The sequence below is a fragment of the Macrosteles quadrilineatus genome, unplaced genomic scaffold (assembly GCF_028750875.1).
Source record: "Macrosteles quadrilineatus isolate MER2022 unplaced genomic scaffold, UCM_ALF_1.0 Scaffold_1__1_contigs__length_201487025, whole genome shotgun sequence".
Classification (NCBI taxonomy): Eukaryota; Metazoa; Arthropoda; class Insecta; order Hemiptera; family Cicadellidae; genus Macrosteles; species Macrosteles quadrilineatus.
Genome location: NW_026542594.1, coordinates 189230521 through 189291468, shown reverse-complemented (window position 1 = coordinate 189291468; position 60948 = coordinate 189230521). Strand labels below are relative to the sequence as shown.

The 60948-nt window shown below is 34.5% G+C and overlaps 3 protein-coding genes across 6 annotated transcripts in view; 1 reads left to right on the top strand and 2 right to left on the bottom strand.

Annotated features, from left to right (window-relative positions):
* Nucleotides 1-338: 338 nt before the first annotated feature.
* On the bottom strand, nucleotides 339-21031 carry LOC128992459 (A-kinase anchor protein 10, mitochondrial-like). 3 transcript variants are annotated; one of them, XM_054416041.1, is made up of 11 exons: nucleotides 20547-21031; nucleotides 17511-17758; nucleotides 16531-16661; nucleotides 15573-15696; nucleotides 8708-8835; nucleotides 7325-7502; nucleotides 6853-6995; nucleotides 6618-6694; nucleotides 6223-6275; nucleotides 5830-5850; nucleotides 339-3266 (listed from the first exon to the last, which is right to left on the bottom strand). In XM_054416041.1, the coding sequence occupies exons 1-11, from the start codon at nucleotides 20707-20709 to the stop codon at nucleotides 3171-3173; spliced, it is 1362 nt and encodes a 453-aa protein (XP_054272016.1). In that variant the 5' UTR covers nucleotides 20710-21031; the 3' UTR covers nucleotides 339-3170. The 3 variants fall into 3 exon arrangements, with proteins under 3 accessions (XP_054272016.1, XP_054272025.1, XP_054272033.1); XM_054416050.1 differs by lacking the exon at nucleotides 5830-5850; XM_054416058.1 differs by lacking the exons at nucleotides 339-3266; nucleotides 5830-5850 and adding an exon at nucleotides 3353-3605.
* A 10426-nt stretch (nucleotides 21032-31457) lies between these two features.
* On the bottom strand, nucleotides 31458-46557 carry LOC129003460 (uncharacterized). Its single transcript, XM_054431756.1, has 11 exons — nucleotides 46354-46557; nucleotides 45155-45305; nucleotides 41326-41384; nucleotides 40819-40957; nucleotides 39542-39709; nucleotides 38877-39021; nucleotides 36316-36461; nucleotides 35601-35659; nucleotides 34237-34375; nucleotides 32673-32840; nucleotides 31458-31914 (listed from the first exon to the last, which is right to left on the bottom strand). Exons 2-11 carry the CDS (start codon nucleotides 45293-45295, stop codon nucleotides 31774-31776), a joined length of 1305 nt encoding a protein of 434 aa, XP_054287731.1. The 5' UTR covers nucleotides 45296-45305; nucleotides 46354-46557; the 3' UTR covers nucleotides 31458-31773.
* A 10048-nt stretch (nucleotides 46558-56605) lies between these two features.
* Nucleotides 56606-60948, top strand: part of LOC128983367 (glutathione S-transferase 1-like) — a 5587-nt gene continuing 1244 nt past the window's right edge. Inside the window, exons 1-4 of one of the 2 annotated variants that reach the window (XM_054402626.1) lie at nucleotides 56606-56700; nucleotides 57761-57919; nucleotides 58572-58630; nucleotides 60066-60204. In XM_054402626.1, the coding sequence (XP_054258601.1) occupies nucleotides 57779-57919; nucleotides 58572-58630; nucleotides 60066-60204 (339 nt within the window). In that variant the 5' untranslated portion in view covers nucleotides 56606-56700; nucleotides 57761-57778. The remainder of the gene's footprint in view (nucleotides 56701-57760; nucleotides 57920-58571; nucleotides 58631-60065; nucleotides 60205-60948) is intronic. The other variant, XM_054402627.1, reaches the window with a different exon arrangement.

Below are 60948 nucleotides of genomic sequence, written 5' to 3'. Positions count from 1 at the left end.
GCTCCATTTTGACACCTGCTGGCAAATACATAAGGAGATTTTCATATATTAATGAACATTGAAAAACGTTAATTTGGTTACAGAAAATTAAAGGGGAGTAGGAGTAGGACATCTTTAGATTCATTGACAGCGGTGACAACTTAAATAACATACAGTTGTCATCTAAGATCTTGAATAGCAAGAAAATGATACTCATGCTCTCTTTTTAACAAAAGCATACATATTTTTCCTGATGAGCTTGAGTAAGGAAAACTGTTTCATTGTTTCCAAACCAAATTAATAAATTTTAATTATATCATTGAGGTTGACAGGTTGAATAGATAAAAATAAAAAACCAATTAATAACATAATTTATATATTTATTTTTTACATCTATACAACATAGTCCTATCCACAAAGTTATGATTAAATACAAAAGAGCGTGACTAAGAAAATTAGCTGATTCTCAAGCATTCTATCACAGCCTTTGAGAGAATTATAAAAGTAAATCACACGTTTATTATGATTATGTAATAATTGTAATCACAAAGAAAACCAATTGTCGTTTAGGTTATTCGTTGTAAGATGTTGGTTATATTCGTGATATACACGGTAAAATGTACCTAATGTTTTGAAAACCTGTCGGATACTTTTTGAGACTTTAAGTTAATTTATGAATTAATGATGCCATTACTTAGGAAATACAAATAGTTTGAATCCCTCTAAAAAATGACACCTCAGGTATTAATTTTATAGACATTAGACATGTATAAACATTTAGTTCATAAATTAGAATAAGTCATAAATTAGAAGTAAGGATCATATAAACTTTGCAAGATTTTATTGACAATATTCTAATTGATTAAAAGCAGAATGCAATGCATTGTGGTTGGGCCTTAAAAATTTATCTATTTACACTTGAAAATTTTCATCTTGGTTTTTAGGTTAGGGTGATATGAGAAAAGTATGAAATCTTGTCTTTATTGAGTTAAGAAACTTCATCAAACATTCAAATTTATCGACTAATTTAAGAGTATCGAAAACATTGTTTTGGATAAAATCTTTTAGAGAATAGCTAATCTAGTTTTTTTTACCCTAAACCATTGAAACTGTGATTCTACAGCCGTGCAACTAAATCACATCCCATTTTTTTTACCCAAAAACCATTTTAAAATTTATTTTTGGTAACTACTCTTAAATGTATGTTTCTGAATTTTAATAAAATACCAACAAGGTTTGATTTTTATCTCAGTATTTATAATATTTACAGTATCTTTATTTACACTTTTACAATTATTTACCCATATTGTTCCCTCTATGGTTAAATTAATGTAAATGTCAAAAATTATTGCACACTTACTCAAGAGAGTGACATAGGTAGTAAATGAAGAATATCAACGATATAAATTATTGGAACGTCTAATGTAAATTTTACATAAAAATTCAACTGAACAGAATTTTGATGATGTTTTTATAATTTTGTCATGACTGCCGGTAAATAGTTGTTAAACATAACCATGCTTTTACATTTTATCAGAGGTACAAAGAAAACATAATATATTAAAATAATTGTTTAAACTTAACGCCAGCATGCCATCAGTATGACAATGAATTGTAAATCACCATTCGGCTATATTTAAATCTTTAAGTTAAAAATAAAAACAAAAAGCAACACGATTTTAATCTTAAATAATAAAAAAAGTTGAATAGTTAACTCCAAACCATGATTTCACTTTTAATATTTATATAGAGCTTTTAGATTTTACATATACGATTATTTTGAAATTTTACAATTTTTTCCTGAGAAACTTAAGTTAGTCACTATTACATGTTGATACTTTGATAGCTAGAAACTCCATAGAATCACTAAACATATAGTTATGACATCAGTACATCTTTATCTGTAAACAATAAAGTATCCAACAAAACTATTACATACAAAACCATAATTATTTACAATAGTTAGGCTGAGAAACATCAGTTTAAAACTGACAGTATTCATTCATTAAACACTATCAAAAATATGCAATGCAGAAAATTAATAATCAAGACAAACACAGAAGGCTATCTCAGTAGATAAAAGATAAAACTACATAAAGTATGTGCTATAGGAACAAATAATTAGGCCTACAATAGATCTACAAAGAATAAGGATAGGCCGTGAGGCTGATTAAGTATTTTTTTAGAGGAAGGATTTTAGCTAGCTTACCATGGAAAATAAGAGGCCACAGTTTATAGACACAATAATTAAGGTTACAAAACATAACACTGATATTTCTGTAATGTAGGACTTTTCCAGAGGGTTTTAAAACAGATTTTCTTTCGTCAAAGCTACTTTTTGCAGGAAATACTAAACAATCATGAAATATCAGTATTTTACTAACCACTAATAAGTGATAAATGTGACCTTTTTATATATCCCCACTTTTTTTGGTTTTTTTTCTCAAAAGAGCTAGCTGAACTGTACTCTTAAATTCTTCAATAAATAAACTCTGTAAACTAAACTGTATCAACAACTGAGGTTTGGTATTAAATAAGAGTGAGATCTAAAACACAAGTAAATAGGAATCAGTGTTTCCTCAGTAGTGGATTTTATGGTTAAAATCAAATGACAAATGCTGAGTAAAAAAGGGGGAGAGATTAGAGATGAGAATATAATTTATTGTGACGAGGAGCAAATAGCAGATACAAGAAATTGTATCTTGAGTGAAATAATGTTTCTCTATGACTTAAGACAAAAAATGTATCAAGAATAACTTTAGAAGCAACAGACAGAATGGAATACAATAATAATCCAAGATAAAGTCGCCGCCTTGTTTCATTTTTTATGTAATATAAATGGTCGGCAATATTAGTTTGCATAGCATAGGAGCGTTAAAAACTAGTAATTAATATATTCTAAAACAGTGTGAAAAGTAACAAATTGCAGAAATCAATAAACCTCTTCAAAACTTAATAAAATCAAATAAAAATTATTAAATTATCTAGTGAAGCATGGATTCTAGGAGAAGAAATGTGGTCCAGAAAAGTATTACACATTAAAATTCAATAGAAAATCTACAGTAGAATGTCGGCGATATTAATTAGACTGTACAAGGATTATATCCAAATAATACATTGAACACTTTTACACCGAGGTTATTTCACAAGATTTCAACAGATTGACTTTAAAACTAGAGAGAACGAGATTGTCACAAGTCGTCGTCATCTCCGTGACCGCCCATTGTCAAATTAGTGACGTCTTTGACAATCATCTCCGCAACTCTCCATGCCATCTCCTCTTGCGCCTGAAACACAGAGATTGTCACAAGTCGTAGTCTTCTCCGTGACCGCCCATTGTCAAATTAGTGACGTCTTTGACAATCATCTCCGCAACCCTCCATGCCATCTCCTCTTGCGCCTGAAACACAGAGATTGTCACAAGTCGTAGTCTTCTCCGTGACCGCCCATTGTCAAATTAGTGACGTCTTTGACAATCATCTCCGCAACCCTCCATGCCATCTCCTCTTGCGCCTGAAACACAGAGATCGTCACAAGTCGTCGTCTTCTCCGTGACCGCCCAGTGTCAAATTAGTGACGTCTTTGACAATCATCTCCGCAACCCTCCATGCCATCTCCTCTTGCGCCTGAAACACAGAGATCGTCACAAGTCGTCGCCTTCTCCGTGACCGCCCAGTGTCAAATTAGTGACGTCTTTGACAATCATCTCCGCAACCCTCCATGCTATCTCCTCTTGCGCCTGAAACACAGAGATCGTCACAAGTCTTCGTCATCTCCGTGACTGCCCATTGTCAAGTTAGTGACGTCTTTGACAATCATTTCCTCAACTCTCCACGCCCATAGCAATTCCTTCCTGACCCATCAACACAAAATTGTTCATAGTAAACAAATATTAATTTTGGGCTTGTTCAATATACTCCCTTTAATGTTTTTAGACTGAAAAAAACTTACAAGGTACATAACAAATATAATAAATAACTAACATGTATAAAAGTGATAATTCTCTCGAACAATTCAACCACAATCATTCTGTGGTACAAATTCAACAACTACTAACAGCTATAATATCATCGCAAAAATTAAAACTAATTTAAAAAAAATTGGCTGTGGTAAAAGCATGTCATTCCATACAGGGCCCTATTGCATAAAATTACAATTTTACAAGTTTACAGGCAAATTTCTGAAGAATTCTTCAGAAATTGTAATTACAGGTGTTGCATTAACTACAAGTTACAGACTTGTAACAACTACTCAAAAACCCAAATTTACAGGCATTTTTTAACAATTTTACAGGTGTGTAAACTTGTATTTACAATAAAGTTATTACAATTTTACATATACCTGTAAAAATGTAAGAATTTTTTACCTAGCTTCTTTGGCCTGTAAACCTTTGTTGCTATTGTACAAGTTATTCTTTTTTAAGACAAAGATGTGGAATAGTGATGATTATTCTGATCGACAACTCCAAAGAAGGACCTTCAAACTGGAACTTAAAACTAAACAGTAAGTGAAGATGACATAGTCAAATAAGGACTATAGCATTTATGATCACTAAATTAATTAGTTAACCATTGATTAAAATTAATTTAATAGACTATCCACTAACTATAATACCCCCGCCGCAGCAACCCTGCTGACTAAGCGAATTTCCATTTGTCTGAATTGATTTTCAATAAACCTAGATCTATTTAAATAACATTAGGCTTAACGAGTACGTAGGTTTGCTGCTACAAGGCAACTAATAGTGTATTTTCAGTAAAATAATAATAGCTTAGTATAAAATAAATAAATTTGCCAAGTTTGATCAAAATATATCAATAACCAAGCAAACTACCACATTTTACAATAATCTCCATAAGAATAACATGGGAGATAGAAACATTTAAAGTTTTTTTTTTATTTTCTCCGTTACCAATAACCGTACAAAAATACTTTGATTTACTAAATTATTTGGTTTTAAAGCTCTTTAAAAAGGTCTGAAGAGAAATTGGGAAATTTTGTGTTTTGAGGGTCAAAAATTAGAAAACCATTTTTTTACCCCATAAAACCCCGTTCCCTTGGTCCGATCATGCTGGTTCGCGAACTTGTACGAATAAACGTAGGTTACACATTTGTACCAAATTTCATCAAAATCAAATCATTTTTGCTCAAGTTATCGCACTAACGGACACACACACACACAAATATATATGAATTTGGTCAGATGGTGTTTTTGGCATCAAATCGAAAAAGTAAATCGTTCCTGGGTCTAGGTCTTACCATAAGACCTACGGTAATAGCTTATTCCCTATATGGGAAATTTGAAGACGTATGTGTAATTTTATTGTAAAATTGTAATCAGCTGTTAACATTTTTTGTACTTGTTCTTACAAGTATACAAATTATTCTAGCAACACCTGTAATTGATAAATTGTAATTACAGGGACCTGTAAACTGTAAATATGTAAACTTGTACTTGTAGTTTTATGCAATAGGCCCCTGGTTTTGCAAACACTAGCATTCCAAAATAATCATGTTTACGAATATATGTTCTACCAAACAATTCAGCATATACAATGAAAACAAAAACTATGCTCTATGATAAATAAACAATAAATAAAAACAAAAACTATGCTCTATTCTAGACATAATTAACATCCACAATAAAAAAACTCGAACTGTATGTATGTGATGGTACTTAGGAAGACTTTAGTTAGTGCAGGTAACTTACTTGCTAACAGCTAAAAACACTTATCTGAAAATAAATCTAAATTACCAAGCCAAAATCATAGGGTATCTGCAGGAAATGTGTGCAAAATCATTTAATAATAAAACATGCAACGATATCACTATTTTTTGTCGGATACTTACACTAGAAAGGGTCCTTATGTACTGCACAAACAATCACAAACGATATTATTTACATAAATTAAATTGTATGTAATAAATTAAACAACTAACTCAAGTAACCATACATTGTGAACAATTAGATTGAGTAGGGAAGTAGTTGATATAAAACAGATAACTTAAAAAAAACAGACCTATGCTTTGTGTGAAAAAATTTTCCACACAAAAAAACCCAATGAAGTAGACAAATTGTTTTTATTTCATTACTACATTTTCTACTACTTGTTAACAAAACAGTAGTCTTGTTATTCCATTATCTTATAAGAAGAAAAATCCAAATACCTATAAAATATTACATTATATAACATAACATTACTAACCAAAGTCCTACAAATTCATTTATAAGTTATAACTTACCTTCTGTTCATCTTTGTTGACAAGTTTTTTAACTACTCGAGTAATTCTCGATTCTGTAAAAGTAAAAAACATGCGTTAATAAAATGTTCACTGAAACATTTATTAGTGATGAATCAGTGCTAGATTTTCAAAGTCAGTTCCAGGATTGTTTAAACACCAGTTCTGGGTACCAGTGATCTTTCCAAGAACCAGTACCAACAAACTCCTAATAAGTTATAAGCATGCATACCTATTATTATATTAAAAATAATCAATTAAAGCCACCATGGAAAAATGTTCTCTAACTGTGAGTTTCATAGAAATAATAATACATTTTTTTTGTCTCTGTACTCGTCATCATAATGAATATAATATAATCATACGACAAAATCATTTTAAGTTACAAGGAAACATACCTGACTTTTTGTCGGGTTCTGGTTCGATGTCCGTCTCGAACCTCCCTAACTGGTCAATTCTTCCGATGCTTAAACCTCTGAAATAAGAAGAGAAACTGTAATAATTAACAAAATATGGGAAAAATCAGGAAACATTCAAAACTTCACGATACCAAAAAAACTCAATATCTTATAACCCAATTCTAATTACAAATAAACCACCTTTTCCTTCGTTGAACCCCCTTCTTCTCCTCACCTGTCATGGTGTCTCCGTCGCCAGATCAGGTCAGGGTCGAACCTACTCCTGGACGACTCCACGCTGATGTCCGTTACAGACGACGCAGGACTGGAGTTGGCTCTCGTCGCCCTCATTAGTTCAGAGATCAGCTGTACGTAGCTCTGTGGACGACAAATCACATAGCTAGAGTATTTATAAAAAACCGTTGTGGGTAAACAATCATAGATTGAACTCTCGCTAAATATGTATGACAGATTTGGAAACTCAGATAACGCATTACCGGTAATGATAAAATGACAAGAAACAGTAAAGATTAAAAGTTTATTTTCATTCACTCTTTGCACACGGAGGGAAGACATCCGCTCCTGATTATCAGGAATGAAATAAAAATCCAGTCCTGAACTTAAAGTAGGCCTACAATTGTGTCCATCCCTAAAATAATTAATTTACACAGTTTAATCGTCAAACTTATTGTTATCAGCACAATTACCTGAGATGACAGGAAGAGTGGAAGGCAGACGTAGCGCAAGTACGCCCACACCTTGCGCAGCGCAGGCTCCAGACAGTCACTGAGCGGCGCGGCGCCCTCCACACAGATACGAGACTCTACTTCACACCTGGTGGCGTGGTCGATCCCTAGCGGACATGTCGCCTGCAGTGACAGGTACCTGCGTCAAGCAAAATATGTCGAATCACTGTAGTAGTGTGGTTTCCCTAAACATACTTTAACCCTGACTGGAGTTTGAACTAAATAAAAAGGATGGCGTGCAGTTTCAAATTAAAGATATTGCCTGGATTGGGGAGGATTTGGATTAGGAAGGGTGTCTTATTGCTGTGGGACCGCTGGGAATAAACTCCAATACAAGTAGTGATATCACAAGAGTAACCAAACATTGGCCTGGTTGACCATCATAAACTAACTTGACCTTATACTTTCTTTACTTTCTTTCTTATAAAATGGCGACCATACGAAGTCGGTATTTTAAGTATGAATGGAGATAAGTGTAGGACGAGTGGCGCGATCTTGTAGTCTTGTTAGTGACTTTTGGATTTGGATTAGGAAGGGTGTCTTATTGCTGTGGGACCGCTGGGAATAAACTCCAATACAAGTAGTGATATCACAAGAGTAACCAAACATTGGCCTGGTTGACCATCATAAACTAACTTGACCTTATACTTTCTTTACTTTCTTTCTTATAAAATGGCGACCATACGAAGTCGGTATTTTAAGTATGAATGGAGATAAGTGTAGGACGAGTGGCGCGATCTTGTAGTCTTGTTAGTGACTTTTGGATTTGGATTAGGAAGGGTGTCTTATTGCTGTGGGACCGCTGGGAATAAACTCCAATACAAGTAGTGATATCACAAGAGTAACCAAACATTGGCCTGGTTGACCATCATAAACTAACTTGACCTTATACTTTCTTTACTTTCTTTCTTATAAAATGGCGACCATACGAAGTCGGTATTTTAAGTATGAATGGAGATAAGTGTAGGATGAGTGGCGCGATCTTGTAGTCTTGTTAGTGACTTAAGGCCGACATTCCTTAGACACAGCAGTTAATTAATAGCCCATACAGCTAATGGAAACTAAGGGACCTACAGTACTAAGGGGGTTTATAGTGGAATCCGAACCACATTTTTGCCTTGGTATATACGAATTGGTCTAATTATCAGGATAGTACTGCGGAGTGTGGATAGCCGTAGTACTCACTCCTGCGGACGTTAATCCACACCAGGGAGTATTGCATCCAAAGTGCATGCCTATAAATATCCACAATTCGTGACCTCCTAGTAGCTGGATTACAGGACGACGCCACCCGTCCTAGTTTACCTAATCTGATGTTTATGATTGTAGGATAAGGATACTCACTTGTCGTATATGGAGATTGCTTGGTTGACGGACGTGGTAGGGTCACTGTCTGGCCTAAGCTGTCTCTGGAAGGTAGTAGCAGTCTGCCAGAATTCTATCACGCTTCCACAGCCCTCCTGCTCCAAGAACTGAACAGAATATCTTTTGCTTAGAAAGTTTCTAAATAAAATAAGAGTAACGTACTATTTTATAGCTGTGGCAATTGGTTTTCAACATTGCCAATATATAAATTTGATTAGTATATTTGGGAAGTGGTTCAAGAACTAACCACTGTGCAATTAATCATCCACTTACCAACTGCAGTCTGAACTCAAACTCCGCTGGATTAACCCTTACCGCGCTGTAGACGAATATACTCGCCGAAATTGTCTTTGCTCAAAACGCTATGGACGACTATACTCGCCTTATAATACAGAGTGCATTGGCTGGTCTTGGTAGTACCCAGTTTTGCCGATAGAGTGCAGCAGTTGTTGGGACACATCTCACGTGATGTAAAATCACAATAACAATGGTCCCCGCCCTCCGATTGTTCTCGGGAATGAAAAAATGGCGGCGCGCTACACCAGCCGGCCTCTGCTGTGAGAGACGCTAGCGCTGTGGACAAACTAACTCGCAAGTGTTTAGTTCACTCGCAGACTTGGCGCGAAACACCGTTCTCCGCGTGCGTTCGTTATTACATTGGTTTTATTGGCGGTATATTATTATAATTATATATTTTATACAATATATACATTTTATACAGTAATTATACCATATTTTTTGTGAGTTGTGCGTTTTATATAATTAGTAAAAGTGGATTGTAGTGTGTAAGTTGTATCTTTGTGTGATTGGAGTAATTATTTGTGTGAAATGGAACATCCCGATGACCCAGATTTTGAGGACTTTGTAGTCAACGTTCTGAATACTTCGTTCAGTAGTAATTACAATGATCACCTTTTTGACAGTGACATGGACCAGGACGACATTTTGATCAATAATATTGCCGATGCGAGTGAAAGTGAAAATGAGACTGATATGTGCCTTGATTCCATGGACGTTTTACCACTCCCAGCCCATGAAGATCCCCAGCCAAGTACATCAGCTTCACTGACACAACCATCTCCATTTCAAACACGACCAGATCCTCTCGACGTGTTACGCTATGACCCTGTCGCCATACCACCACAACCAGACTCAGTCGCCGCGCCTCTGTCGCCACCTGTCACGTCCACAGCGCCGCTCCCAACACCTGTCACCCACCCCGCGCAACCCCCCTCGCCTGTCACTCCCCCGCGTCCTACAACTACCGCTCAGCCACTACGTAATCAAGGTAGACCTACCCGACGACGTGGTCGTGGACGGGGTGGACGGGGATCAAATCGCATTCAGTCAGCGCAAGCCCAAAACCCAGCAGGCCCCCAGCCTATTCATTGGGCTAATGTTTCAGTCAATGACCCAGGACCTAGTGAGACGCTTCCAATTTACAATGTAAATAAAGGTCCTGTTCTACCTTCAACATTCGATTCCTACTCTGAGCCCATTGACTATTTCTCTCTTTTTTTCAATGATATGATTATTGATCTTATTTGCTCTGAAACAAATTTGTTCGCCAATAACAAACTAGCCAGTGGTCCTTCTCCTAAGGCTCGTATCACTAAATGGCAGGATATCACACCAATCGATTTCAAGGCATTTTTAGGTGTGATCATCAACATGGGACTGATGCCTCTTCCAAATATTACCAACTACTTTTCAACAACTAGGGAATCAAACATTCCATTTTCCAGTGACATTTTCTCAAAAAACGAGTTTGAAAGAATTTTTTGGAATTTACATTTTACTCACCGGAACAATGACGAACCTGTTCCCAGAGGTTTCCTCATCGCTCCCATTTTGGAACATATGAAGAAAATGTGTAGACTCTTTTTTACTCCTGGTGACAAAATTGCAATTGATGAAAGTACCATCTCCTTCAAAGGAAAGGTTTACTTTCGTGTGTACAACCCGAATAAACCAGTGAAATTTGGTATGAAGTTGTTTGTTGTATCTGACAGTACGAACGGTTATATTTACGACTTCATTCCGTATTTTGGTAGTGAGGATCTGATTCCTGGAACCAACTTACTAAAGACAACGCAAATTGTCAAAGTGTTGAGCGAGTCGGTGGTGTTCAAAGATCCGCATTGCCCAGCTAAGGGAGTACATGTTTACACTGACAGGTATTACACAAGCCCCGAGCTTGCTGATGAACTCCTGAAAATTGGGTGCTACCTAACCGGTACAGTGATGCCGAACAGGCCCCCTGGTTTGCCCCCTGGTATGAAAGCTAAGGGGAAAAAATGAAAAAAGGGGACATTCGTGCGTACCGTAAGAAATCCACAGTTGTTGTTTCCTGGAAGGATAAAAGACCGGTGCACATGCTCAGTACCAAACATAAGGGAAGCAGCAGCCACATGTCCTATGTGAACAGTAGATGGCCAAACAGACTCCCGGTTTTGAAACCTGATGTTGTCATCGACTACATCAAGCACATGGGCGGGGTTGATAGAAGTGACCACTTCGTATCGTCCTACCAGTTCATGCGGAGGACAAAAAAGTGGTATCGAAAGATGTTTTTTTTGTTTTTGGAAGTGGCAATAATCAACTCGTATTTACTGTACAAAGATGTACAATCGGCCGCTGGAAACAGAAAAGCCATGAGCCACTTCATGTTTAGGAAAAGTTTGGTCCGCAGCTTGGTGCAAGAGAGAAGCACAACAAGACCAAAAGCCAGCAGAAAGAGGGGACGACCAGTACAAGTAAGTAAACTTTTTTATTATTTTCTAACAAATATTATTCAACTCATTTCCTATTTATTTGATAAGGCTTGCAATTACAATACATCAATACACCGTAAAAACTGTAATCCCATTATATGCATATTTTTTCTTTGTCGTAAAAACTGATTTTTGGCACAAATGTAATTTCCTGAATTATTTTGTTATCTTTACACAACTTCGAGTCGGTTTGTTTTGTGATAAAAATAATAAAATGATAATTGGTTTTATTCATAATGTAAATGTGTGAGTAGTTGGTACATTTGCATAGGAACACTTTGTGTTGAGTTGAAGAAATATATATTCGTACATACATACATACGCGCGCGCACACACACACATGTACACACGCATACCTATACACACATACATATATATATATATATTTATTTATTTATTTATATGTAGGACAGATAGCCTTACACATCTGCTTACTCAACTAACAGCTACAACTACATATATGGTAGGGCTCAGTGATCACTAATATATATATAAAATATATATATATATATATATATATATCGACATGTAAATTTTTTAGGGACCTCCTGATGAAAGATTGGATGGAAGACAGCATTTCATCGCGAGGAGAGAAAAAGGGACTGGCAGATGCGTTGTTTGCACACAGAACGGCCTGCGGAAGGAGACGATTTACGTCTACGAGACATGCACCGCTCGGCCAAACTTGCACCCTGATGCATGTTTCAAAACATACCATACCATCCCTTAAGAACATAGCTAATTTTGAAAGCTTCTTTTTTTTCTAATGAACATGTAGCCTATAGTAAATTTAACAAAAAAAACAAAACTGTCAATCTTTTATTTGCTTTCCATTTTTTTGCTTTCCTTTTTGTATCTGTATACTAATTAGGTAATTACGTATAATTAAACTAATTTTAAAAGAAAATGACTTTTTTTTCTCCCATAAATCCTTTTTTTATTATAAGAAACCCAAAAAAAATTAGCTTTGATTTTTGGGAAAAAATATTTTTTTGGTATATGTAGCCTTATGGTCTAGGCCATCCAACATTTCTGTAGCGCGGTAAGGGTTAACATCATCTGTTACCATAACTGATATTTCCGTAAATGTGTCGCATACGTGTGTATGTCGCCAGTAAATATCCCAAATATATATTTTTATGTTTTACAATATGACACTCTTTACAGAAAGCAAATGTTCTTCTACCTGATGATGGTTCCATGAGAAACTAGTTGTGTTTGCAATTTTAATGGATTGCTTAAAAGCAGGGATTTAAATTTAAACCTTTCTTAATAATTTTACAGAATGCTGGAATTATCACAAGTTAAATTGAATACCTACAGGATCCTTCTTCTAGCTTTAAGTAATTTACCAATAATTTATTAGCCTTTTTATTGAAACAGGAAATAACTAACAGTATTCTAAGATAATAATTTTGAATTGTAAAAGAACAAAAACCTATAGGCCTATTATTTATTTAGTGACAACAAGTTGACAAATCGTCAATAGAAACGTCTCACCTTTAAATTAAGTTGATAAATTGATCCCTTATACATCCCTGGTTTTAATAACATTCAAAATTCCTCAGACGTAAAAAGTTTTGCTTAAAGTCACTTAACAAACCGAACTCGTCCAAATCATATTATAATTATATTTTATATTTTGCATACAAATTATTGTGCATATCATAATAATAAAAAAAAAATTCTTACATCAAAAATACACATACCTACCTAAGGCAAGAGTATAAAAAGGACATTTAAAAATTAAATACCTGTTACAATCTGGAGCGTATATAAGGTAGTGTGTCAGTTCGTTACTGGCTCAAATTAACAGTCGGGTGAAATTATTCTCACAGATTCAGTCATACGTGATGTAATGATTACTACACCTCAGCATGATATAATAGAGGTTATCTACTCCAACGATATTGATTTAAATGTGTTACAATTCTGTGCTTATAAAATTACAAAAATTACCCATTATTACATTTTTTTGTATAGTTACATTTCTTGTAACTATACAGTGTTTTAATATCTTTAAACTGATGAAATTCAAAGCTTGATATTAAACTATTTATCTTTCTGGTAACACTTAAAATACACAGTAATTAAGTTTATAGAAGTAGGAAATTTAGACGATTCCGATTAATTATTTACATTTAGATGATAACTAAAGGTGAATGCAATCTTGAAACAAAACTTCAACCCTAACTTCAAATGAATTTGTAGGATATTGTGTACCTCTAAACTATGAAACTACAGTTTGACTCCTTCTAAATCTATTAACTGAAATATTTAATTAGAACAATTAGGCTAATGATCTCTCGTTACTTATTCAGCACACTTGTAACCTAATATCTACATGATGTACCGTAGGTAGCAAATGAAATCATAAAATGAAATTATGTCACTGTAGAACATAGATGAGTTTAAGTCAATGTAAATTTATACTTATAATTATTTGTTATAAAAACTTTAAATAGTCTGGTAGACAGAAAATGTATTCAAAATGGATACGTAAAAGTATTATTTGGACAATTTACACATTAAAATTATAATGGTTAAAAATAAAAGTTAAAATAGTTTGCTACTGCCACTAAACCACAAACCCTTTAGCACTTTTTTAACAAAATACTAAATTTCATTACTCAAAATTTAGTAGCCTAGTTAAGACTGATTATTTTCATCCTACATCTATTTTTATTTGGCCTCATCGAACCGGATTATTTTACCAGTGTTTTCGCATCCCTGAATGAGCCTACAGTTTCACTATTTTAAAAACTTATTTCTTAACACAAACTGTGTTTTAAATTTTTGTCACTAAACAAACACAAAAAGCTAGTCAAATGATGAAAAGATTCTTCAGAAATAGTGGAGACTAAAAGTTAGGCCTACTGAAAATGAAAGTGTGCACAGTCCACACAGGAAGTATGCCAGCCTATTGCCTTCACAGGTGTCACTGATAATGTTATCTGGCAGGATTAATGGTTATTATCAGTCGCAATACGGGGGGAACAGGTTTTAGGAACGACTCTTTGTACTGAACGAGTCGCGTAAAGAACAAAAACATTAATTCTTGACTGAGTTAGTTCTTTGAAAGTAAATTTCATTATAGGCTAGTATAAAAATACAGCGTCTATTGCTATTCGCAGAAATGCTAATGACAAAGAATCATTTTTAAGATATTTAATTATTTTTTTTATTTATAAAATTTCCATCACATTTACAAATTTATCATTTATAGAAAAGCTTTTCAATTTCCACTAAAGTAAAATCCATCATCTATGCATGTAACCAGTTTAAAAAATCTTCAAGATAGGCCTAGTATAAGTTATTTAAAAACTGTTACAAAAAATACCAATACACAAAATGTACTGTAAATAGGAGCATGTGCATTAATTTTATGAAAGGTAGGGCCTACTGACTAAAACATAGTACATAAATCAAAATAATCATACATATAAGAGTGACGGTTCAATAATTAAGAGTGTATGACTATGAAATCCAGGAGGCTGAAGAAGACTACTTGAGAACGGTTACTTGAGAACGGTTACTTGAGGCAACGGTTACTTGAGGCTACGGTTACTTGAGAAGCAGTGAATGGGGTAGAACGATAAATTAAAAAAAGAACCTTAGACTCAACAGAACACTTCAAACAACAGAAGTACTAAGTATAGAAGGAGATGCCTAAAACCTACTGAGAATTTAAAAAGAACCGAGTTGATTGAATCAGTTGGAGATTGTGCTAAGTGTATAAAATTCTATTTTCTACCTGTAACTGAAAAAGTTGACGTGACATAAAAGATGCCATAGCAGCTTACAATATATCATCCTATCAGTCTGGCTAGGTTAAAACGTCAGCATATGCGACGGAAAGTCATTTTCATTAGCGGAACCTGTCGGTGACTCACTTCAACTAAGCATATTTTGATTTAAAACCCCGTACTAACTTCAACATGGGGATGGAAAGTCCAGTTTCCTTTATCAATACTCTAGTCCAAGATTTTATCCATGTGATTATACCGTGACTCTTCAAGTTAATCCTAAAGTAATGTGTAAAACATGTGTTGGACATGACAGTTGCCTACCTCAATGAAGGCCGCCACAGCCGAGTTGTGATACATGATGTCGCTCAAGGTCACGGTTCCACTGGTCAACACTTCTACTTGGTACTTGGAGAAGAACTCACTTCTCAGGAAATCACACCACAACCTACAGAACAACGGTTTGTATCTCAGTTTATCTCACTCATATAGTGTTGTTACATGATAAAACACTAAAACATGTCCACTGCTTAAAAACTGTCGACCAAAAGTTTAATCCTGGTCACTCCATTCAGGATGGAGGACGAATCGTGTGTCCATCGCATCTTATCCGCCTAGATTTCTAATTTTTTATTCAACCCGCTGACACCTTGCAAATTTCATGAAATTTCATTGACATTTCGTGAAGATTAAAAACAAGATTTAAACTTTTGTGTACTGCTACACAATGATGGAGTAATCTCTGAAACAGCCATAGTGTATAGTATCACCACTGACAATAGACAATAGACAATTAATCTTTATTTACACATTCATTAAGAATAGTAGTAGCGTCAATTTACAATTTTTTCTAAATGTGTGGTTGAGGTGTTGTTTAGTCAAATACCTGTTGATGGTATTCTCCTAAGGAATAGAAAGGTTGATTAATGAGCCTGATTCTGATTAAAAAGCAAGGACCAAATATGTTACTTTGAGAAATATTTTTAACAAATCACAAATATTGATATTTTGACTATAAGTTTATTTCACAAAAAAAAACGTAGGCTTACGTTAATAACGTTTAACGTAAAACAGTAGTTTTCCGGCCAAAAATTAAAAATATATTAGGCCGAAAAAGACATTGGATAATCGGAGGACTTGGATAACTGGGGCTCAGGATAATCAAGTGTAGGCCTACTGTGTGTTCTAGAGGAGACTTCTGATGGTGCTTGTAAACAAGTGATTAACGATTAACTTAGTTAGGTTAGGTTAGAATGTCCAAACATAGGCTATTTTGACTTACTCTCGCTTCATAGTGTGATATGCAAAGTCATACAGCTGTTGAAGAGTTTGATCATCACCATCCTGACTAACTCTCGCAGAGATGTCCTCTGGGATCCTAAACCTCTGGGTCAGCTCTTCTGTCAGGTACCTCTGTAAAGGTTATGACAAGAAATAGAAAAATATAGGCTATGAAACTCAAGTTGATTAAAAGCATTGCTGTATGCCTATACTATTTTAATTCTTGCAATCAGAATCTATTCTCCCAATTTTAGCCGAACTTACTAACACCTATTTTAAATAGGACTGGACTTTTATTTAATTATTCATGGATTATTATTTATTCATAGATCGTACAGCAGAGACCATTAAAAAAAAAATTGAGCATGCAATGTACATATTTAAGAAAATTAGGAAGCTACAAGTTAGGCTTAGACAACATGCATCATGATTTTTTTTGTTTAGCGAATTTCCCTATTTTTGTCCTAAGACGGCAAATTGCTAGGAATGAGCCTCCGGGATTATTTTGCACATTACTTCAGGATAGACAGGGGTTGTAACAATATCTCTTAGATACGGTAAAATCTGTTGGTGATTTAGCGGTATTTGAACCTGAGAGCGAGCTAGTCTAGTGGTTAGAGTGCGGGACTTCGGTCCCTGAGGTTCCGAGCATCATGATTTGCTGCAATCATGGCTGGATTTTGTGCTATCTGCTTCTTAATTCTTTTTAAATTTACTGAGGTTTTTTTATTCTTTATTCTTCCTGTAAGCATTAGAATAGTTGGAATTAGGATAATTTGAGTTCCCCGGTACAAAATGTTGGTACAATTCATGGCATGTTGGACTGCTGACAAAATGGATGGCAGAGTTTTCAGATTAAGCTTTTGATAATACTGGAAGAAAAGACTGTAAAATACAGCGTATGCGCAACCTATTTTGATTTTGAATTCAGTACTTCAAGCAAAAGGAATGAATAACCAGCTGAAAACTTGTCCAACTAACCTGGCAAAACTTTCTACGTGTAATGGGGGAATCACTATCACTACCACAACGTAGTCTCCCACTAACACTAACACTTGCACCACTACTATCACTAGTCCTCAGATCTTGCAAGTCCAACAACAGGGAGAGAAGAGGTGCGTGTCCTCGTAGATCAGCAAAGTGAGCGAAGTAGGACAACGCCACACGATCCTGCAGCACCTCTAGCAGGTTGGGGGACAGCCGGGACCGTTGCGGAGGAGGGGTGTCAGCTAGAACAATGGAATATAAGGTACATTAGCCTAGCTTTCAGAAGATTAAATTAAATTATCTACTGTATTATGTTGAGGGCTATCAATATTTTAAGGTCCATAGTTTTAAAAGAAACTTAGCCAATAGGGCCTAATATAGTTGGCCTTGACATAGGATTGTTAATGTTTAGTCTACAAGAAGTAATGTAACATGTACAAGGAATTCCTGGTAAGACAGAATTTCCATTAAAGGCCTAACTTTTAAAAGTTTTTTTTTAACCAAGGGAATTATTTTTAACAACCCTTTGTGGAAATCTTACATTTTAAAACATGATGATGACCCTAAGGGGTTTTTCCCCTGAGGTAGGGTATTGAAACATTAGACAAACAATGTAGGCCTACTTTTACATGTGCGTGTATAAACAACGCCATAACTTAGGTGTGGGAACAAAAACGTATTAACCTTCCCAGTGTCAAACATATCAATGCATCAATGGTAATGATAGGCCTACGCTCTGGGGTGTCAAGCGCCATGCAAAGACAATATTTTGGTTCCCCGCTGGACAAATGTGAAATTTAAAGCCTAAAAACATGTTTTTATACGTATTTGAGGTCTAAAGTATGCTCAATCTATTAGTATTTATGTCAGCTAATAAAATATAGCTGCACTTTAACTTAGTTTACGTCCTACATTTACTCATATACCGGTACCGGTACTGCAGTTTGGTTAGGTTTGGTTTGGAACAGTTTCATTTTTATAATCAGCTGGTAGTTAATGTATAGGTAACAGTACGGTAGGTTAAATGGTAATTATTCCGTACAGGTGCCTCCAAACGAATTTTTAATTTTGATATCTTACTTTATAGTTTTTTACCTCTTGAATCCAAATATACCATTAATTTTCACCGCTGATGAATATTTCTCAAGATAACGCCGTAAAAACATACTTAACATTACAATAAACAAGGTACGATGGATGACATTTACAAGTGGAATGTACTATGGGTTAAGTAAACCAACCAGCTGATTGTTTTCAATCATAGTCAAGCAAATGGAAGTGACAACTTTAATTAGCTAACTCTGATTCTGCAATATGAAAATCACCTGATTAAGTTACACTTTTCACTTTCTAAGACCAATAAGTTAATAATGTATTATTGTTACCAGTATTTTATCCTTATTAATGATTTATTGATTTATATTTCGCCGTTTAGAAATTACATACTAAAATGGTGCTATTCTAACATAACCTAACCCAACCAAACCTCTAGAATGTGTAAGCAAACTCCTTAAGCATTTTTGAAATAGTAATTTGAAGTGTTTTTCTCAGGATTTTAATTTTACAAAAACAGTTTGCAGGCGACATAAACTAACAACTCGATACATTATAACCTAAACTTTACCTTCCTAATCTAACCTAACTTCAAAACACTTAATGCAGCACCAATTCACATATAGCACGACCTACCACCCTGACATGCCTAAATAAAAACTACGAGTAATTAGTCCATTATTCCATCTATATCTCCATAATGTGACGAAATTCCTATTGTAGTAAACATTAAGTTATCGACTATAGAATCACTTGATATGTTTCTACAAAGTTATAGCACGGCCGCCTGCGGCCGTGGTTAAAGGCGGCCGTGTCTACAACGATGTTATTATCTTCAGTCAACGATGTTATTCTTCTCATCAACCATGTTACTCTCTTCACTTAACTTAATCTGAACTTGTGATGGCGACGGCGTAGCAGACAGAAAGAATAGCACTTAGCTAGCACTACGCAACACGTATGAGTAGGTACGAATGAGTATTTTGATTTGTATTTTATTTGTAGTGAAGTAAAATGTCGTCAATAGGCAAATTGCCGGTGAAAGAATCGGCTGTAAGTAGGCTTAAGGCTTAGTTAACCTACAGTTCATTCCACTTGTAAATGTCATCCATCCTGTCTTGTTTATAGTAATGTTAGGTATGTTTTTACGGCGATATCTTGAGAAATATTCATCAGCGGTGAAAATTAATGGTATATTTGGATTCAGGAGGTAAAAAACTATAAAGTAAGATATCAAAATTAAAAAATCGTTTGGAGGCACCTGTACGGAATAAATACTGGTTAAATGTAGGACGTTAACTCAAGTGCAACCTAAAATATTTGGGGAGGGGGATATATCCCTCCCATCCCCCCTTGGGACCGCTACTGTCAATTTGTAAATAATTGATCAAACCAACCTATGAAACAACTAAGTTAATCTTGAAAGGGCCAAAGTGATAATTTAATAAGAATTACCGTAGGCCATACTAACTTACCTCACGATCTTTATAATTTGGTCTCGTAGAGTGATACTCATTGTAGGCACAGAGAAGTAGTAGGCCTAAGATACAGAGGAAACATTCTTGAAACAACCGGGTGCGCTTTTAGCTCGGGAATGGTGGGATAGCAATATACCTACTAGTACCGAGCAAGGAAGAGTCAAAACTGCTATTGTTTACAACAATAGCAGTTGTAGTGCCCAGGCTCTTCCTACTGTGTGAGCGCTGTATTACGTGATGGTGAGGGGGAAAAGGTGAGCAGAAGGGGCCCGCCAATAGAATTTGCAATAGACACAACACAAGCAACTGGAGCTAGACACTAAGTTACTTAAGTGTACCACTGAATGCTTCCTCTGTAAGTTATCTTACTTCTCTGTGGTGTAGGCTACATCCTAAGTTATTTAGGGCATTCACTTAGGCCTAACCTAGTCTAACTTATCGACCGAAATGCTGCTAGTGATTGATTTAACAAAACTTCAAAATTAATATAGGTACTTACTGTAACCATCGTGTTGGAAGTTTGCAAGAGGGCCTTCTGCAGTTGAATCTGACAAGGAAGGCAGGAATACTCCAACAGGCAAGGCTACACCGTTTACATTTTGATTTGAGGTTCGATCGACCTTTTCTTTGTTAATTGTTTTCTTCCAAAATTGTAGCATCATAAAAACATAAACAATAATAAACGTTCTTCTTCCTATGACGTGATCACTATTTAAAGAAACAAACAGGCCCAATGACCCGCCTGAGTTCACTTATCAAAATTCGCCACTTAAAATGCATGGTAAACTGTGTTATTCCGACGGCCGTCATACATCTTGAGGTAACCATCACTACTACATGAGAATGTACAAAATGTTTATGATCACATCGGCGTGATAGCTTGTTGTGTTGTGTTGATAATTAGTTATTTAGCAGTTTAGCACGAGAAAACTTAACTTGACAAATTGACACATTTGTTGTCAACGTTGCCGCAACTGACAGCTGACTCGGACTTCCCTTCCCAACATCTCAGCTGATTTAATGTACCTATTTAACTTTTATTTCGAGCAATGTTGCCAACACCAACAAGTTAACTACTTAGTCAATGGTTATATTGTGTTTGCAAATATGGTTCACGCACTACAATTTATTTACCGTATGCATGTATTTTTTGTGCGTTTTCTACGCCAATCGCATTTTTACGTTTTTAAAAGGACGGTCCAAACCCTAGTCTTGTTACTATCGAACGTTTTGTGTACCTAACTTACCATTAACCAGAACTGTGTATGGTGTATGTTCTAAAGGTAAAGCGTATAATACAAATACATGACATCGTTTATATCTTTTCATTATAAAATTTTTATTTATTTACTGAAGCACAATCTCTTTCTGGGGGACACGGAAATGGTACCAATAACCATACACGTAGATTGTTTTTATTCGATGTAGGTACAGTAATAAAAATATATCGAAAAAATCAAACGGTGGCTACTGGCTATAGCATCCCCAGATAGCACGTAAGCTTGATTCAAGCCTTGAATTACGCTTGCTTTTACTTGAAATGACAGCTTTGAATGGTCAATTTAGATTCAAACTCGAGTCAAATGTCAACTTCGTGTAACACACTTGAATTACGCTTACAGTGGATTGAATTAACAGCTTTGAAATGTCACATTAGATTCAAACTGGATTCGAGTATACACAACACGCTACTATTACGCTTGCACTTGCTTGTATTAACAGCTTTGAAATATCACATTAGATTCGAATCCGAGTCGAGTGTAATATTACCCACAATGCACTTCCATTACGCTTACGTTGGCTTGAAATTACAGCTTTTAAGTATCACGTTGGATTCGAATTGGAGTCGAGTGTAAGTTACCCATAATTCCGAGCGGGAACGACGCTACGCTAACGGTGGGACCGACACTTGAAGACGAAGAAGACGCCAACGGCCATATCGCTTTGTTTTGTTTATTGTGTATTTGTGAGTGATTCATTCTCAATCTCTCTCATTGAGTTGAGGATATCGATATTGTGGTGCTGAGTTGTTTAAGTTGTTATATTATTGTTAAAGCTGATTTTTTATGTTTCATCTAGGCCTATTTCTTCTTATCCATCAAGGTAAGTTCTTATTAGCACAAAATAAGTAAACTCAAGTCAAGGATTGTAACTAACAAAATCAAATCGTCTTAAGTTAATTACAAGAATAGCCAAGGAAGAAATTAAGTAAACTCAAAATCAGTGAAAATTTTGAAAGAACTAAGTATAGCCTAAAGCTAGCCACTTTTGAGTTGGTAAGCCTACGTGCAATGAGTAGCCTAGCCTAAAAAATAAAAAGGTTAGAGGCGAAGTGTATTTAAATAGGCTATGACCGATAATTTGTTGTCAACTTATCGGCCTAACTTTGTTTGAGTTGTTTGTATGCATAAAAACATTGTTTTTTACCAGCTTGGATATCAAGTTCTCCATGTAAGGTACTTAGGTATTGTGGTACCAGTATGGTCTAACTTAGGCCTAGGCATTGTCTTCACTGTTTGTAGTATAGACTATGGTAGGCTATAGCCTAGATTAGCCATAATGGGCCTAAGTTACGTTGTAGACTATTCTATATAGCTGGGTTTTTCTAGGGGGGGAGAGAGTGGCGTGGAGAGTGAACTCCTCTTAGTTTAATCTTAATGTTTTCTTAGGAAGCAGAGCGGAATGCCATGTTAATTGATTTTCCGCTCTCCGCGCTCCTTTTCCGCGTATAGGAAAACCCAGCTTTAGACTTAACTTAATGCCAAATGATTCAAATGATTTATTCGGCCATTCAGTTCACACAAGACAATAGGCTAAGTCAACAATACAATAAATAATAAATAACATGCCAAGCTTCTTCTAGCATTCTTGACTAACAAAATTAAATTAAAAGCTGAAAAAAAAAAACACATGCAGTATCTCAATCAATATGAAACATGCAAAGCAATGCATGCAACTAAAAATATAAAAAAAATGAAAACTACATGCTGCAAGCCATGCAAGGCAGAGAAAAATAATTTGCCATATTTTATACCATGATGTTTTAATGTGTAGGTAACTTATAACTTAGGGCTAGGGACTTAAAGCTAAGTTACTTCAGTAGCCTACTCGATAAGTATCTAAGCCTACTTTGTTAGTGACACTGTCAGATAAAATGCAGTAACCTACGTTTAATCGCAGTAAGAGTCTGGTCAACTTTCAGGCGATTAGTTTCTGATATAGGTAGCCTACAACATTTCTTCTCCATTAAACTAAAATTGGCATTAAGTTAGGTTAATTTACTTTGATTTAGTCCACTTAACTTAAGGCCTATTTTGCTTGGAGCGACTGTAGCGATAGTCGCACAGCGATTATCGCTCAGTTACTATTGCTGTTACGGCGACCGTTTTGCTTAGAGCGATTGATTTACGGTCGTCGTACGATTTTTCATCAGCACTCACAATGGTGAGGTCATGAGTGCGTGTTGTAACTTTTTAACCATCTCCTCAGGGAGGAGTTAGAAGACGAGGCTCTACTTGACCCTAGGGGAAGTATCAATAGACGATCGATAGAAAATACATAGTGATAGGATAGGATAGCAGTGAGTGATAGGGTTTGGAACGGATACGTATCACTAGATGTCATTAGGTAGGATATAGAAAACTGTAGGCTAGTTTAAGCTACTTATTTAAATCAAAACTAAGAAAAATGCAAAGGAACCTAAACCTAAATAAATAAGTAGGCTAGGTTATTTATTTAGGTTACTTATTTAGGTTTAAGTTTTTTTGCATATTTCTTCATTTTAATCCTTTAGCCTATAGCAAAATAGGCTAGTATAATATACAATACATATAAAAATAAATTAGATTAAAATGTTTTTCATGGACCCCACAAAAAAATGCTTGCGGACCACACCTTGAGAAACTCTGACCTAAGTTAAACTTAATAATTTAGGTACATCGAATGAAACATTTTAATCTGAGTCAAACATTTAAAGTTATATCTTTAATGAAGTATTTTATGGGAAAATATCATAATCCTAACTTAACTTAATATTTTAAGGTTACCTAAGTTAAATTATCGAATAAAAGTTGCATCTGATGATATAAAATAGGCCTTTTGTAGGTTTATTGCAGAACTGTACCTGGGTGTTTTAATATAAATAATATAAATATTTTATAACTAAAATAACTTAGGTCTAGGCTTAAGTTTAGACACAGGTTATATATTAAAGATCTTCTAAATAAAGTTATACACATCGGCCTACAGCTGGATTATTTTTAACCAGAAGCGGTTAAGATAGGCACTGTAGGGGTGGCACAATTTTTATTTCACCTGCGGAATTTTAATACGGACAAAATGAGAGTAAAAAAATAAAAAAAAATTATAATTTGTCTAATATAAGAATTAAACTGTCATAACCTAACCTAACTAACCAAACTTGCTGATAATCGCTACTGATGATCGCTATTACTAATCGCTACTGAATAATTTACTACCTTTAGTCCATCAGTGACATTGAATATTAGGATCGGTCTATTTTGATCGCCCTACCGGCGCATGTACCAATCAGTAGCGAACTTGTTAAACAAATGATTTATTAAAATATTAAGGATAGCCTACCTAATATGAAACGAAAGTAAAATCTTGAACTTCAGAAATTAAACCTAACCCCATGTTTGAAATGGGAAGACAAACTTTAGGTCTTAGGGGTTAAATGTAGGCTATCATTCTGTATTAAGTTCATTTTAAGTATTTTTTTTAGCTGCTGCACAGAAAATGTCGGTCATAAGTGAGGTCACGGAAGCCAAAGTTACAAGCGTTGTTGCTAAGTGGCTTCAACAAGCCAAAACCAGATGTGAAAGAAGGTAAGGATAAAAAATTGTCACTAACTATAGTTCGGCCGCTTAGAAAACGACCTGCGCGCTAATGCTAAACCAATGCTGGAGTAGGTCGTTTTCTAAGCGGCCGAACTATAACTATTGAACTCATCATTAATAGAATTCCATTGGTAGCCTAATAATACTGTACAGTGGAGTTATACAGGGAAGGAGACAGTTGAAACTGACGTGCCCTCATATTTGTTACATGATAAAAGTCTAATAGAAAATATATTTAAGCCAATAATTTTAATTCTGTAAAAATAGCCAAACTATAGACACTTTGGGATAATTACTGTGATGCCAAGACTTTATGCCTTTTAAATATTTTGATCTTTAGACATGTGATGAATGGTCTCAAATCTATCCTACAAGACAAGTTGTTTCAGCACCGCTCACTTCCTGCCGATCCAGTGTGGTTAAACCGTACTGATAAAAATTGTCTGGTTTAAGAAATATATCTGCTGAGTGCAGTCTGGTTACTAGGTGATCGGGTAAAAAGGAGTCTACTGCATAATGGTTTTTCATAAAAATGTTTTTTATTGTTTATCATTATGCTTACTCAAGTACTGTATAAGCTAAAAATACCCCCGCCGCAGCAAACCTGCCGACTAAGTGAATTTCCATTTGCCTGAATTGATTTTCAATTAAATGTATTTAATTAACATTAGCTTTAATGAGTACCTAGACTTGCTGCTACAAGGAGGGTAAAAAAGTGTGTTTTTTAGTAAAATATTAATTACTTAGTATCAAATAAATAAATTTACCAAGTTTGGACAAAAACAAGCAAACTACGACATTTTACACTGTTCTCCATAAGAATTTAAAAAAATATATATTTATTTTCTCCATAACCAATAATTGTACAAAAACACTTTGATACACTAAATCATTTGTTTTTTTTAAGCTCTTTAAAAAGGTTTGGAGAGAAATTGGGAAATTTTGTGATTAAAGGGTCAAAAATTAGAAAACCCCATTTTTACCCCATAAAACCCCGTTCCCATGGTCCGATCATGCTGGTTCGCGAACTTATTCAAGTTTATCCGGCCTTACACCTTTAAACCAAATTTCATCAAAATCGGACAAAAATTAACTTAGCCTACACAAGTTATCGTGTTCACGGACATATAATCTATATATACATATATAAAAATGTGAACGAGTGGTGTTTTTGGGCTCTGGGGACATCAAAATGAAAAAGTTAATCGGTTCCGGGCCTAGGTCTTACCATGCCACCTACGGTAATAGATACTTTCCTATAGGGAAATTCGCCAAAAGAAAAATGCTAGTACCTATTTTTATTCTTGTAGAGGGGTTGTCCTGTTTCATAGAAATGCTGGGCTTACCTGGGTTAATTTATACAGTAAATGAAAGCTTATATATATATTTGTAAAGTATGAGCAAGATTTTTAACAAATATCTTGGCTATATTTAGGATAACCAACCAAGAACTATCACTAGGGTGGTCTGCCGTTACACTTTAGACGCATAAATGAGCGAAGCATTATTTGAAGATTAATGGCTAAAGCAGCTAACAACCTACAATATGTTCCCTTTCAACAGATTCACCGTTTGTTTGCCCGATATTATTTAGGTTCTAAAGAATGACAAATTTATCTGATAGTTCATTTATTTAGTTAAGAATAAGAATTGATAAAAGCCTGACCATTTGCTTGTACTTTGTAAATGCGCATAGCGGGATGTACTCGTGCAATCAACATTTGTTCTACAATCGTCATTAATCAGTTAATCAGTTAATTCAATCAGTTCGGTCAGTTAATTCGTTCGGGACACTTGACACATCCATATTATTTAACGCTGTGAATTTAGTTGCATTTGAACGACAACGCGAACAAATCGGTGATTGGTTTGAACACCAAAAAATTGCTTGAAGCTGTTAGTTGTTGGCGATGGCAGTTAGTGCAAATGTAAAATTTTAGTGCATCTAATTGATGTTGGAATTGATTAGCTATAACTGCCTATCATTATCAGCTTCTTCCGCCACTGCTTCATCTGGTTCTTCTTGTTCACGACGCCACTCTCTTACAATATTTGCGTTATTGGTGCGACGACCAATATTACGACGTGGCCTTTGAGGCATGCTCAAAACAAATATAGCAAAACTGTCACTTTCATTGATAAACTGTTACATTCCAACTTTAACCTAGGATGAAAGTAAACATTGAAATGTAAACAAAACAGTTACAAACAATTAACATATGTTTATCTTAATTAAATGAAACGAGATAAACCCATATGTCAAAGACCCAATATAATTTTTCTTTCAACTTAATATTAAAATAACAAGCGAAATTGCGTGACCCGTAAAATAAAATCCAGAAGGAAATTTGCAAATATTTTTTACCTAAACATTGTGCTCAGTATTCTTTAGCTGTTGGCCAAATTTCATATCAATTGGTCAAGCCATTACATTCTGATGCTCTTACAAAGAAGTTACAAAGTGAGGGAAAGTGAGCTTCGCTCAACTAGTTTTATACTTAAACCGTAAAATACAAAATCCTGCAGATTCATCTAATTATTTTATCGAAGTGATAATGCCGCAACGCCTAGGTTTTGTCTGAAGTAATGTGAAAACAATCCTGGGCTTGTGTTTAACATTTTTTGACAATAAAAATGTAATTGTGTTTTATACATATTAATAATTAATACTAATATTATTGGGAAGATCATATATTGTATTTGTATATCATTGTAGGAATAAATTAATTTTCACTAAACTTACACTGGTTGAGTTAAACTGCGTTAGTTTAAAATGTTGCTTACTTGCCTATTTTTTTATACCAGATACAAAATTAATCATTTTGGTTGATTATCCTTAAATTTAATATTGATTCTATTTGTTTTGACTTTTTTCAGAGGGAAAAAACCTGCCACTGTGGACAATGGGGAAGAAGTTCCACTCAATGGGGATGAAGATCTTGTTGAATAGATAACTTACTCTGTATTATTTAAGTAATCGTAAAATGGGGAATTTTTGAGGGAACTGTTTGTTGAAATTTAAAGATACGAGGCATTTTCAAATGTAAATGTGTTATGTAAATCTTCAATATAAATCTATTTAGACAAATTATCTCTTGTGTTTTATTTTTAATTTCAAATATTTCTGAATTCTACGTACTGAATAGTAATAATATGTAAAATTTTAGGGTTGAAAACTATAATATCTCATGTTTTCCTGCTCTTTTATAAAAACAAGTTTTTAGATGGTATCTCGCTTTTTTATTTAGAGAAGTGTCTTGGCATTTAACAACTAGAGGCATTGAAGTTATTAGATTATGTTGTGATTGTGAAAAATTAATTATCTGAAATATTGGAAGATTATATTGTGCTATGCATCTCAACCTAAATAATATGAAATTTCTATTACATGTAAGACTGTGTGAATCCTGGTAAAAGCATATGAATTAAATTTTCAGAAATAAAAAAAGAGCTTTAAGTGGCTAAAAAAGAATTATTTCTTGTATTCTTCAATTTATATTTAAATAAGATGTTTCAATTTTTATTCAAATTAGATATTTCAAGTTTTATTAAAATTGGATCTCTCAAGTTTTATTCAAACTGGAAGAGCGGGAACTTCGACGGATGATTTTAACTTGAATCAAGTTTACAAACCTGATCCTTCAAGTTTGCAGATTTGACAAACCAATCTTATTTCAAGCTTGAATCAAGTATTTTTTCAATTTATATTTAGATTAGATAGTTCAAGTGTTATTCAAATTAGATGTTTCAATTTTTATTCAAATTAGAAATTTTAAGTTTTATTCAAATTAGATGTTTCAAGTTTTATTCAAACTGGAAGAGCGGGAACTTCGACGCATGATATTAACTTGAATCAAGTTTACGGACCCATCCGAGCAAACTTGATTCAAGTTTGCAGATTTGACAAATCAAACTTGTTTCAAGCTTTAATCAAGTATTTTTTGCTATCTGGGTCGACTATAGCATCACCATAATATTTTTAAAGGACGCTTTTCCTTACCTATACCATTGATTATACATACATCTACACACAATGCCATGGTTGCCTCCTTGTTCACCACCCTCCGCGATCAGTAAGTTAATTATAACCAAAAACTAACCAAAACAAGTATAGACTTCCCATCCCATTGTAAAGTATTTGAAGCTCGTTTTTTGTTTCTAGTTCATGTTGGTGACACTCGGGGTGCTAGTGTCGACGAGATTTTGTTTCTATATCATTTTCAGGTTAAATCCATCATACACCAACCATCGTTTTTTATAGCCGAGTAAAGATTATTCTTTACTGTTCGGTTATATAACTGGGACTAATTAGTTATTGTTTATGATTAGATCGTTTTATTTGGTTGAATGAAGTTTTGTATAACACTTAAACACGGAAATAAGAAGAAACAAATTGTAAACAAAAACACGATCCTTCACAGTGCACTGGATGAAACTAACAATGCAAAATTGCCTTCAGCTAGTCTAAAGAAGGATGATTAATCTTTTAAGGAAGTTGTATGGTTTATAATGTTATAACAAAACTGAACGGTCTTCAATATTGGCACTACAATAGATCAAACTTATGTTTTATCTATGGCGCGCTACTTTCCTCAGGGGGGCGCTTGCTAGAACTCGGAAGAAAATCAAAACTGTATGCGTAAGCATACAGTTTTGATACGCACATCAAATTAAAGGGCTTTATTACAGTAGTTGAATACAATGCCACAAATTTTAGCTCAAAATAAAGGGTAAAAATGGCAGTCGCTCCAAGATTCAAAATGGCAGATTCCAAAAATCTTTTGAACGGCTGCCATTTTTGACTCGGTGTAGTCCGTTTGTTGTGGCATTGTATTCTACTAATAAAAAAAAGACTTTCTATTGTATCATCCCATGCTTACATTTAACCCTTTCCCGGACGGACGAAATCGTGACATAGAATGGGAAAAAATGTAGGAAACAATAAAAATTAATATTCCTTATTTTTAAAACAAGTGGAACACTTCAAACTGTCAAAATAATTGTTCACTCATTTTTAACTATGCGGATATATCCGCTACCCATCCGCGGATGAGTAGAAAAGCAGCCGATTATCCGCCACCCGTCTTTGAAGATATGACATGACAACGTTAGGCAATAAATAAAGAACAATATGTAAACAATAAATTAAGACAACGTAGTGTTGAGCGCGTAGGAGAGATTGGGGGTGCGCGGGAGAGGGGGTGGCGCGGGAGAAGGGTAGGCAAAGTAGAGAGGGGGGAGTGCGGGAGTGAGCGTAGCCATGGGAAGAAAAGGAAGGAGGCGCTTGGTACCGCTAAACATCTGGTTACTGCTCAAGCACCTGCCAATCTGTCTGAAGAGAAGGCGGGTATATCGGCTTCCCGGATTAGGTCCGGAACATCAAAAACCATAAGCGGATAGATCCGCTACCCGTCCTTCATTGCCAAAGACTTAGGCGGATATATCCGTCACCCGTCCGGGAAGGGTTAAGATTTTCTTCTTACTCCTAGCAGGCCCTCCCCCATATTGTGGATCACTGAATATGTGATAGAATGGAATTTTATGTCCAGTAACTTTATGCAAAGTTAGTTTTTTTGTAGATCAATTTTAATATTTCAAAAAATATTTAACCGACCCAGGACTTTTTGGACACCCTGTATAGTGGCATTTATTGAGGATGCCACTCTGTCACTGATATCAGCAATTGGTCAATAGAAACACATGCAGCAACTAGTGCAATTTCATTATCTTGTGATTAAATTGGGTTTTTTGATTGTCGCTTATTGTTGTTGATTTATCCATTGGTTAAATCCCGTTCAATACTTTGGTCGCAGCATGGAATGTGGCCAATTTGTTCTGCTGACAAGCGTCAGCATTCCGTGAGGTTGTAGATTTAGAATCTCACAGTATTACGCTCGATTTCCCTCCTTGCAGTTGTCCTCGGAGAGGAGAAGGGTAGACATGTCTAAATCAAATTTTATTTTGTAGCTAGCAGTCAAAAACTATTTACAAATAATTCTGCAAACAAATAAATTAACTAAGAATTTGAATCTAGGATTTTCATCCATCTTCGTGTTGTGACAACACTATGTGATCCCACAATGTACATACAACACCATAAAAGTGTGTCTGGAGCTAAAAGTGATCCAGATAACTATAGTTGCCTTCAATTTCATTTTCAAATACATTAATATTTTATCACCAATCTACGTAAGCTAATAAGTTAATTGACAAAAAAAATTACAAGTAATTAACACTTCTACTCTGAAAATGAATCTTGTTTTACTATGCAAGACTTGACTGGATACTTGTGTAAAAGATGACAGTCAAGTCTTGTGTTTAAGATTTAATCCTGTACATCAAATTAAACTGTCTGTTGTATCTGCTACTGTAACTGTTACTGAATGTTCTATTCTGAGTTGTTGAGGAGCTACTTCACCACCAAACTTTCTCTTAATTGCTTCGGCAGTATTTTCATGGAAAACAATTCCTGTCTGAAACTAAGGTGTTTAAGAAAAAGCACTAACTGGTCCTTGGTTCGACAATTCTTTGACAATAAAATGCCCACAAAATTAAAGATCATGTTATTTATTTATTTATAACACACATAGTTACCTAGAGTATCTGAATTTTTTCCATATTTATTTGATAAAAATAAGAAATTTGAAATAAAATTTACAAATTATCACACGTTTGAATTTTACAATTTTTAATCGTTACATTTATGAAGCTCATATTTTCAGTTAGTTTTGTAATGATTTATTTGATCCACAGTGGTAAAATATATTGTAAAAAAATTAAAAAATTATACAACCCAATTTGGGTATTTACGCATAGATTATCTTAAGAGATAATCTTTTAACTTTTATAAGTTGTTATCCCTTAGGATTAATGAGCTAGTTTCTGCTTGACAGCCATTGTTATTTGATCGGCTCCTGCTTTATTCACTTTTTCAAAATCCTTCATCGTTGTCTTGCAACGCTCGAACCATGCTTTGGTCAAAGGATGACTGTGAGAGGGGTTGATCACCTGAAATCAAAATTCAGATTCAGAAAATTCAGCCTGATATCAAAGTCATGCTAATAAACAACAGATTTTAACCCTTTCAGCAGCATAGTGTTTTTGTTTTCAAGGTTTTTCTCATGAAAAAGTCCCAAACAGCCTTATCTATCTAGTGGACACTCCCATGCAGTTAGCATAAGTAAAATCACAGAGAAGTAAGGGGGCTTATAGGGAGCTTATGGGAGAACTGTGCACTTTCTATCAGGTAGAGCGCGAGTAATGTATGGAAATTCCTATCCTATCGAGGTCTTCCTCCGCTGTGAGCGTTACGAGGGGGCAGTCCTGGACTTTGCCAAACACACCCATATCTCTAAAGTGTATTTACAATTGAATGTTAACTCTGTAGGATACCAATTACTTATACCTTATAGCTTTTATTCTCTGTGGTAAAATGAGCAAAATACATAGAGGTACAACTTATAGACCATCCGTTCATCGCTCATTAACTTTCATCTAAATTGCTGTTACACGTAGATAGCTATCTATGTTCTAGGTTGGCCATCCCCACCAGGTTCTGCTTAAGACAGTTGAAAAACTCCTCTTGAGTTGACCACCAGTCCCAATTGAGATGGAAACTCGCAAATCTGTATCCTAGGAAGACAACATGTTAGACTCAGCCAGATTAAACCTACTGTAACGGTCTTCTTAGCAAACCCAACGGCATTGCTCTTTCTAAGCTTGCCTTTCACATCTAAACACAAGACAGGTACAGTTTATATTCATACCTCTAACACGTCGATCAAGGTTACGTAGCAATAGTCAGCCAGTGTAAGGTTCTCCCCAGCCATGAACTTTTGACCTTCCAACAGTTTTTCAATATAGTCTTGAGCCTGTTGCACTTTTTTCAGGTCATCATCTGTCACCCCGGGTTTGTTAAAAAATACAAGATCCCTCTAAAACAAAAATAAATTATGTTCAGATAAAATATTTAGTTGTCATAACACACATCTTTCACTCATTTGAGGAAAAAATATGTTTATAATATTTACAATTTACACTAATGTACACATCTATTATATTATTAAAGTGATACAATCAAATTTTAATGTAAACGGTTAAGGCCATTTACCAAATAAAAATATAGGCATATGGCATATCAAAACGAAGCTTAGAGTGTGTAGATTTGCCGAAAAGTATTGATATGGATGAACTCTCTAAGGGCTCTGCCCCACAAGCTGATTTCCAAAGGGCTACGCCTTGCATGTTTTGGAAGTTAACATTATTCGATTAATTTAGTGAACAACAGCTGGCCAATGCAATTGACAATATAGTTTGTTTGTTTACATTTTTGTTTACTTATTTTAATATTTACTGTTATGTTCTTAAAAGAAGTGTGGCGAATGGACAGTGAAGCTATTTCTAGCTGTTTGATACAAGTGAGTGATTAAAGGTGTTCGAAACACGATGAGTATGAGATTAACAAACCATGTAGGTATGTTGTTCGTTCCAAGAGGTTGTCACCGATCTTTAACAGGTCGCAATTTCATTGAAAAGTATTAAAGTAAAGTATTAAAGACGTCGTGGAAGAGAGCTGCGTGTTCAGGTACAACCTTGGCCAACCTAAGGACGTAAGGTATGAAGGTTCCACTACTTTTAACATCCTTTCAGATGACAATTTCTCGAACTTGGGCCCTTTAAATGAAATATAAATTTAAAGTTGATTAAATTAATTTAATGGTGGCTTTTGTTCACCCGTGAATTCGCGGGAGAACCTCTTGTAAATTTTTCATTATGATACTCATTTAGAATATAGTGCAAAAATGTTTAACTTACAAGATTTTTTTCTAAACAGTGTTTATAATTTTTGTAATCCCAGTTTCAAGAAACCTGAAATACTTTATACTTTGTTTTTGCATTTATTACAAATATATTTAGCTAAAGGAGGAAAGGCAACACAAAAGATATTAAATACAACTACATCATTATTTCTATTACTTAGCTCTGTATTTTTCCCTAGGAAAAATTGACATATGAATCAAGCTTTGGCTAATATTACTATTGCTATTATTAGTCACCCCTGTTTAAATTATGATTCTTTATTAAATTTTGGAAGAATGGCTGAATTCTCTGTCTTACGGTGAGAGCCAAAAATTGGTATTTACAATATATGTACTGATACTTTAAATAGCGTACATACCAATTAGACCTGGCTCTCGATGGAAGACCAATAATTTAGTGATGAAATCGGCCTCTTAAGCCTAAGAATGAAGATTTTACTTTTTTTTGACTTAAAGATAAGGATTTAAACACAAATTAACAAAAGAAAATTATGTCCAGTCCCACACTTACTGAGATGTCCCTGGCTACGAAGAACACATCATTGCTGTAGTGTAGCCGTTGATCTACAATTGCTCTCTTCTGCAGGTCTTTGGGATACAAAGAGTCATCCTTGGCATACTTGGAGGCCAGGTAGCATATTATGGCTTTGCTGAAAAAAAAAATACTGAATTGAAGTTGTTTAAGCCAAAAATTAATTTGAATAAACCTAGAACATGCTTGCGTAGCTTAAAGGTTATCAGTCTCACGGTTAGCACAAGACACGCTACGGGACTGATGCCCCCAGTAAACTCTCGCCGACACGCTAGCCGAGGCGCTCGCCGATAATTTGGGCGAGAGCTTATGCGAGGTGACTGTGTACACTCTCACTTTGTCTAGCAGTCGAAATGGAGGCAAAATTTGATGTGGAGTAGCACTCACCACTCGTGCATTCTTGGGTCCTTTGACTTGTGTCAAAAAACCGACGCCGGAGCGCCGGCGTGCACGAGGCAAGGCGAGGCGAGGCAAGAGAAGACGAGCGCACCGAGTACACTCTCGAACTCACCAACGCTCGCCTTGCCTTGGTGAGAGTGTACTGGGGGCATGAGAGGTATTTGCTTGCACTGAACGGCCAGGATTATAAAGGTTGATATGAGGAGGACATGAGGAAAACAAAAATTCACAACTGGAAACATAAATCCACTAGACAGCACTGGAGGAGGCCAGCAATAGGAGCTAGGTAACGCTCCAGATGTTGAGGTAAGTATTATTATGGTGATGAAAAATGGGATTGTTTAAAGGAATATTGCTTTTAGAACACGACAAGACTCTTGTATAAGTGAAAGAAAGCTGAGTGGGTACAGTCCTATGGCTGACAAAAAAGTCACTATGGCTCAATCCAGAGAAAATGTCAATATAGCTTTTGATGGTCAAAAACAAGATATGGATCTCCTCCTCCTGGATCGCTGAGTTTTGTCATATAATGGTTCTGGCTAAGAAACAGCTGATCATAGTTAAAGCTATACAGACCATCTCACTTCATTTTATAGGTACTAACCCTGAGCCCATATTGAGCTTAAACTAGGTTTTAGCATAGACAAATAGAATAAATATAGACTGTCAAAGGAAGGTTCCGGCGCCCACCGCTAGGGTTTGCCGTGTAGTTACGGCGCACACCGGTGCAGGCGGAAAGCGCAGGAGCCGTATGTGACCAGCAGACGCTGCAGCGTTGTGCGCCGTAACTACACAGTAAACCTATGGCGGTGGACGCCAAAACTTCTTATTCTATTTGTCTATGGTTTTAGTGATGTCTTTAGATTTTTACTCCTCCCCAGCTAATAGGTGAGGCTAAAAAACCTCAGCAAATCTTCATGGAAGTTTTATTTGTTAGGTCTTACCTCTCCCAAAGAATGAATCCATCATCATCAATCACTGGCACTGTGTGAAGGGGATTCATCTGTAACATAACAACATATTCTTTTGAATGTAAAATAGACTATTTTAATATCTCTTGTAAGTTGTAAGAGGATGTATCTATGATCTGTATTTTGATCAATTAAGGGATTTTGTTCCAAGTATGGAGATAATTTAGGCGATGTTGTACATCTCATTAAATAATTTTGTTTACAGTTTAAAAACAATTGTTTATAGTCCTTAGTACAATTTTGTTATGGGATAAAAAGTGTACATGACATTGTTGAAATTTTATTTGAATCTAATTGTATATCCACATTTAACTAAAAGTAATTAAATTAAAAATATAATTCTCCACAGTAGGGTTTAATCAGACCGGCAGTTTGCAGTATACATGTGCCGTGGTATGGGCACGAGAGATAATTATTTGTGCCCCCTTCCTCCTTCCTTGAAGGAAAATTTTTCTCTCCCTTGCACCACAACAAACCTAAAACCTGTTGTGCCCCTGGGCCCAGGCCCACTGGACCCATTTATTTAGGCAGTCCTGGCTTTACACTAGCTTCTTGATTGTTAAAGGTACTTTAAGATTTTAAAAATTTTATTTTTACCAGCCAAGATTTGACTTTGTGGTAAACGCTTGGTGTTATAAATTGTTGTACTAGTTTAAAATTATTTAAGACTAAAAAAACACTTGTTTACCTTTATAAATTCTGGGGAAAGGTGTTCCCTTTTAGTTAGGTCAACGACCTTGAACTCTGCCTGAAGGTCAAGTTCGTGGATAATCAAGTTCACAGTCCTAACAGCAGGGCTGTACTCATATCCATAGAGTATCAGAGGCATGGTTGCTGGTGATTAAAAACAAAGGATCAGTAAATAACTCCCAAAATTTAGGCGGTTTTAGAGGAAGAAATCTATCTGATTGGTTATCTTCATCCTACGATTAAAATAATAGCTTAAACGGTGAGGCTTGCCAAAATGTCAATCAGCTGCTCCTATACATAAGAAGTAAAAAAGTGGTGGGGAACTAACTTCCCCTCAAACCGCCTAAATTTTATAAACAGAGTATAGCATTAGGAAGGTAAATAAACTAACTAAACCCAGCTGTCCTTGATTATTGGGTTTTTTTTTTAAATGGCCCAAGCTGAGAAACAGCTGATCTTAGTTAGCAACAAAGATACATAGATCATATCACTCCATTCTAGACTCACCTTACACATATTTGGCTTAAAATAGACAGCCAAGTGAAAATGACATACAAATCATTCATAATTTTTATTTTGAATACAGGTTTGGTGAAATGTATGGTGTTTTAACACCAATTATTCATTTACTTCCTTTCCAAATTCACACCAACACCAAACCTAAGAAGTATGTACTGTACCATACTAAAATATAATTACAATTTTTAAAACATTTTTAAGAGATAAAAATATATACATTAGATATGTTTGTAATTTACTATTTTTAACCAAGGTGATGGTGTCTTGGGCTATAATATTTCTAATCATCAGCTAGTTTTTGAGGCAACATTAATTATTGTATATACCAAAGTAATAACCAAAATTAAGTTCTTTGATGCCACAAAACTTTCTCATTGATTGTGCCTAAGTAGTTAGAATGAATAATACTTGAACTGTTATTATAGAAAAGGCATGATAAATATTAAATAACATACCTTACAAAAACTGAAGTGATACTTGTTGGAAGGAGACAACCAACACACAACGGAGTTGAAGACTGGAATGATGAGACCAAAGAAGGGGACTGTGGCCCTCAAGATGAACACAAATTACACAAACATGACTGGCCACAGTTGAAGTGCGACCTTGGCTGCCAGTTTGCTCTCAGGGGACAGAAAGTGGGAGGCGGGAGGAGTGAGATAAAATGTATGTACACAGTACACATTGATTACACATGGATGTTGGTTTAAAGCAAGGCTAAGCAAACTTCTCGGTCTATTTCTTGAGATTCAACAAAATTTGTGTTTCTTCAATACCTCAGGACAACCTTTGTTATTTAAATTTGAAAAATATTTATAAATAATGACTACATAAAGTATTATCTACTTATTGTTCCATGCTTCACTGTTAATATGTCCAGCGGGTTTTGTTTATGGGAAGTTGAAATAGCTGGATTGTTATTGTTCTCACCTAGGATAAAGGTTTCCGGTTTGATCCTGACAAAGGTCATAGCGTTTTGATTGTTTAACACTTGATCCTGGTTCCTGATCATTTTTGCATTTAATACCCCCCCCCCCTCCCGGGTTAAGAAACAGCTGTTTTTTGTCAGTACACAGATCATCTCACTCCATAGGCTCATCTTACCTTTATTTATGGACTTTAAGCTAAAAGGTGCACTTTTAGCTTAAAGCGTGCACTAAAGTGTGCACTGGTGTCTCAAAAATTAGGAAAATATATTTCAAAATCTATAACCTAAATGGTCAAAAGGACCATTGGACCATTGGTCTACATTGACAGTAGACAAATTTATCTTATCCATTAAAATGGTTACATTGATTGAAGATAATTAATATAACAAACCGCTAACATATTAACCCTGTACCGTTACATCAAATTAAACTGTCTGTTATATCTGCTACTGTAACTGTTACTGAATGTTCTATTCTGAAGTTCTTCACTTGAGTTGTTGAGAGCTACTTCACCACCAAACTTTCTCTTAATTGCTTCGCCAGTATTTTCATAGAAAACAATTCCTGTCTGAAGCTAAGGATTTTATAGTTAACTTAAAAATAGTAAAAATTAACTACTTAAAAAAAAAATTACAAGGTTTTAGAAAAATAATGCCACTACAGCATCTGGATGGTTAATTTTATTTATTAAACATTTCAGGATTATCCCCTATTTAAGTACAAATTTTAACTACAATAGTGAAGATGTCTGGGTACATCAAAATGAAAAAGTAAATAGACCCGGATAGATTTGTCAATGTTTTGGAAAGATAAATGTACTACTTTACAATACAGTGCCTGTAGCATCTTTTTGTATTTAAGGTTCATTTCATAAAATAGGAAGATGAATGAGGATTTGAAAGAACTTTTTCACCAAGACTTAACTCATTTGAATGTTATGTTTAATTCGAGTGGAAAATTGATAAAGACAACAGTTTTGTAGTGTTTAGATTTATCTAGGTTGGACATATTATCTTATGTCGTAGTAGTAGACATTGTGACAAACTAAAGACTACTTTTCATTACACAATACCCATTATCTTATGCCTTTCACAAGAAAGTTTTGTGCTCTACGATGACTGTCCTAGTTTCTGCTTGACAGCCATTTTTATTTGATCGGACCCCGCTTTATTGACTTTTTCAAAATCCTTCATCGTTGACTTGCAGCGCTCGAACCATGCTTTGGTCAAAGGATGATTTTGTGAGGGATTCATTACCTGAAATCAGAATTAATATTTTAAATCATATAAGTTGGTGTCAACTGAACTGAACAATAAAATTAAGCAATAGCAGCATAGATGGGGGTTTACTCCTAAATCTATAAATGTCTAGCAGCTGTTACACTAATAGGAGCGTCTGCAAAAGTATTGTAGTAACAAATTTGTTATTACTATTCTCATGGTAACAGGCTGGCCAGTGCAACAACACCATGGTCTTCTATATTAAAGGAGGCTAAAAATGAACATTAGACCTGTCAGAGGCAGTTTGTGAACCCTCTATCCTCAAACCTTCACTCATATTTGAGTTGAAAAACACACCAAGGTGGCGTCCCCCTCTCAATAATTGATTGATTAATACGGTACTACCTCATGGTCGGAAAGACAAGACTAAGGCTACAGCCATACTCGGCGATCTTGTTTGTGAGAAAGAAAAATAATTTGTAAAATAAAATAAAATAAAGACGGTCACAATAAGCAAACCCCAACACCACCTGCAATAGCAAAACAAACATCTTACCTCCGACACATCAACCATTGTTACGTAGGTAAAGTCAGCCAATGTAAGATGGTCCCCTGCCATAAACTTTTGACCTTCCAATAGTTTTTCAATGTTGTCTTGAGTCTGCTGCACTTTTTTCAGCTCATCCTCTGTGATCCCGGATTTATTTCCAAACACAAGGGATCTCTAAAATAAAATAAAAAATTCTTAGTTAAATGTAATTAGGTTTCTAATCCCGTGACAAACATCTCTTTGAATAAATATATAGTCAAATAAGAAATAAAAAAGTATAGCCTTAAAAAAATGTACAAGAAGTCGTCAATGCTTGGTTTTAATATTGGTTATCTTCCTTTTGCTGTGTTATCTAGTAAAGATTTACTCATACATGCTAAATTGTATGCCATGTACACCACTATACTGTATATTCGTCATTTTACTCTCCCTCTGTTTTTTTTTTACTTTAACAAATTGTTTGGGCTTGGAATAAAATTCAAATTTTCAGAGAGTAGAACATTGACTTTTAAATACAAAAGTATACACCCATCTACCAGTAAATTATGCAACCACATCCGCATGGTCACTTTATATTCCAAACATTCCGGGATTTAATGTTATTGGCATTGTAGACTAGCTGATGACAAAGTTTTATTGAAAAAGAACGCATTTGAAGTTGAATGAGCATGCTACAGAAAGTGTTAGAGTCAAATTTCTCCCTTCAGTAGTTTACATCAGGATACTTTCTTGTTGACCCAATTCAACTGCGTTCATTGTATTTACTTTATTTTTTTTAAGTGGTTGGCGGCCTCTGCTTTTAATCTTACATTTTCCCATCCACATAGACTACAGATCTGTGCTAGTGTGCGTAGCACCTATCCAGCAAAGCAAGGGGTGTCTTGTATGAATAAAAAAAGTAGTGGCAGGAACCAGGATCCGAACCTACGACATCACTGCCTTGGGCCTGGATCTGTGGCACTACCGGAGCCACCGACTCACCAAATTCTAAACTAAAACTGGCTACAACATCAACTATGGGAACAGACCTGCGGCTTGCATGTGTTGCGCTATGGGCCCAAGTGATAATTGTGTGCCCCTCCCCCTTCCTTGCGTAGGAATTTTTCTCTTCCTTAAAAACCCTAAAACCTCTTGCGTTCTGGGACGGGCCCACCAGGCTCATTTAATAAAGGGCATGCATGGGAACGGAATATCTAGGTCTATCCATGGGTAAAGAAGAAATTAAATTTGTTTAAACACCAAAACTGCAAAGGAATTAGTTTTAAAATCCAGTCAAAACTCACCGAGATTTCTCTGCCTACGTAGTACACATCATTGCTGTAGTGAAGCCTCTGATCTACAATTGCTCTCTTTTGCAGGTCTTTGGGATACAAAGAGTCGTCTTTGGCATATTTGGAGGCTAAGTAGGTCATTATGGCTTTGCTGAAACAAAAACTGGTTTTAGAAGGGTATATAAAGCAACAAATAAGTACATTATGAAAACATTTTCATTCTAAAAATTAATATTTTTCCATTCAACCAAAGAAAATGTTATTTTCTCATACTAAATGTGGCTATGAATTAAATTTTTTTTTTATTAACTTTATTCAATAAAGGAAGTAATTTTGCAGAATACTTTGGACATGATTGCCCCAAGATAAAAATAGTGATAAAATTATGTAGAATTACAACTCAAGACTAATAAGTATAATATCAACCACACATCCCTGAAATAAAACCACCAACCTAACAATGAACAATTTAACAAATCCATCTAAATATCTACATTGTTGGTCTTATTTAGGTCTTACCTTTCCCAAAGAATGAATCCATCATCATCAATAACTGGAACTGTGTGAAAAGGGTTAAGCTGTAACATATATAACAAAACTTTTTAAATGTAAAATCTAAAAATTAATAAAAATTACAATTAATTTATGAATCCTGATATAATTCATCAAAGGATGAGGAAGTTTTCTAATAGTACAGGAAAAATACTAAATAAAAATGAAAAAATTAGTTCAGGGATGAAACTTTGGTTTTAACTTCGTTTTACCAATAGAAGTCAAGATCCGATGAGTCCCTAACAGTCCCGATGGGGGAACGTGGTTTTTAGGGGGTGGGGAGGGGGAATTTTGATATAATTCATTATTCACGATTTGAAGTCATTTAGGAAGTCGTTTTTAAGGTTTGTATACACGGTGAATCGATAGGAACCATATTTAGGTCGATAGAACCACCTCCATAAGAGATTTAGCTTATCGGTACAGGTTCAGTTGTTATTTTTTATAGGAGGGGTAGGGGGAATTTTAAATAATTTATGATTTTTGACTTATGACTTGTTGGGTGTCGTTTTCAATGGATTTCTACATGCCAAATAGAATGGGACCACTATTTTGTAGATATAACTACATTATTAACAGATTTGGAGTGCTATCTGAAATAAAATAAATGTTTGTGCACAAAATTAATAATTTAATATTTAAACATAAAAAATAAAACAATTAACTTAACATCAAGTATTAATTGAATTAGTTTATTTTTACAATAAATTTAATTTTTCCTATTATAATAAAATACCCCCTCGCAGCAAACCTGCAGACCAAGTAAATTTTCATTTACCTGACAGGATTACTATTTATTTTCTATTTAAATAACATTAATTTTAATGAGTCATTAGGTTTGCTGCTATAGGGGAGGTAATTGGGGTTGTTTTTAATGAAATGTTGATAGCTTAGTATAAAATAAACAAAATTGCCAAGTTTGGTTTAAATAAATATATCCACAAACAAGCGAACTACAACAGTTTATTTATTTTCTATTAGAATAACATGGGAATTTTAAATTTACATTTTTTTTAATGATCTCTTTAACTTTAACTGAAAGTAAATAAAAGAAACGTAAATAAAAAGAAACTTATTTAATAAAAAAAAATTAAAGTACTTTTTTACAATGTAATGATGGAATTAAAATTTTTACAGTGTATGGTTTGTATATTTTTAAAACTATTCAGCATGTTTATGAAGATAAAAACACTGAAGTATCCAATAAATACAACACAAGGTGGAAAAATCTTACTGTAAAAAATCATCATCGGCTGAAACTTTCAAAAATGAAACCTTCGTATATCGACAATTTATTCATAAGAAGTTTGCCATAAAAACAAACCCAATTTTTTAAAGAAATTAAAATCATTCATAATTAATCTGGCTCCTTATAGTATGGATGAGTTTCTAAATCAAAAATGAATTAGCTATACATTCTAAAATAATTGTAAAATTGTATGGTTAAGTCTTTTAGATAAAATTGTATAACCAATTTTGTATGCTTTGACACTATTCATGTATGTAAAATGTATAAAGTGAATAAAGATAATTTGATTTGATTTGATTTGAACCGTTAGGCGTACAACCAGGCATATACTAAACTAATTAATCTTTTAAGCTCTAGAAAGTGGTTTGGAAAGAAATTGTAAAATTCTTTGTTGATGAGGTCAAAATGGGAAAACCCAATTTTCTCCCCATAAAAATTCCCATGAACCCCTGTTCCCATAGTCCAATCATGCTGGTTCGCAAACTCGTTCGAATAAATGTAGGTTTACACGTTTGTACCAAATGACATCAAAATCGGATAATTTGTGCTCGAGTTATCACGCTAAACAGACACATATGTATATGAATTTGAAAGGATGGTGTTTTTGACTTCTGGGGACCTCAAAACAAAAATGTAAATTGGTCCCGGGTCTAAGTCTTACCATGAGACCTACGGTAATAGCTTATTCCCTATATGGGAAATTCGCTAAAAACCTCGTTGTAACTTAGAATGTATTCCTTTGACTTGCTGAAGGATATAAAAACAGTAGGCCCTATACATATGTACAAAACATATAAAACATATATACAAACTTTGTAGGGGCTACGCAAGGGTTAATAGATATTTACTTGAACTTAAAATCATAAAACATGGTTTAAACCCTGACTTAATGTCAATGTATTACAATGTATTATTGGTTTATGGAGACTTTTGTGGGGAGAAAATTGGTTTTTCCCATTTTTGACCCCATCAACAAAGAATTTCACAATTTCTTTCCAAACCACTTTCTAGAGCTTAAAAGATTTAATAATTTAGTATATGCCTTGTTGTACGCCTAACGGTTAAGGAGATAATAAAAAAATGTAAATTTAAAATTCCCATGTTATTCTAATGGAAAATAAATAAACTGTTGTAGATAAATCAACTTGTTTGTGGATATATTTAAACCAAACTTGGCAATTTTGTTTATTTCATACTAAGTTATCAACATTTTAATAAAAACAACCCCCATTACATCCCTGTAGCAGCAAATCTATTATTAATTAAAAATAATGTTATTTAAATAGGAAATAAATCTGACAGTTTCTAGGACAAGTTAGTAGAAATCCTGCCAGATAAATGAAAATTTACTTGGTCTGCAGGTTTGCTGCGAGGGGGTATTTTATTATAATAGGAAAAATTAAATTTATTGTAAAAATAAACTAATTCAATTAATACTTGATGTTAAGTTAATTGTTTTATTTTTTATGTTTAAATATTAAATTATTAATTTTGTGCACAAACATTTATTTTATTTCAGATAGCACTCCAAATCTGTTAATAATGTAGTTATATCTACAAAATAGTGGTCCCATTCTATTTGGCATGTAGAAATCCATTGAAAACGACACCCAACAAGTCATAAGTCAAAAATCATAAATTATTTAAAATTCCCCCTACCCCTCCTAGAAAAAATAACAACTGAACCTGTACCAATAAGCTAAATCTCTTATGGAGGTGGTTCTATCGACCTAAATATGGTTCCTATCGATTCACCGTGTATACAAACCTTAAAAACGACTTCCTAAATGACTTAAAATCGTGAATAATGAATTATATCAAAATTCCCCCTCCCCACCCCCTAAAAACCACGTTCCCCCATCGGGACTGTTAGGGACTCATCGGATCTTGACTTCTATTGGTAAAACGAAGTTAAAACCAAAGTTTCATCCCTGAACTAATTTTTTTGTTTTTTTTTGTGAATTTTAATCTATTTTGCCTGTACTATAACCTGTTAAGGAAGTTTTATCTTAAGTAGATATAATTTCAAACAACTAACTAAACAATTTACCCTTTAAATTTTTACACTAAATGTGTATCACAAATAAGCAAATGAAGGAGGATGTGTAAATAATTGGAGTGGTGGGGGAAGATACAGAGGACCCCCCAAGTGTTTTTGAGGAGAGTAGGAATATGTCACAGATTTGTTGGTGGGCTAAATATCACCTCTGATATAAATGGCTTTGGGATGGATGGAGGAAACTTGTAAAGCACTGTTGACAATGATGACACTTATGCATTTATGATAGAACACATTCTCTCACTCCTTCACTTAACTGAAAATAACCAAATTAATATTCAACAAACGTACCAGACTACAGTACTTAATTATCAGCGTCTTGATTAATAGTATTTTGTAAAAAGCTTTGAAACTTTGGGTTTCATATGCTCTTTCAATTGGAGATAGTACACAATGAACTTGAACATTTCAAGCAAAATGAATGAGAAATTGGTGTGGGGTCTAGCTTACTGACCGAGACTGACACAACTAAATACTTGTGTTCTCACCTTGGAAAACTCAGGGGAGAGATGTTCTCTTTTACTCAAGTCAATGACCTTGAACTCTGCCTCCAGACCGAGTTGGTGGATGACCAGGTTCACTGAGCGGACAGCAGGACTGTACTCGAATCCATAGAGTATGAGAGGCATGGTTGTAGATCTAAAACAATAGATCAGTAGAGGGGACAAAAATAATTGAGCTTGCTGGATCCATATTATTTATTTAAATTGAGGGGGTGCTAGATTATTTAAAGTCTTAAGATAAAAATCAGTATCCATTGATTGATTTAGATTATGTTCTATTCACTGTGTACTTTATGTTAGTAATTGTCTATGAACAAAAATGTTTAATATTTATGTAATAAAATAAATTGGTAATGTAGCCTACATGGTTTTCATCGTTTTGAGTTTTACTGCTTAAATAGTTTTAAGCCAAAAGAACGCAAGAAAAACAACACAAAATCAATGTTCAAATACAATTTATCATGCAGACTTCGTACATAATAAATTATCACTAGACTAAACCTGTGAAATTGGTGTGTAATGGATATTTTTATTAATTATCTGTGTGTGAACTTGATCATTATTTATCGATCATAACTATTTTTATATACAGATTTAAGTGCAGATAACATAGGTGTTATCTAACTCTGTATATAATAACTTCATGTTTACACCACCACCACCAAATCAAACATGTATGCTTAACATTTTAAAATTATTTATATTTATTTTTAAAAAACTGGTATAAACTATATATAAGTTAAGTGTGTGTAAACTGTTTTTCATCTACTGCAATAGGGGTGGTTGGTTGGGTTCTAATCTGTCTAGTCACCAATGGAATAGTTATACAGTGGACCCTCAATAACAAGAACCTCGATACTAAGTCACACTAGATTACAAGTGTCATTTTCAAATACCCATGAATTTATTTTACCCCTAATCACAAGTTATATTATTGCAAACCTCTATAAGAAGTCAACTTTGATAACAAGTCTTATTTTATCATTTTAAATGCTGGATTGTAGCCAAATAATAGTTTTGGAGCTAAAAAGTTAGAATATAAAAAATAACTATTACTATTGATCGTACCATCACTAATGATTTAGTTAATTTAATTATTTATATTATGAAAGTGTAAGAGAGAATGAATACATGAACGGTTCTAATGGAAATAGTATTGTGAACATGAACTACTATTGACTTACCTTCAAATAGAATGTTTCAACAGGTGAAACGCAAGAGACCAAACATACAGTACGAAGTTGCAGACTGGAATGAAGTGATTAGGATTAGACCAAAGTAGAGGGGGAACTCAACTCACTGAACCCAAAATCCGGGTAACGAACTCAAACAGTTCCAGGCTGAAGAGGACTGGAATGTCATGACGACGAAAACACAACAAACCTTGACTCGTCGCGTCGATAGTTGAAGTACTTGAAGTGATGATGACCTTGGAGTTTGTTGGTAATAGGGCGATTAAGCAAGTGGCTGAGTGGGTGGGAGGGGGGAGAGAGAGAGAGAGAGAGAGAGAGAGAGAGAGTGAGAGAGAGAGAGAGAGAGAGAGAGAGAGAGAGAGAGAGAGAGGGAGAGTGAGAGTGGGAGAGAGAGAGACAATTTGACAATTTCTTTATTTACCCTGGTCTGGTTTGGACCATAGGTCCACTCTTACACCAGACCAGACTTAGACAATCTGTACATACATCAATTACATGTCAGTTGTGGCTTGGCAACTTAACTACCTTATAACTAAAAGAAAAAGAAAAGAAAATTGCTTTTACAAATTGTAAACCTAAAAATAAAAAATTTTTACAAAACACAAAACATGTTTGCTTCTAATCTATAGATACATTTAAATTTTTATTTATTTTTTAAATTATTTTTCAATGAGAGATAACAAAATTAGCTTCGTTTTATACATGTTTGGTGAAAATAAAGTAGTGTTTTAATATAGAGAGATAGAGAAAAAAGGCTTAATATCTTAATAAAAGGGTTTTCTTTAACATTCTATTGAATGATGCGCTAGTTGTAGCAGTTTTTAGGCTGTCACTCAACTTGTTGACTAATCTTATTGTTTGTACATGAAATGACCTATTATAAATTGTTGTTCTATGTATAGGTATTTGTAGCAAATTGTCACTAAATCTAGTATGTCTCAAATGAACTTGTCTCATCAAAACATATTTTTCATATAAATAGTCTGGTCTTTTATCTTCTAAAATTTTATACATCAAGGACAAAACATTGTACTCTACCCTTTCCTTAATCTTAAGCCATCCTAATTCTTTATAATATCTTGTTACATGTTCATCAAGAGATAGATTAAAAATATACCTTAAACATGAATTTTGTGCTCTTTGTAACTTCATTGTCAATGTTTCATTTACATCACAATATGCCGCTAAAGCATAATCAAACAACGGAAAAATTAGAGTGGATACAAGAAGTTTCTTTATTCGAAAATCAGGTCTAAAACATAATCTTTTTAATCTATATAATATCTGATAGACCTTTTTATGTACATAATCTACTTGTTCGGTCCATGACAATGTTTCAGTGAGTCGTAAACCTAAGTTAACTAACGACTCCTCATATTTTAAATCGACACCATTCAGATTCACAGATATAGTGTTATTAATATCTATGTTATTTAATAATCTTCGAGTACCTATTAGCATTGGTTTACATTTTTCAATATTTAAACTAAGTCCATGATCAATACACCATTTATGTAATGTTAACAAATCTGCATTTACCATCTGTATATTATTATTTAAATCGTTTACATCACAATGAACATACAATTGTAAGTCATCTGCATATAGCATCGATCTGCAAAACATGAATGAATCGCTTATCTTATTGATATATAAGGAAAACAACATGGCAGATAACGTTGAACCCTGAGGCACTCCTATCGGGTTTAATCTCCATTCTGATAAAGTTCCATTCACTGTTTTAACTCTTTGAAGTCTATTGCTAAGGTAAGATTTAAACCAACCTACCACACTTGAGCTAATGTTGTAAGACCTTAAGATAGACAATAGAAGTGTATGACTAACACAGTCAAATGCACGACTAAAATCTAATAATATCAGGACTGTAATCTTTCTATCGTCCATAGCTTTTCTAATATCATCAGATATTTTAATTAAAGCAGTTTGAGTACTGTATGACGACCTATAACCAGATTGGTACTTATAAAACACATTATTGTCATTTAAATATTTTCTTATTTGTAAATATACTAATTTATCTAATATTTTAGCGAATATACACAGTATGTTAATGGATCTATAATTTTTACACTCTTTAGGGGACTTGATTTTTGGTAAAGGTAAAATTAAAGCTCGTTTCCATTGATTTGGGTACACACCATGTATAAGAGAATAGTTAAAAATATAACACAAAACATGTTTTATATCATCGAATATTAACTTAAGGAACTTAAGATTTATACCATCACAACCTATTGCAGTACTAGAAATGTCTGAGACTACCTTTTCAATTGTTTCAACATCAACTTGGCTAAATATAAAATTATCTCGCCCACCTTGGTTCTCGTAATAAGCTAATAGATCATCATTTATACTGTTATCTATGCCGCAAAAATAGTTATTGAGGCTATTAACATCAACTACTGGGTCAACCATAGGGTACGTCCACAATGCACGCTGGTTTTCTGAGTCAGACAGTCGGCGCCGATAGAGTCAGACTCGGCGCGCCTATCTTCCCACGCTAGTAAACGGAAGTGTCCATAGTGCACCAGCGCGCTGATTTCCTGCGCGCAGGCAGTCTGACTCAGATTTTTACCGGAATGAATTTTTCATTCTGGTTTCAGACAACCTGCTAGTTGGACTTATAATTTTTACTCCTGTGATCAAGTGTTGAAGTGTTTTGTTCATCACAAGTATGGATATCGAAGAGTTGATATCAAAAGTGCATCTCAGTCCACCAATATGGGATAAGCGTATCAAAGGACATGCCAATAGGAACATCGTCGATGCCTGTTGGAAGAAAATATCCTTGGAAATGAAGATTGATGGTAGGTACATTGTGTGATATCAGTAAATTTAGATTACTTTTAATGCATGAGGTAGTTTACATGAATCATGAATAAAGTTCAGTCCCGATTATCCGACGTCTTCGGGTCCAAGAATACCTCGGATACCACAAACCTCTGGCTGAAATATGATATTAATTTGAATAAATGTTATCAAACATTGGATATTATACTAATTGACCATAAAATATGTTTTCGTTACACTGCTTTGAAATTACCTGTTTTCATCTGCAAAAATTCATCATTAGGCTACATTGTTTACTATGGCAAAAGCATGTTTACTATGAGAAAGTAATGAATACTATATATTTTTGGATTTTTGCCGACGTAAACAAACAAAGATTTGTTATTGTTTTGTCAACTGTTCAATTTTACAACCAAAGTAAATACTGTATGACCTTTAAATTGAAGGCATAAACTAAAAATGCAATGTGTTTTGTCATGTTCATAATTGTAATGAGGAAATATCTAATGTCTCTTTTAATTCAAAAAATAATTATTCTTTGTAGTGTTACGAAAAGTAACGTTCAAAACACGGGTACTCTTGTTATGAAATCCATACTATTATATAAAAATCTAATGGCGTCTCTCTGTATGTGTGTTACTAATAGGTGCAAAAACTACTGAACCAACTGGGCTTAAATTTTACAAAAATATAGCTACCATACCAAGGACCATTATAAGACTATTCACATTTTGGTATCTGAACAATAGTAAAATTTCGTCAGCTTTTTAAAAACAAACAAAAAATAACACGAAGGATAAAATAATTACAACACATACTGTTGTGGTTTCCATTGTAATTCATACATTTTAAGAGTAGTTTCAGCAAAAAAAAAAACACACACACACACACACATTAATACTATGTACATTCTCAAATTAGACCTATTCATTGTCTTTGTAAGAGAGCGGGTGTATCTCCATAAACATTGCGAAAGTGTTCCTGATTTTCTTTGCTGAATCCAGTTGCCGGCCTTCCCTCTGCCATACCACTGATTCATTTCCAACCTCAACCTCTGTCATATGTCGTTGGAATCCATCACGTTCTAGAATAGTGTTATGCAGAACGCAAATACACTTAATCATCATTTCTGTCAAATCAACCCCCGTTTCCAGTTCTTTTGAGAGGATTCTCCATTTTGCATATAGAATGCCAAACGCACATTCAACGGTTTTCCGAGCTCTTGATAGCCTGTTATTGAAATTCCTTCTCCTAGCGGTTAAGGTTTTCCGTTTGTAGGGTGTCATGATATGAGGCAGTAGGGGATATGCCTCATCAGCCAACATTACAAATGGCACTTCGACATTTGTATTAGGCAACATTTTCGGCTCCGGAAATGTTATATCTCCAGATTCAATAAACTCGTGTAGGTGAGATGCAAGGAAAGTTCCGCCATCACTCTGCTTTCCATATCCTCCAACGTCAACAGTAATAAATTTGTAGGATGCATCCACTAGACCTTGTAGAACAATGGAATAATACTTCTTATAGTTGAAAAACATTGATGCCGAACCATCTGGGCATTTTATTCGGATATGTTTGCCATCAAGACACCCTATTACGTGTGGGAAATTCCAAAGTTCAGCGAATTCCTCAGCTATTTTACTAAAACCTTCTTTCGATGGAGCCGGCATATACAGTGGTTGTAATTCTTCCCATATTGCAGTAACTGTCTCTTTCACAATATTAGCCACAGTTGATTTCCCCATTCTAAAACTGAATGCCAACCCTCGAAATGACATACCAGTTGACAAGAACCTGAAACAAATTTCCTATGTCAACGTCATAAAGGCAAAACATTATAAATATCCTATTTATTTTAGGGTCTGTGCTTCGAAAGAAATGGAAATACCTGAGAGACCAGTTCAGCGTCGAATGCAGCAAGATAAAACCACCGAGATCGGGGGATGCAGCCGACACAAACGAACCTAAATGGCCGTACTACAAAAGTATGCTTTTTTTAAAAGATGTTATAAGACCAAGAGCTTCAACTAGCAATTTAAAAAAAACAACTCGCGTCTTGGAAGACATAGAGGAGGACATAACTGAAGAAATAGTTGAAGTGGAGTTCCAGGAAACTGAGGACATAGATTTGAATGTTTCCGGAAGAGTAGAAGAGACATCTACAGACAATGTGAATCAGACCCAGCTTGCTGCAGGAGGCCTACCAAATGAGACAGCTCAACCCTCTGAAGGTCCAGTGAAAAAAAGAAAACGAGTGTTGGCCAATTCTGCATATAATGAAAAAATATTGCAACTGGAGCAGCAAAAAATTGATACAATTCTCACTGCATTTCAAAAAGAACCGGAAAATGACGACTTGATGTTTTTTAAAAGCTTATTACCTTTTACCTCCAAAATTCCCCAAGAAAAAAAACTTCGCTTCCGTACCCGGATTCAGGAAGTTGTAGACGAGTTTGCTTTTTCTGGAGATTATTCGCTGCAAACATCAGAAACGGCCACAAGAAGCAGACCACCTACATCTCTATCAACAGGGTCTTCATACGACAGCACACCATCATCGGTAGGTTCATATCACAGCATTCCGGGGCGATCAGTCAACAACTACGGTCAAAATATGCAAGGGACATTTCCACCAAATGAAGAAGCGTTCTCAGGAGGTGCGAGTGCGAGCTTGGCTCCGTTACAAAACTTGTTTAGTTCTACTTTTGAACAATACAACAATTAACGATACTTAGATTCAATGCATTTCACTCTTTTACTAGCCTAAAATTGTAAACGAGATAAACATCAGTTTTCAAAATGTTAACAACAATGATTCAAATATTATCTGTTAAAGTGTAATTTCATTACATATTTTTCAATATTTCAATTTTTCTAAATAAAAATAATTAATTATGTATGTGTATTTACTTACCTCAATGTGACATGCAGTTTCTCTTCCGGTAGAATTGGAATCTTGTGATAGTTCGCCCAGTTTTTGGTGAGCTTGTGTTCGATTTTTGAAAGGATAAAATAAAATGTGTCTGTGCTCATCCTGAAGTATTCAAAAAACCGTTTCTCGTCTGCAAGGAGTTGCGGAAAAAGATGTACGTATTCACCGTAAGTAGCTCTCAACTTATTAATCACATGCACTTCACTTTTCACTGGTTTCAATTTTGTCGAAACATTGTCACTAAGCAGCAATAACGCTGCTGCCTGTTCTCTTGTTAGCTCCATGATAAGACTGTTCACTTTAGTGCCAGATACAGACAGGTAGCGCTTACAACCTGCTTGCATCATGGACACCCCACCGGAGTCAGACAATCGGCGCCGAAAATCTGAATCTGACTGCCTGCTTAAACCAGCGTGCATTGTGGACGTACCCATACTCTTCGACTCTTTTCCTGCTCCTTGGCTTTTTAAAGTTTTCCACACCTGCTTAATAGGTTTATTTTCTTGTAGAAATTGAGCTATGTAATTATTTCTAGCATCTCTTAACATTCTCTTAACTCTATTCCGTAACACTCTATACTGCTCCCAGTTAAATTCATTTTTATTTTTTACATATCTTCTATACAACAATTCACGTTCTTTCATTACTGATTTTAAGTCAGTGTTTATCCATGGACATGGGTTTTTTCTTTTTAAAACCTTTCTTTCAGGTACATATTTATCATATACACTAATAATATTATTTTCTAAGATTTCGACTTTCTCATCAAGTGAATCAGTTAAATACAAATTATCCCACTGCAACTCATTACATTGTGCTTTTAACTCTGCAAGGTTAATATTTTTAAAGCTACGTACAACTAAATATTCTTTATCCTTAAATAGCTTTGCTTTCAAATTAAATTCAACAAAGATTAAATCGTGATACGATATCCCAGATACAGATAACTGACCATGACATTTAATTCTGTTCAAGTCATTTGTCAAAATCAAATCTAACCAGGAATCACTATCAGGTCTGTGATAAGTAGGATTCAGAGGAAGTATGTGCAAATTCAAACTATTTACTAAAGCAAGGAATTGATTTTTATCGTTTGATACACTATCTATATTGTAGATAGTGTATCTATATATAGAGAGAGAGAGTGAGAGTGAGAGAGAGAGAGAGAGAGAGAGAGAGAGAGAGAGAGATAATAATTGATAATTTGTTTATTTTTCCTGCCACAGTTTGGACCTATGGTCCACTCTTCCACTGTGACAGGCAGAATATTTACAAACATTACATATCAGTTGTGGTTCTAACTAAAACTTAAAATTGTCCTGAGAGAGAGAGAGAGAGAGAGAGAGAGAGAGAGAGAGAGAGAGAGAGAGAGAGAGAGAGAGAGAGAGAGAGAGAGAGAGAGAGAGGAATAGAGCTAAAGAAAGATAAAAAGGGCTACGGGGATGACAGGTCAAAATATCCGAACTACCTATCATATAACCCTGTATTACCTCCCCATTAGGCTCATACGAAACAGAGGGCTTTTGAATACTTCACTTACACTTTTAAACATACCACACTAATTTTATTGCACACTTAATGCAGTTAGATGTTTAACATAAACTTTCACCTGAAGACGGGTTTGGATTGCAGACTGGCGGTCCCAGAGTTTCTTTTTTTGGGGGGGGGGGGGGGGGTTGATCACTGGGGTATGGAAATACCCCCAGAAAAGGGGGGTTCGGGGGACCCCCCTGGAAAAAATATGGAATTTCAAGCCTAAACGCGTATTTTGATACGTATTTGAGCTCTATGCTCAAGCTAATGGTATTTATGTTAGCTAACAAAATATAAAATATTTCGGGGGGAGGGGGTATATCCTTCCCACCTTCCCCCTGGGACCACCACTGCCGAAACGTCATGACTGGAAAATGTTTGCAGTAATGTATTAGATAACTACAATGATGACCCGGCCGTATTTTTGAGTGCTGACAAAATCTTTGGTTAATAGCTACATACAAGTTTTATCCAAACACCGATGCCCGAGGATTATAATCAAGTATATGTACATTGTCCAGTAAACACCTCGAGTACACTAATTATCACTATTGCCTCATATCCAATCATATTAACCCTTTACGCTCGGTCGCATTTGTGTCACCAAGCTTATTTGATATTTACTGTGCACTTAATTACAGTATCAGCAAACGTAATTCAAGCGGTACACGATTACGTTAAACACTTGGTACTTAAGTAATGGGAATTGTTACTGTCGATGTGAGTGGAAATGTGATTTAGGTTTATGAACGTTTCATCGAATAGTTCAAGTTCATTGTAAAGTATTTGAATTCTTTTTGGATAATTCATTACCACACTTGAGAGACAAGTTGTTACTGTTGTCATCGTGGTAAGAACCGGAACTAAAATATTTAATTTTAAAATCCCAAGAGCAAATTTTTGACGAAACAGCAACAACGGGTATCCAACGAAATGAAATGAAATAATAATTTATTTCCTACTAATCATATCCATCAATACACTGTATTTTTTACTTATAAATAGCTCACCAAACATTAGTAACTAGATAAACAAAATGTATATACTGTAGAAATAAAGTTAACAAAAATAAAAAAAAACCTTCTATAACAAAGGAAAAAGTCTACATATGCAGGGACTGTGCGTAGACCCGAGTTACAATTAAGTTAATTACCATGGGAGGCAAAAATGTATAGGAAAATTAAAAGAAAATTAGTTTAATTTTTAAAAATTTTGTCTTGCTTGGAACTCAATTTTCAGTGCTCTCGAATGAAATTAACGATAAAAAAACTCTTAAAAAAACTCTTTGTATTGAGGTAATTAAAAAAAAAACTGTTGAAGATTGACTAGGAGAGGTGGAGTGTGGTGTATCAGTGATTGTGTAGTGAAGTGTAGGGTCAACGGTCAGGTCTGCCCAACGCGATAACGGCCTCGGTATCCTCTGAACAGTCCTACGAAGAGGCGGTCGTTTTGAATGTATATTCCAAACGCGTTGAACACGCTACATTCTTGAAACCATACATAGTAAATAAACCCCAGAGTCTCTTTTTGATTCGGATTAATCACGGACCGAACTAAAAATAAATTGGCGTCAGGTGAACCCATAACAACGATTAATATATATTGAGTATGATCAATTCATGGTAAAACTCAAATAAAAATATACGAAGAATATCGTACCACGTGATAATAGAATTTCATGTTATAAGCATGACTTGAAAAACTGTGGAAGGCGCGTGGGATGGAGCCATATCTGAATTATTCAAAATCATTTCTTAGAACGCATCTGCAAGGGGATGTGTTTGTAAAATATTCCATTCTGGATTATTCGAGGAATCGTAAAACAATAATCATTGATGCACTGATTTTTATGTAGTTAAATACCCCCGCTGCAGAAAACCTGCAGACTAAGCAAATTTCCATTTGCCTGATTGGATTTACACTAAAATGTCTCCTTAAAAGTATCACATTTATTCCCTATTTAAATAGAATCAGTTTGAGGAGTACTTAGGTTTGCTGCAACAGCAAGGTTAAAAAGTTTATTTCGTAAAATGTTAATAGTTTAGTAATAAATAAATGCATTTTCCAAATTTGATCAAAATATGTTCATAAACAAGCACACTACAACAGTTTACTTATTCTTCAGTTTACACTTTTTATTAAATTACTTTTCATACAACGTGGTTAACTAATTTTACCTACGACCGTTTCTTAAAGTAGCCGTTTCAATACAGTTCTTAGAATTGAAAAGTATCTCATAACAGCATTGTTTACTTTCATAACAGCATAGTTTTACTCATAACAACACGGGTAACGGACCAATGAGGTTCAAGGATTGAGAGAGGAGAAGCAAAATTTTAACGATTCGAAATTCAACTAATCAGCTGTTGAGGCCAATTTAATTGTTGATTGGTGCAATTAGGGTTTGATACAATGTTTTCTTGCATCACAGTCAGTGGCAATGGGAGGTTCCAAGCGAAAACATAACCACTTTTAGAAGTTATGAGCAGTAATTTTTAGTAATTAAAACACCGTCGTAGGTAAAGTAGTGTACGAAACTCGCGTAAATAGTGTTAACGACACTCGTAGAAGTTTTTAAGGCACTCGCCAAGGCTCGTACCTGAAATTTTCTACTCGTGTCGTTAACACTATCTTTACGCAATCGTTGCGTAAACTACTATACTTCCACGAGTTAAGAACTTTGATGTTTTTATTCATAAACATCTGTTACTGCTCTCCCATATGAAATTAATACCTCCCTCATGCACGGCAAGTAGTTGTGTCCTATTGAACCGCACACTGTAACAGTTCACATAACAAATTCCCTCAATTCTATTGGCTAATTCTGTTGACGAATGGTGAATCTTGTAAATTATTTCCACACTCCTCTGATGAATTGTTAAAGATGGCGTGTGTGTAATTGCCGGTTACAACTGGCTAGTCGTCGATGTAGCCTTGGCCTTGTCAATATTGCATTGTTGTAACACTATCTGTAAGTGATACCCTCCCACCACACGAACAGCTGACTGGAGTTGTCTGCACTAGTGAACGAGAACAGTCCAATTGTTAACGGAGTTCTGGTAAGGGAAGTTTATGTAGTATTGCTTTTTGTATGGCTGCAAGAGTCTGGTTAATTCAATGTATTCGTGATTATTTTATTGATAAATTACTATGATTTTATGTATTATTTATTACTATCTATTTTTTGTTATTCAACCGGAATTCTGATTATTAATTATTTAATTTATTGTATGGTTAATTTCGAATTTTTTTTTCTCCGAATAATCCATGATTTATTCATAATGTTATGTTTAGTCAGGTTTCATGCAACGAAGTTCAGCTTAAAATACGCCCCAAAGAAGAGCATTTAAAAGAATTAAATAAAAGTGTAAACCTACTATGTTATGTAGTAAAATAATAAACTATATCGCAATGAATATCGAGGTTCAAAGTGTTTTTGAAATGGAAACAAATAATAAAATTTGTAGAAATATTTGAGGAGAAGGTCTGAGCCACAACGAGGGAAACTAATTCAAAGTAATTCGTCTTAATCTGAAACCGTCGGTTTTGACAGCTTAGTTATAATGCGTATTAATTACAAAAATCAAAATAATATTTAAGGTAATACTTGAATGTACGCTTAGTAAAGACATTTTAACGCATTGTATGTAGATGTAGTTGCAATGGTAGAAGTATTAGTTTACATCTCGTTAAATGTAATTTCGTTTTTAAGCCAATGCACGTGGTCAATGTAAAATAGTTTATGTTTTCGCTTGAAATACCTAGATTGAATTATTATGATATGGTTGAACCAAAATCTATTGTTGATTTCAACTAGATTCAAACAATGCTATGGATTTGCTTTAATAAATCGTAGACTTTCTTAGCTACACACTTGACTTTTAAATACAGTTTGGGAGATCTTATTAGCATAGATTAGTCTAGGAAGTAGAGCACGGAGCTTCAGTCTCTGAAGTCCCATGTTCAAATCTCAAAGATTGCCAATCAATTTGATTTATGTCGTGATATCACAACACTCTAGGTCTAGCCTAACTTAGTAAATTGGTTTCCGTACTAGAGCCAAGCGTCCTAAGATGTAATGATGGGACATACACAAATATTTTGTTTGTATTTTGTAAGTTTTCAGTACCTTCCAAGATGCCACTGACTCTATATTTCATCCCGCCCAGTCCACCAGCTCGCTCCGTGGACCTGGTGATACACGCTTTAGGGCTGACTGCTGAGTATAAGAATGTCGACTTGAGGGAAAAAGAACAATTCACTCCAGAGTTCTTAAAGGTAACTAAGTAAACATAGAGATAAAATAACTCTTCACCTTTTCTTTGAGCAGGAAACCACTGAGCTGTACAAACTGGAGGTAGGAACGAATGAGAGAATTGCGAGACGTCGGTTGCCATTTGTACTAAGGGATTAAGTACATTGCACTTTGCACTGTGTATATTTGAACTACAGTGATAGGAGATAGTGGGATTGTACAAACATAAAGCCATGAGTCAATGAGCTCATTCTACTAGTTGGTACCAACATAACAACATGTACAGTATCTCGATTTTCTAACCGATTTTCTTTGTCAACTAATACTTCCAGATGTGGAAGAAACCTACATTTTCTTATTTTCCTTTAGGTAAACCCCCCCTCATTCTTCTTCTTCTCCTAGATAGACAATCGCTATCAAATACCCACTATTAACTGTGTATGAAGACAATCTTTACAAATTGCTTAACTAACGATGAGAGGTAATCTAAACAATGCTTGTTTAAAAAGTATAAAGTAATAACATGAGCTATAAGATGTAATGGTTAAGTAATTAAAGGGGTAACTAATAAAATCACTCGTGTATGTAGTCATCTTTAAAAAGCTGCAGTTCACTCGTCCTAGTATTTAATTCAATCTGCTCAACTAAAAAAAACATATTTATTTTATGTTTCAGTTGAATCCATTACATACAGTCCCAGTCATTGACGATGATGGTTTCATTCTGTGGGAAAGGTAATTATTGTAGTTTTAATAAATTAACTAACTAGACTACTTAAACACATGTTCCAAAGAATAGTCTAATCATAAATTTATATTAAACACAATCAAATTTACTTCCAACTGTTTCACAATTCATTGTCGAATTGAGATTACATTTTCAAAATTTAAAAAGCGATGGGAGTAAATAAACAGTAGTGTAAAAGTTTTGATTATAAAATAATTAACCAGAATATCTCAAAGGGTGGATTAAATATTAATTTCTCATCAAGACTTCGTTAGCCTAGTTAAGGTTTTAATCAAGTTTGGAAGGGTTATTTAGTTATTTAGGTTTTAATCCACGCGATAAGTATTTAAAACAGTAATCAACCAACTCATTTCCACTCATTTTCGTCGAATGCATTAATTGGTAATTTATTATTTATACTTTTTTTATTGACTGATGTTAAGTTTATGAAAACATTTGATACTAGTCAAGGTAATTGTATCTTCTTCTTAACTGTAACGTATAGAGAGGAAAGTGTACAAAGAAAACGTTTGCATAACTTTACAGAATTTGTTATTAAATATTCTGTTTAACCATCTGTTATCGAATCCAAACATTTTCAAAGTGAATATATGAGAACAAAGGCTAGTTGGTCTCTTGTTGTATAAGTAAGAGAATTCTTGACAAGATCTTAAAACAAGCTCAAATAGGCTTCAGATATTATTAGAAATTATTAATTTAAGTTTCAGAAAACCTTTCTTAAAGGAACATGCAATGCAGTCAATTTCTCTACAGTATTAGAAGCAATTTAACCCATTAAAAAAAAAAAATAATAATAAAAACAGAACCAAAACCACTCACTAAAACTGCACTTAAATACTATACCTGTTCATGTGTTTAATCCCATATAATAAACAAATCATCCATAAATCAAACAAACACAAAATAAAACTGACGTAGTAAACAATAACCGTTTTTACTCATTACATGGCTGATTACCTTGTTAAAACCGTTTGTTCATTCTCTATGGAAAATCAAATATGAAAGATAACATCGTTTCAATCATTTTGTCGATATTGACATTTCCAAGTTTAATTTTCCTTATGGTCTAAATTATAATACTTTTAGATTAGTTGAGGTTACTCAATTTGATAATGTATATGCTTTGATTACTTCTACTCAATATTTAAAATCCTGAACTTGTAGTTTCGTTAGGAATATTTATACATTATATCAATCTTTAATTAATAGCTTCAAAATATTTTCCAGAATTATTTATGTACTAAAAACCGTAGAACTGCAATCCGCGTGTTCAAAATTTACAACCTAGAATTTTACTATAAAATCAATCTCAAAGTCCAAAAACAATGGTCGTCCAACGAATACAAAATCATCATTTGATAGTACTAGGAGTTTACAATTAAAAAATATATTTACTATTTACTTATTTGCTATTGGTTGCAGTCGAGCTATCATGGCCTACCTAGTGTCCAAATTTGCTGAAGATGACTCTTTGTATCCTAAAGACCTGCAGAAGAGAGCAATTGTAGACCAAAGGCTGCACTACAGCAATGATGTGTTCTATCTTATTAGGGAAATAGCAGTGAGTAAAGTTTATAGGTTTATTGACTTAAATAATGCATATAGAAATATTGATGAGTAAAAATTTTAAAGCTAACATAATCTAATCCCCTGAAGGTAAATTGTGGGCTTACTACAGTATAATATGTTGGTATTGGCGATGGTAATTGCCTATCCAGTGCTATTCTTTGATTTTTCCTAAATGTAAGAAGAGTTTAAAAAAGTTTCTTATTAAAATATTAAGATGGTTAAACATGATTAATATTGTCTAATACAAAAGGTGCCAAACAATCCATGCACGAAAAACGTGAATAGTCTCTGGGCAAACATCAAAGATCAATATGCGTTTTTTTAATACAATGTTTTTATACTTTTGGATGGATGGCTGATTATTTTCTATTTTACTTTGGACATGACACTATTTTGTGGTACTAGGATACTAATGACCCCATAGTCTACACAATTGATTAATATGAATGATGCTTAAAAAATTATAAAAAATACAAGAGGTATTTGATGTAAACTTTAGGCAACTTCAAGAAATAAATGTTTTAAATATCCATTGCCTTAGCCAATATCTAGTTTAACATTTTGCTAAATAGATTGTGAAAGACAGGGTTTTATATTATTATAGTAGTAGTAATTAACACTATGTAAGGGTCTAAAGTTTATTTATTTTTATTTACACGGCCAATACTACAGAAAAAACCTAATTTTTTGTTAATTTGAGAAAGATTCGTGTTATCAAGATTTTCTTCAAAGAACA

Bases quoted from the DNA above. Each gene is read 5' to 3' on its own strand.
- LOC128992459 (XM_054416041.1), bottom strand. From the start codon at position 20,709: ATGATGCTACAATTTTGGAAGAAAACAATTAACAAAGAAAAGGTCGAT. The intron at 7,503-8,707 runs GTGAGTATCCTT...TGCTTGACGCAG, and splicing joins GCAATCTCCATATACGACAA to GTACCTGTCACTGCAGGCGA. The intron at 3,267-5,829 runs GTAAGTATCCGA...TCTGTGTTTCAG, and splicing joins ACATAAGGACCCTTTCTAGT to GCGCAAGAGGAGATGGCATG.
- LOC129003460 (XM_054431756.1), bottom strand. From the start codon at position 45,295: ATGCCTCTCATACTCTATGGATTCGAGTACAGTCCTGCTGTCCGCTCA. The intron at 35,660-36,315 runs GTAAACAAGTGT...GTTATGTTACAG, and splicing joins TTTCCCCAGAATTTATAAAG to ATGAATCCCCTTCACACAGT. The intron at 34,376-35,600 runs GTAAGACCTAAC...TTTTTTTTTCAG, and splicing joins GGATTCATTCTTTGGGAGAG to CAAAGCCATAATATGCTACC.